The sequence below is a fragment of the Ambystoma mexicanum genome, chromosome 11 (assembly GCF_040938575.1).
Source record: "Ambystoma mexicanum isolate Mex_15411 chromosome 11, UKY_AmexF1_1, whole genome shotgun sequence".
Classification (NCBI taxonomy): domain Eukaryota; kingdom Metazoa; phylum Chordata; class Amphibia; order Caudata; family Ambystomatidae; genus Ambystoma; species Ambystoma mexicanum.
In genome coordinates, this window is record NC_090934.1 from 193,925,804 (window position 1) to 193,997,892 (window position 72,089).

The 72,089-nt window shown below is 46.4% G+C and overlaps 1 long non-coding RNA gene across 1 annotated transcript; it reads right to left on the minus strand.

Annotated features, from left to right (window-relative positions):
• Positions 1 to 11,711: 11,711 nt before the first annotated feature.
• On the minus strand, positions 11,712 to 39,051 carry LOC138503222 (uncharacterized). Its single transcript, XR_011279587.1, has 3 exons — positions 38,982 to 39,051; positions 29,106 to 29,195; positions 11,712 to 11,798 (listed from the first exon to the last, which is right to left on the minus strand). It is a non-coding gene; the product is annotated as an uncharacterized lncRNA (long non-coding RNA).
• Between the last annotated feature and the right edge of the window lie 33,038 nt (positions 39,052 to 72,089).

Sequence of the window (72,089 nt, forward strand, 5' to 3'; positions counted from 1 at the left end):
GATGGTGGGAGAAAAAGCTATAGACTGGTTTGCTTCATTGGGGGGTCTTACCGAGTTACCGGGGACACAACGGGGAGTGGAGCAGCGAACGAGGAGACTAAACTGGGCGCTGATTCTGAGTGTATAAAGGAAACTTCGGGTAACTCCAATGAATTTTGTCTCTCTTCCCCTTCCAAGAAAGATGTCTTCGTGCTTAGCTCAGTTTCAGCAGGCCGTGGGTCCCGTGTGTCGTGGGGATTCTCATTTGGGGGAGCCTCAAGGGGTACATAGGAAATTTGGGGTACAACAGACAGCCACTGGCACACCAGAACCCTGGGAAAGTGGTTGAGCATCCAGATTTACATTTGAAATTAAATTAGACCCTGAAATTCCATCAACTTCACATATTGCAGGCATAGGGTGGGTATTTTTTAGAGGTGGAATTTCGCCTTCTTTAATAAGGATGTTGTCTGAAACTCCCCGAAAGATTTTTGCATCCAGACCTTGTGCAATCGTGGTGAATTTAAAATAGGGATCTACTATTTTGTCGGAAAAATCACAGCATAGGGGTTTAGACTCAAAAAAGAAGCATTTTATGTCAGCCGAGCAGGGGACGCCTTTTGGCGTATGATTACTAAAATGGGAGGTACGGGCAGAGTTGCGTCTCCGTGGCGTGCTGCCCATTTGTTTTCGGTTATTAGAATCACTGTGATCACGACACAGAGTTAGCCCATTTGGCATTGCACTTTTTAGTGTATACATGTCTCCTTTCAACAAGGTTATCACAGAAGAAAAGACAAGCGAAGGAAATACAATTAAGCAAATAAATAGGAGATCGATGATACTTACAAAAGGGAGCACAAACTTCTAAAAATAAAAGGAAAAAACACGAAAAATAAGAGAAAAGGATTTGTGGCTCAAAAAATGGGACAGAGTTTACGCTTGAGCAGCAGGATAAAAATCATAAAGGTAGGCGCTGCGGCTGCGCGCAAGCCGCAAACAGCACCTTAGTAAGCAGCTTGTGAAGCTGCAAGTGAAGCACGCGCTGAAGTGCAGGAGCCTGGGTAATGAGGGGAATCCTGGGAAAAGTGAGCGGGCACAGAGGCGGGCTCCTACAAAATGGTAAATAAAAGTTAGCAAATGCTAACAATAAATATCATAAAACCATCCATAAAACCAGCGAATTCTTGGTCACATAAGTCCGTCCATACCAGTAGTGAAAGTTCTTTTTTTTTTCACAATCCTTTCAAGTCCGTGAGGATTCTGCAGGTCGAGCACAAAACCAGTGTTCTCCAGCAACAGCCAAACAGCACCTTAGTAAGCAGCTTGTAATATTTAAAATGGTAAATAACTTTATTTTGAGAAAGAATGTAACATTGACCATCATTTTTGGTTGACAATTCTCATTTAATGTCCCCCTTCCAAACGTCCCAAGACAAGTTTAACTCACTCACTTCATTTGATTGTAATGATTTATGTTTCACATAAATATTGTGCAAAAAAGTATCAAGTGCACACCATGGTGCACACAGATGAAAAACAGATACCTCAAGATATACTCTCTCAAAGATATCCACAGGCTCAAGACCTGAAGCTCAACCTCTCCAAGATTGATTTCCTACTGCTGACCAGCAACACCGAACACCCTGACATCCAGACCTGGCTCTCTGCTATGAACCTTGAGGGTTTCACACTCCATCTGGCCCCCCTGTGCCTAGTCCCTTGGATTCAACATCAGCAGACACATCACATTTAAACCGCAAATAGCATGGAAGACACAAACCGCCTGGTACCAACTTTCTCTCTTATGGAAAATGAAGCCCTTCCTCCCAGAAAACAACTTCAGCTCTGTGTCCAAGCCTTGGTCCTCTCCCTCCTGGACGGTGGTAATGCTGTTTTGGAAGGTCTTTAAGCGACAACGGTGGCACCCCTCAAACATGTCCTGCATGCTGCAGCAACACTCAGCACAGGACTCTGCAAATTCAACCACATCGCCCCAACCCTCATCATACTGCACTGGCTCCCACTGCAAGCTTGTATCATCTTCAAATCAAGTGCATCATCTACAAGGCTGTCATCCTGAAGTCCCCAAGCTACTTCACTGAGAAACTCAGAATCTCCTGAGACCTGCGATCCACCAGAAGTAAGGAGATATGCAGACTTTAATTACAACAGTGCAGAAAGGAAAGAACGAGAAGACAAGCCTTCTCTGTCTACGCTCCAAGACACTGGAACCTCCTCCCCATCAACATCAGACTTGCCCCATTGCTTCTACAGTTCAGGAAAGTGCTTAGGACCTTCCTCGTCAAAGAATGGCTCCTCCTTAACACCTAGGTCCACACGCCCTGCACTCCCCACCCTACCCGAGACTCGTGATCTACTCCACACTGTCTTCCCCATCATGCTGCCAATTTCCCATCCTCCCGTTCGCGCCCTGCGTCTCTCACTGTGTTCTTCCCCCTATGATTGTAAAGTGTTATGTTGCTTCCCGAAGCTAGGTCCGTGCTCACTGAATACCCTAACAATAATAATGGTTTCTGAATTCCAATTCTTTAAGCATAACCCCTTAAGTACCTCCAAGTCATTATTGACTCACAGACTTAGTGTTTTTTATTTCATGAATTTATTAATGAAAATTGAAACATAAGATTGTGCCTTTAATTCTATGAACCATATCTGCCCATCTTATTTGCTGAACTAACCCGCAGTATTACATTTTACATATTGTTTTTTTTATTTTTAGAAAAGATTAGCAGTATATTTTTCAAGTGGGACCTGAATAAAAATTTGAAAGAACCCAATAAAATAGAAATACCTCCATATAAGTGCAGCACTGACCTGGTGGCACCTATAATCAGGGTACATGATAGTGACCTAAATATGGCTGCGCGCATTGCTCTGCGCGCCAATGAATAAAGAGGATCCCTCATCCGAGGCAGAAGAGAGGATTTGTGATAAATCCATATAAATCCCAAAAGGAGATTAAAGGAAAATAATGAATGCACCTTCCGTGTTCTGTATTTGAAATGTAAAGTCTGACCCCAATGTCCTCAGGCCAGAAGATGATAGTAAATAGCTTGGTGGGTTGAGTACCTGCATGTTGCTTCTTTGAATTATGATCTACGTGGCTGATACAGCCTTTTATCCTTCTGGCGCGGTTGGCATTTGCGCCAGTAGGTTTTCTAATGATGACATGACAGTTCAGTTTCTGGTGTGTGCTATGTAAGTTGGCAATAGTACATTTGGGAAGAGTGCCATGATTGTTGGACCATGAAGATTTGAGTCAACTTTATTTGAGGGAAGCAAGGTCCCATGCGGGCCCTATCGCTGCCCACGGGCACTCCTGGTGCCTCTGCATTTTTGGTCTTGGAGGCGCATGGTCAGGTCACTGGTCACTATGTGGAGCGGCTTGCTCTGCCTCTTCGATGCTGCCCATGATCTGGAATGGAAGCGACAGTCGAGATTCCTGCGGTCCCTTTGGTCTCTGACTGCCAATGATAGGGGGTTGTATGCGCCTGGAAATTGGTACTATCTGCAAAGTGTAAACGTATGGAATTTTTCATCATCTCATTGAAAGATTCCCAGGTTTCATCGCCCCAACAGGTATTGGAGAAAGGATGACAAAATAATCCAGCAACATAAAATTGTCACTGTAGTATAAAGTAACCACAACAAAAATGCATCTAAGAAAATAAACTATTGCAATGTGTCGCAAAACATGGCCAGTGGATGGGCGATTTTTCTGTGTCTTTTTTGTCCTTGTTATTTCCATACAAAGCGCTGGTGGCCTAAGTATCTCATTCGCGTGCAAAGGGTTAATGGCCTAGATTTCTCTTCCAAAGCAGCTTTTTCATCTTGTTATTATTGGTTGCAGGCAGAGCGGTGGCGTGTTGTGTAACGAGGATAAAAGCGTCACAATTCGCCCAAAATGCCTGGCTCGTTATGTGCCCATGGGGCAGGCAGTCGAGCAGAAGTAGCCGTAGCCCCGTCGCTGGTGCCCAGGGCGGATTCCATCTGTCAGCCTCGATCTCGTCTCAGCCGGCGTGCGTGCTTGCTTGCTGGCCCAGGCTGACACATCTAGCTAATGTGGCCCTTGTGGGCGGTGCTTCACACTGCCTATTCTGCCTTGTAGGCTGTGTAGTGTGGGCTTCCCCTTGCTCTTGTTTTGTTCCTAACCCCCCCCTAACTTCTCCCTTTCCAGGTTCTAGAAGCTTACCCGAGCGAGGTGAGCTTCTTACCTGGTTTGTGTTTTTCCCTCTGCTGCTGGGCCCTACTTATACTCCTAATCCCTTTGTTATTCCGTGGGGGGTGGGGGCTGACCCTTCTCCTGCCCCCATGCTGTTATCCCTTACACCTTTCCTGTTGTTGTTGGCTGCTGCCAAAGTAACGCTGTGGCAGGGGCGCCGCCTGGCTGCCCCGCCCCTTGTTTTTGCCGCCATCTCGCCCCCACCCCGTGCCTAACTCGCCAAGCCCTCTATCATGCCGCACTTTGTGCGACCCAGGGCCTGGGGCACTCACTCTGACTCTGGGATACTGGCCGAGACACAAGATACAGGCTGTGCGTTACCTCTGAGAAAGTTCTTCAAATTGGGTTGAGGTACCAATGCTTCTTCATTTTCCAACTAGAGGACTTGAACTGATTACGCGGGTATGGGCAGAGCCCCCACTTTGGATCGGGGCATGAAGCCTCACACAAGCATGCGTGAGACGAGGAGAATTTCTGTTACTGTGCTCAGACCTCTCAACCAAATAATAGAAAGCGCACTGTAAAGACATCCACCATTTAATTTCAAGAGCACCTCCAGGAAGTGAAATCATAGCTACACATGGTCTATGTTCAGTATCCGTCTTCTATGTCTACTAACTGTTCCCTGAAGCAAGGAGGGTGTCTACTATGGAGAAGACAAAAGAACCAGACTGCAAGATGGGTGCTGCCTTTCTGTATTGCATGAGTTGAGACAACGTCAGATAAGAACGCCCTCTTCCCCCCCAAACCCCCCTTTGGACCTCCTCCCACCCCGATTAGATGATCCTGGCCTTACAACCCAACCCTGATTAGATGATTCCGTGTTGACAAGCCATTACTTCTTTCCAGCATGGTCACGGGTCAGGGGTGGATTCCGTGCCTGCTGCTTGAGGTTTAGGGGGTGAATCTTCAGGGAGCAGCTAAGAAACTCACTTTGCCTAAATAGCAAATTCCTTCTCCAGAAAGTGGGGGCTCCCCAGATTTTATAGCTCAACCCCACATATTTCAAGACAATTTTTAGCAATTTCGAGATTTTTGCTATCATTATGACTTTTTGGAAGCCCTGTCTAAACTTTCCGTTTATAGCTACATGCCTGAAAACAGCCGCCAACACCTGGCAACTGTCGTTAATAGGGACTTGGTCCATATATTCTTGTAAACATACATAGAATGTTCATTTAGACCTAACACCAGCATTGCTATGGTGGGTTTATAAAAGCGTGAAAAACACTTCCACCTGGAATGGTAGAGTAGGCCTTTGCAGCAAAGCATGCTTTTGAGCTAATTTGCATGCCCATAATGCATTGTTCAGTGGCTGTGAACTTGAGGCCAACTTCCAAGGGTGGCTACTGACTACTGGTTAATTCCATGGCATGTGTGGGTTATATGAAATGACATTTTGTAAGAATTGCACCAAAAGGTGGAGAAAGTGCTGAGATGAATTTGGGAACAGGAAGGCAGACAAGCAGAGGGAATCTTCCGGGGTCATGTTATTTGGAGAGAGAACCTCCTGCAGGTCCAAATGAAGCAACATAGAAGCAACTGATTCACATCGAAGATTCTACAAACACTTCCCTGAGTTTCAGGGCCTGCATATACACCACTTTTGTATCTTTTTTACTAATAAGAACAATTCTTCCTCTCAGTGCAACAGCTCCTCGATTTATACCCTCAACTACTCCGCCATACGCCTAAGATCGACCTTATTCAAAGGTAATTTGGTGGCCCCTTACAAGCATGCCAACCCATGAAAATATTCCTTGTTGCAATGAGAACATTTCTGAAGGATAAACAAGTAGCTTTCAATCCATTTCATACTCTGGGTACAAATACTGCCCTGAAGCCGTGAGATTAGGTTCCTCTTCAAGACCTTTCCGCCATACTACGCATCCCTCAAGTCCTCCTTCCCCCAGTTCAGTGAAGTGGCTGAAAAGCAGCAAGACATGTTTTGTAATACCCCCAGAAAAATGAAGGACTTTCCGGTCTGACTCCGCCATCAGTTATACTACTAGAGTATAGTACACATGTGCTCCACCAATGTTCCCCAGCATCACCTTCTTCTGATCTCATCAAGGAAGGCCTACCAAGAATAGATATGAGTGCGGTGTGCCGTTAAAATCAGACCCTCATCACCTCTTTAACACACAAACAGTATCTGTTGTGGATCTAGAGAGTATGCAGACACAAGTAATTAGTGACGGACAGAATGTCTTGTCAATTACCTCTCACAGAAAAATGTTTAACAATATGTCTTGGTAGGACAGAAACTGAATTCATACATTTACGGAACCGAACCTACTGTGCAGACTGAACATAGCACACTCCAGAGGCTAAAAGAATCAGGACAGTGCAGCAACAAGCTCTTGAAATTAGCTACAGTCATTTCATCAGCGATTGATCTGAGCTATTTGGTGGGCAAAGGCAGAAATCATTGATAGATAATGCCCTCTCCCACCATTGGGAAGGACCGAGGAGCGGCACATGCCGCAAAGCTATTGGATTGCACCATCCCCAGATAAAAAGTATACGTTTTAAGAGGCCCTGTAACTGGGGGTGAATACACTATCTGCCCCTCTATTGAGTCCTCATAATATAATCTGCATGAACCACGTGCAAATACTCCAGTCTTTCTTTTATCTCTATGCTCTCAATGATCCTTCTAATAGTCACATTGTCAAGCGCCATATTTCAGGAAGGAAGTTCTGGATCTTTGAGTTGTCTGCTGTCAATCTGTCCTCTCTCTCTCTCTACTCTTTCTTGACATTAGCTGGCCCAAATCCATCTGACTACCTTAGCAAACAAAACTCAGACACCCAGTGCAAAGGTAGATGCCTCAGTCTTGGATTTCATTTGTTCATCGATTCTGCGTTAGGAAGCCTGCTACCATCGGTTTCTTCTAGATGGAGGAGGGTCTAGGTTGTGAAGGTGAAGAGGAGGAGCTAGAAACAGCGGCATGACATCTGTAGTGCTCTGGTGATGCAGCAGGGTTGTGGGGGGCAGGAATGACTTTGTTTGCAGTCTTATAATTGGGACAGACCTGTTTTACAAAGGCTAGGTACTTCCAAAGTTTGACTCTGCCCCATCCCAGAAACGGTCCTTTCATGATTTCAAGCCCATCCCTAAAACAATTGTGTAATAGAGGAAAACGGTCCTGAATATAGACTCCCCACGCGAGTTCATTCTGCCCATCTAGAGGACTCGCTGTGCCAAAGAGCTGGCCATACAGAGAGCTCATAGTAGCAGAACTCCAATATATCTCAAATAAAAAACTATGTTTGCCAAAAGAGTGTGATACCAAGGATTTTAGGAACAAACCCCTCCTTTTGATGTGCAGCCAATTTAAGGAGTTTGTTAATTGTACTTAATAACGCTACTTCTCGTCAAAGGTTTCCATTTTAATGAAGGTGCTTTAAAAGCAACAGAAGAGACCTGGTACCTACTTGTTGAGTTTGTTCTGCCTGCCATAACCTTGTATATATTGTACTGCCATCTAGGCACGCTTCCCTGTTCCCCTAGTGCTGACGGGTCCTGGCCACTTTGTACACTGGTCTTCCTTTCTAGTATTTGCAGCTCGGGAATGAGAATGTCATCCTCTCTCCGATCCCTGCAAGACAGCTTGTTCCTAGATAACTGAGTGCCTGGAGACTGGGGTCCTGCATCAGCGCTTTGAGGAACCTAGTGTTTGGACTGGTGACATTGAGAGCATGGGAGTTAGTTAGTGGGAGCATTGTCCCCCCAAATGGGAAGCTACAACCAGAGGAGTCCTTGTGAGGTCATGCATCAGCGCTTTGAGGAACCTAGTGTTTGGACCGGTGACATTGAGAGCATGGGAGTTAGTTAGTGGGAGCATTGTCCCCCCAAATGGGAAGCTACAACCAGAGGAGTCCTTGTGAAGTCATGCATCAGCGCTTTGAGGAACCTAGTGTGTGGACTGGTGACATTGAGAGCATGGGAGTTAGTGGGATCATTGTCCCCCCAAATGGGAAGCTCCAATCAGAGGAGTCTTTAAATCATGCCTGGCCTCACTACACAGGACTGTCATTCATTTCAAGTGGCATTGCCGGCGCTTTTTTAGTAGTGATGCCATATTTCTGCTTGAGTGGTACCAGCACTTCTTATTCTTACTATACCTTAAATTGGATAGTTCCAGCATTTCTTTGTAGTGCTGGCATAACTTTAATTGAATAGTACTGTCACTTTTTAGTAGTACTGTAATACATTTAATGCGACAATATCAGCATTTGGTAATAGTTCTACGAGACACTTAACAGGACCAGTACCAGCACTTCTTTACCTCTAATATGTCAGAAAAATACTTAGTGGAATGGCAGTACTTTTAACGTGTCAGTACGTGCCCTTTCCAGCTGGGGTAGACGAATGAAAAGTATGTCTATGGCTATCCAGACCTTAGTGTAAGTTTGGGTAAGGGCTCTATGGCTCTTGGAGGGGCGTGTTCTAGGTGCAGGTCTGTGTGGCTCTCCGTGATATGCTGCAGGTCGGTGGCTATTGCTGCAGTGTGGTTTAAATCCATCTCAGCAATATCCAGTCACTGCAGGTATGTGCAGTTATTTCAACGGTCTGTGACATCCCGGGGGTCTTTGGCTAACCAAGGGGTGTGTTCTTATCATAGGTAAGTATTACTTTGTCTGGGACCTGTAGCTATGCCAGTGGTTTATGGCATTTGTGTTCCTAGTCCAGATGTTTATGGCTATTAAAATGGTCTGTAGCTATTCTAGCAAGTTGGTATAACTGTGTGCGTGCACAGTGACCTGTGGCTATCTCTAGGGCGTGGACTATCCCTGGGGTCTACGGCTATTCCAGGGTTGTGGTGTTGTCAGATGTGACAGGATATCACATGGGTCGGATCCTCAGTCCAGAGGTGTGCGCGGTGTGCGCTTAGCCCAGAGTAGAGGGGCTTTGCCCGCGGATATGTGTAAATCCCTGAGGTGTGTCCTTAGTCCAAGGATGTGCTTCATTCTCCTGTAAGAGTCTCTCTGCTTCTTTGGCCTTGCTCAGGTCTTTCATATCACTTTCCTGCCAGACCATCATCGCCCCTGGTCCTGCGCTTTATGGCCAGTCTTCCCTTCATGTTGCTGGGGCTGCTGGGCGAGTGCACATGGGCCTGGAGGTCTGCTGGACTGTGGACCATCTTCCGGACGCTGTAGTAGGAGAGACCAAGGCCCATCAAGGCCAGTAGCAGGGCCATGTTATTCACCAGCCGGTCTTTTGGCTCCGACACCAGCTCCCCAGCCACCTGCATCTGCACCAAGAAACAGAAAAATCAGGGCTTATACACTGTGGGGCTCTCAATACATCATATCCTGTCACTACCCTGGGCATGCCCACACCAACCTCTGGGCCTTCGTATAGAGCATATCACATCACCCCCTTACAACCTGACCTACATCCTCTCTCAGCATCCCATGTACCTTGGTAGGTCATAGCCCAAAATCCCTAGCGCATTGCCATACATCCAATCAATTTACCTCACTTCATGCAGACCACAATAAACCATACGCACAGTTTGTCATCACCACGTGAGGCTCTGAATACACGATAGGCCATACACCCTGGTGCTCTCTGTACATTATTATCCAGTAACCAAGCACATACTGGTGGGAGAGGCTGCTCTCGGCCAGGCTTGCGATTTCCGTTGCCGCAGAAGTCAGGGTGTGGAAAGGGGGAGTGTTACGTGCTCAACGCCATTCAAATATCTTGAACAATGCTAAATGGCACCAATGCCTATTTCAGACTCACGGTTACCCCAAGAGGCCAACTGGGTATCTTAGACCCAGGTACAGATCTCTTACAGCCTTGGCCGAATGCTCTGAACAGGGGGTGCCTGACCTTAGCTTCAGCACCTTTCTGAGCGCTCTCCATCAATCCATCAATCCAAGATACCCCTCCTCTCTCAGAGCGTCTTATTAGCACTGGGAAGTGAGATAGAGCTGAGGGTATACCGGCACACCCTCAGATCTATCTTCCTCAAACTACCTCTTCAGCTCTGGACATGGGGAGTGAACTTATTGATTAGGGTAGGCCTATATATAGACTCTGTGGCTGGGGAGCGGTGTAGCACAGACACTGTGCTTTCCTCAGCTCTCTGTCCAGTCCTTGTCACCCAGCCCTCATTTCTAATTCACCCCTGATTCTTTTCATTGTCACTCACTGATGTATATACCTCAATGTCGCTCTCAAATCATGCATGTAAATATAAAAGGTGTGGAAAGGTAAATCTGTGGGTTTGGGTGGGTAGGATTATTGAAATTTTCCAGTTCCTGAAGGACATTTAAGGGTGTGTGATGAAGTCCGGCCACTCTAAGTAAACCTGAGTAGATAAAATAGAAATTCCTCTTTGAGGCTACAAGAGGAATGATCATGAATTTCTTGTGGTCATTTGGCGAATGGTCATCCATTGTCTTAAACAGATGGCTTGTCCCCAAACTAAAATTATAAACAAGTAAACCAGAAATGATCACCACTAATTTAAAATCTCTCCCTAAGAAAAAGGCAGGGAGTAAATTGTGTCACTCCCTTAGACTCATGTAAGTGTGTCTAGTGCATGTGGGTAGATCAAAAGAGAGCCCCCCCATTTAATCGTGGAAGCTATGGTTAAAGGACGAACAAGCGGTCGGCTTTCTGGAATGTTCTATTTGATGTTCCTTAAGATGACAGATTGGACTTTAGTCTACGGAGTCTACAAGTTAATTTTAAGAAAAGTAAAGTTTTTCCTCACTCTATGCATTGTATTTTTTTATTAGCAAATTGAATTGTCCTTTTTATGTTTACCTGAACGTGGTGATTTCACTTTACTGTAAGGTGCTATAATTTCTAATTCTTTTGCTATTCCTGTGCGCCACAAACACTACAAATGCTGTTCGCTCAGCTGAGGAAGAGAGTAAAGGATGATTTCACTGTTCGGAGCGGCCTAGCATCAGTTCTGAATATGGGAAATGTTTGTCTACTGGTGGACACGCAGACACATGGATCCCACGTGATCGTCATCTACTGGTGCACATGCAGACACGTGGATCCTACGTGATCGTCGTCTACTGGAGGACACGCAGACACGTGGATCCCACGTGATCGTCTTAAGTAGTGTAAAGCAGGTAGTGATGGCCAAGGAGCTAAAGAGAGGCTTTTATGCCTGTAACACATGGCCTTGTCTTCAAGTGCTTTTACACCATCTACTTTTCTTTTGTTTGTGCCAGGAATTTGGGTACACTATTGGAAAGGTCTAGGGATATCGAATAACTTATCATTACCCACCCAGCACCATCAAAGGACGAGATATTTAGGGGGGTGCAGAGGGAGGGTACATTTAGTTCAGAACCAGCTGGTGGTGGAATGTTTGCCCTGGAAGGGTTGCCCTGAACACCATCTGCACAGGTTCTCCGGTGCAGAGGCGCTGGAAGCACTTGTAAAAATGTCGTGGTACCTGCAGCAGGCGGAAGTATGCAGGTGTTAATCGCCCCAGCCGGATGATCATTGTCTGGAGATATAACTTTGGTTGCCTTATCGATCAACCACAACAATGTGCTCTCCTGCCAGCATATAAGAGTCTGCAACAATCCTGTGGAGAAAGGAGAAACACAGAGCATGAGGTACAAGAAAATGAGAGAGACACTGTAATTGAAGGTCTACCTTGGTGTGACTTGATTGTTTTTTCTTTAGCCCAAGTTCCCCTCCAAGCAATTGATGGCTATGTCTCTTGCAATCTTTCTATTTCGTGTGCGCGATCTGTAAATGCCTGTTGGGTGCCTGAGGACAAGGGAGGACGGAAGGAGGGGCGACTCCGTAACCTTGTGGTTCATCTTGGCTAGAGGAGTGAAGGGGCGTTCTCACAGCGTGGCTGAGGAACCTGGTATGCATGGAGTGTGGTATGCATTTCAGGGGAGGGCAAGGGAGGACTGAAGGAGGGGAGACACCGTAACCTTGTGGTTGATCTTGGCTAGAGGAGTGAAGTGGGGGGTCATCTCACAGTGTGGCTGAGGAACCTGGTATGCATGGAGTGTGGTATGCATTTTAGGGCAGGGCGGTGTGAGTTGCCACACAACGTGAGAAGCCTGTGCATACAATCTGAGTAGCGCTTGCACCGAATAGATGAGAGAATCATCTTGGAAGACACAGGAACAACACTTGGGGGGGGGGAGGGGGCAAAGAAAAGAAGAAGACAAAACATCAGGGTTTTTTTGAAACCTCTAGCAAAGCAAGTCAACTTTGAGGTCCAACCTGAAATATCTGATATCGGTGACCGCCGAACTGTATAAATCAGTCTGAGACCTTTCAAATACTTTGAACTCAATTTCCCACCAGCCGTAGCCAGCACAGCCAATGGGCGAGGGGGTCATGGGAATCGTAATCCAAAACATCCGGAGAGCTAGAAGTTGCAGATCCCTGGCATAATGTGCACAGGTTGCGGCAGGCTAATGAACAAGAAGCAGGAGAATCACGGTTCCATGTGTTAAAATCGCAGCAAAAATGGCTGTGGACGCAAAATATTGCGGCAAAAATGCTGTGGTTTTGCCGCCGCAATCCATGTAAAGGATGCGGGGGATACTCCCGCAACCTCTGGACCCATTATACCATTTAAGGGAAGCCGGGGACAGACCCGCTCCCCTTAAATGGTACAATGTGGTATGCCTTTACCGGGTCAAACGACAGCATTTTTGGTGCAAATTCTTTTTATTTTTTTATTTTTTTGCAAAGTCGACATTTTTGCCACGTTTTTATCACTGCATACTGAGAATCACTGCAGAGCAAAGAAGAGAAAATAGAGGCGGCTTGGGTGAGGATTGTTAAGACAAGCGTATGCTACAGAAAATGAAGACCAATGACTGCTTGGAATCTTGGGCTGCTTTCTCCCACTCCTCTGCCCAGTGCTTTTATTTCACTTCTCATTTTCGATTTGTGCTGCAAAGAGACAGCGTGATTTCATTTAACAAATTATGGAAACAAAATTGTTTTCTTTTAATCTCCTTATATAAATTGATGCATAGGCCAAAAATACTAAATAAAATAAAAACACCAACATGACATAGGCTTTGTGCCCTTCCTATGAGCTGGTGACTGTTCGGGTTGTATATGACCAGCCAACATCTAAGTCCCCAGATCAGTCCGTCCTGGCCTGGAAGATTAAGACGTGTTCCTTGGTCTTGGCAACCATTTGTTTTGGTAGACAGCCCCTCGTCTCAGGCAGTGTGTTGCCAAATGGATGCCAGGTCAGAAGAGACAAAGTCAAGTCTTTCTGTCTGCTTCATTTTCTTGGAAAGACTATCCTGGTGCTACACTTAATGGCCGGCCGTTCATGGCAGAGAAGTCTGCCTGAAAATTTTGCTCTGCTTGTAGCAGATAGGATATAATGGTCTGGTGCTGTGTTATTTCATGTTAATATGCTTTTACACTGCACCAAGTCACCACCATAGTAATATCAGAGTGCCTAGGCTAGTCTGTGGAGTGGCGTACTGTGACCCCGCCACAGGTATCCAGGTCTTATTCTGCTGGAAGAAGGAAAATGGAGGGATGTGACCTAGCAGTTCGGGCTGGACTGCCCCTTTGGGGGTGGGACCAAGTCTGATTTGCATATGGTCTTTCCCCTTTCTGTCATGGCTTGGCAGGCGAACAACGATAGTCTGGAGGGTTGCCCAGAGAAATTGCCAGAAGTTTAATATTAATTCTAAACCTTCCAGCCATCATTTCTTTGTTTGCTTTGTTAGAAGGAAAATGAGCAGGGGGAAACTAAGAGGATGGGAAAGCGGGCAGTAGATGCCACAAACACCGGGGGTGAGAGATGTAGCTGTGGAAGAACGTTTTGTGATAGAATGGGGGAACGTCAGTCCTGAACGGTGCACCATGGTTCAATAAAAGGGAGGAGATAGATAGGTCCTAAAGTGTGCCTCCAAGGAACATTAGGAGAAATGTAAGTTATTACACAACGTAATGTCGGATGCAAGAGCGAGGTTCAGAAAATCCTCGAAGGTTTGTGGCTTATTTGCCCAGAGCATCATTATGCATTGTCCCCAGCTTAAACTTCACAATATCAACTCTTTAACTGCCAAGCCTGCGCCAAAGGTTATGTAGTCTGAAATCGAAAAGGTGAATGTGGTCTGTAACAGAAGGTAAGGGAATGGAATGTTCAAACTGGTACAGAAAAATTAAAAAGGCTTGGCACCTTGATTTCTAAGAGGATTTCAAAGAGCTTGTTCCATGTCGTGTCGTGATATGATATGATATGGCATTTACAACGCGCCTATACACAAGTGTTTCAAGGCGTGACGAGGCAAGAGGGGGAACAAAGGGAGGACAGGCAACGATCCTACTAGGCCAGGTGTCAATCAGATCGCGCAAGTGCATGGGAAGGGGGGAAAAAGGAAAAGTGCACAGGGGAAGGGAGAGGGGAAAGTGCAATACATGGGAAAGTGGAATAAATAAGATAAATAAATAACGGCCAGTTGGTGGCAAGTGCAAGGAAGTGCAGACATAAGTGCTGGTAGGGGGACTATAGGGAGACAGAACAACGGTCCCCAGGTACAGGGTTTGCCAGGGAGGCAGTGCAGGTGGGCAAATAACGGGGCCTGGACCAGAGATCAGAAGGGTGGCCAGGTAACCAGTGCAGTTTCAGTCAGGAATTTAGCAGGGGAGAGGGGGAGAGAAAGCAGAAGCAAGGAGGAAGGTTTTGAGGTGCTTCCAGAACCGGAGATGGTTCTCCTCGTGTTTCAGGGAGGCTGTTCCAGAGAGAGGCCCCTGCCGAAGAGAGTGATCTGCCACCAACTCGTTGCTTGGAGAAGCGACTGACCCTGAGGGAGTTGGAGGCGAATGAGCGAAGAGCTCAAGAAGGAAGATATTTATGAAGAGAGAGTTGAAGGTATTGCAGCCCCAGTCCCCAGAAGGCCTTGTGTACAATGCAGAGGGTTTTGAACTTAATCCTCGCAGCCACTAGGAGCCAGTGCAGAGATTTCAGTCCTGGAGAGATACGATCCCTGGGCTTGAGGCCAAGGACAAGTCTCGCAGTCCTGTTCTGGATAAGTTGCAGAGGGCGGAGAGTAGAGGCAGGCAGATTTAGATAAAGGCTGTTACAATAGTCCAGCCTAGAGAGGACCAGGGCTCTGGCGACAGTGAGCTTCTGGGGTAAGGAGAGGAAAGGAAGAATTTCTCTAAGGAGGTGCAGCTGGTAGTGTGACTTCTTAGAGACATCAGAGATGTGAGGGTAGAAGGAGAGTGCAGAGTCGAAGGTGACCCTGAGGTTTTTAGCCTTGCAGGTGGGAGTAGGAAGAGGGCCAAGAGAGGTAGACTTTGTTTTCGTTTGCGGTGAGACAGAATGGTGCCTTACTTGGAAGTAGGCTTTCAAAGTATAGTAATACTTGGCCTGCTATAATGAGAAAGATATAACCTGAACTCATTACGCAGGATGTGTTCATTAAACTGCGAAAGTGGATGTCCAACCAAACAGTATGGCAAGGGAGAGAAGGGCCAGATGACTAACCTTCTGTAGGCAGTGACAGATGGGCGCCATTCTCTGTCATGTTCTGTTACTATGTTTTGACTATTACCATTTGGTTATGACATGCTTTATATAAGAATTTGTGCTAGAGTAAAGCCACCTGACAGGACTGGGGAGCAGCGAGGGAAGCGTTCAGGTCAAAAGCCAACAAATGTGAACACCAGTGCTTGACAACGGTCAGCAATGAGAAGCCCCTCAGCCAGTCAGCCAGCCAGTCAAAGCAGAAGGAACCGGTATGAAACAGATGGAGTATGCCTGAAATCAGACTTGCAGGCAAGAGCAATGGTGATCTGGGCAGCTTGTGCACCTGGAAATCCTATTAATAACAACATTGGGAGTGGCTTGTATGTCAGAAATGCGAATGTGCTGTGTCTGCAACTCCCTAACAAAGGAGCAAAATGGACATTGTTTTTTGTTTTGTTTCAACTTCATGATAACAACAAAATATTTATAGTGCACCAAGTCACAACCACAGTAGTCTAAGAGCAACCTAGGCGTGCCCTCTTATGCACAATTAAGGACATGAACACGCTCTTTGGCTCAGCAGTGGTCAGACTTCTAAGCCTTCCATAGTGCAAGGGTATCATTCAGAGCTTGGGCAAGCTGAAACCATTCCTAAGAAAACACAAATGTCAAACCCTTTCTACTTACTCCCATGGGTGTTAGGAAGACTCCATCAGGAAGGTGCTCTAAAGGGGAGTATGAGGGTTCTATGTGATCATTTCGAATATTAAATCTGCATGCAAAAATTAGTGATTTTGTTCGGTCGAGTTGGTGCGACCTTTAATATTCAAAATACAACACTGTTCAGAGCCCCATCCCCTGAAAACCAATCTCCCGCTTAAAATCAGGGGGGTTTTCTGCCGGAACCCCCTTTTAATCACACACCCCCTCACCGCCATAACTATCTTTGCCCATCCTCCTCACAGACAGTGCAATGCACACTGTCCAACTCACAACATGCACGCAGACACACAAACACTCTCCGCAGCCGACTTCCGTCTTCTTCCAGCCGTCCCCACTGTGCCTGTCAGCCCCTGCGAGCACTCGTGTGCAGTCGGGGCGTGACAGTTGGATTTAGAAGGACCGCTCTGAGAGGTCTCGGAGCGGTCCTTCTAATTTGGTCTGTTTAATTGTCATGAAAATGAAATAGACCATTTCACTTAGTACCGGGTATGAGGGCTGTTCTGCGGTGTACATGCCACTGCATTGACAACAGTGTCTTTCTGTTCTGGACTAGGGTGCACCTGCTTTACTGCACTGTTCTTCCGTGTCCTAGCAACACTAAGTCAGAGCCCCTCTGAATCGCAAAGCTGCAGTCAGCTTTTCTCTCCATTAAGTGCCTGTGTCCCGGGCCCCATACAAAGGCAATAATGAGCGGGGTGCCCGGCATTCTCAAGGCCCCTCTACCGTGACCCACTTTAACTCTCTCATTCTGGAAACCCTAGCCGCAGGCCTTACTTCCTTGGTCCAGTGCCTCACAAGTGCTCAATTTGCTGTCCGTCATAGGGCACAGAAAACACATGAAAAGGCTCCTTCAAGTTCACCCATTTACTAATATACAATCGTTTATCCACTATATGAATTTCTTGCCCTAAATACCTGTTGCCCTAGATTCATTGTTGCCCCATGTATGAAATGTTTGCCCTAGACTCATTATTAATTATTGCCCCCATACTTAACTGTTGCCCTATACTAATTGTTGCACCACTGTATGAATTGATTGCCCTAGATTAATTGCTTCCCCTTCTGTACTTTTCTCCCTGGCATCCTAGATTAATTGCTGCCCGCAGTATTTAACTGGTGACCCAGACTAATTGCTGTTTCCCGGCATCCTAGCTCAATCGTTTCCCACTATGTTTAATTGCCACACTAGATTATTTTCTGCAAGCTCTATTCTCACTAGATTAGAAATTGGAGTGATGCAATACACGCTTGGCCAAGTCATCCAATTATGTAGAATTCAATTTGCTGTTAGTTATACTTCAAATGCATATACAAAGTCCATTTAAGGTTTTGCCGATTGCTTTTAATCTCATAGTTAGCCGACAACTGTTTCAACCCCTAGGTCCTTCTCAAGGCTGTACAATTATTGACACATTCCATACATGGTAGCAAAAAGCATGTATTGGTCAAACAAAAAAATATTAGCAAAACAATATGTGGAATTGGAGGAAGAGAAAATGTAGGATAGATGGTTAATATCGAAAAATAAAAACAATGAAATTTTCAAGCAGAGTAAACAAGAGAAGAACAAGAAGAAGAAATCACATACCAGTGAAGGCCATGGGTGGGGCAAAGAAGAGAATTGCGCAAATGCATACAAATCAACATAAGCAATATCATTAATAAACAAACTCCCATGCTGCATTAGCAATATGACTCTAGTAAAGTAAGACACATCTGGATTTGCAGCTGTTGGAAAGTGTTGGTCAAGTAACATGCAATTAAAGTGACTAGTTTGGAGCAATAGTGTGCGGCACCCTATAGCCTGTGCCCAGTGCTAGAGAGTGGTCTAATGCCATTGTGAAAGATTGCACTAACAACGGTCCCCCTAGGAGACCCATAGGGTGAAAATTTGACTCGGGTGGCGAAGATGGTAAGATGTAAGTCTTACCAAATGTGAATATTTCAGTACCTACAAGGACGGTATGCAGTAATATTAAGTGCTGAATGGACTGCTTGACAATAGAATTCTCACTATTCCCCTTGACCAATATGCGACTCGCCCAATATGCGGCCTTGTAATAAGAAATGATTGGGTGAACTGAGCTGAGTCACGTAACTGCATCCAAGTCCCGGAAAAGCAATGAAAATAAATAGAATTCTGCTGTTGTAAATGTATGCCCTCTCACCCCAGCTCTCATTTTATAGCACTTGCACGTTCTGAATGTTTCAAGAACTTTTTTATTGTTTATTTTTTATTTTATTTTTATAACCCGCCACACACTTATAGGTCTCAGGGCGCAAAAAAAAAAAAACACATTACAAGACAAACTAACGGGAATCAGAATGCAGAGTGGGATGATAGCAGAGTAGCTCAATTAGGAGTATAGCAAGAATACATTAACCACGATCTACCATCGGCTTCCGGTCCGAGGGCCTACTAGAAATCTTGTTACAATTTGCCGGGAAGAAAGGAAGATCGCTCATTCCGCAACCAATTATACAATCTCTATTAGTTTGCATGCACCATCGCCCAGCTTAATCCTGCGCAAAATCTTCAAGTCCAGACTTCTTGCAATCCCATGTCCGATTCTACCACAGAGCCAGGCCATCACCTTATTCCTGAGGGCCTCCTTAAAGATGGAATGACACTGGTAATGAGAATATTTTAAGAACGTTTTTATTTTTGTTTTATACGTTTCCTCATCCTTTCCCCCCTTGTCTTGATGAGCCTTGGAACACTATGCTGCTGTATATTGTGCGTTACAAATAACAAATAATGTAATTTTTTTTTTTTATTGATTTAGCTGGCATAAATCAACTTTACAATATTTTTTTTATGTAGGCCCTATACTTTGTTCCTTGACGCCATTGGATGGATGCCCTAAGTTGGCATCAACCTTCCTGCACTACTAAATCTCTCACCTTCCACCACGCTCTAACGCACCATACACAGACAACTCACAGACGGCTATTTAAAATCCCTCCCTAAAACATCAAACAACAGAAGTCTGTAACTCTTCAACCAGCTTACATATCACCACGTCGGCAATGTATCCTAGCAGAACAAGTACACAAGGCTCCCATCTGGACACAATTCACGCTCTTGCCCTGGATACAGAATGCCTAGAAACAGCCTGCACACTGTGCTTCCGTTCCGAATTGCACACAAAACCACCCACAGCTATATGATATGATATGGCATTTGTACCGCGCCTATACACAAGTGTTCAAGGCGCGACGAGGCAGGGAGGGGGGAACAAGGGGAGACAGACAACGATCCTACTAGGCCAGGTGTCATTCAGATCGCGCAAGTGCATGGGTAGAGGGGAAGGGAAAAGTGCAAGGGGAAACGGAGAGGGGAAAGTGTAGTACAGGGTTAGTAGATACAAGATAAATAATAAGGGCCAGCTGGTGGCCAGTGCAAGGTAAAATCTATCAAGCAGTCTCCCTCGCTTCCCGTCTAACGTAATGCACCCACCTCTTCTGCAGATCCATCAGAGTGGCTGGAGACCATGAACATTGCAGCGGTGCACACTATACAGCCAAGTCACATAACATGTGATGCAGGGGTGTTGCTAGGTCTGGAAAAGACCCAGGGCTAAACTGATGTCGGAACTGTTGGGACTGGGGGCTAGCTAGTCTTTTGGCTGTAGCTCCTGAGATTCTATCTGGGGCTACAATTAAAAGATCAGGGGCTATAGCCCCATTAGCCCCCCCCTAGCAACGCCCCTGATGTGATGTCTCCCCTTGCAAGATGGAGGGCTCCTGCACACTTACCGCAGGGTTCTCCCTCCTTTCCCATCAGACATCTCAGTACCTACGAAGCACTGTGGGTTGACTGCACTACCATGAGCTGCTTTTACAAAACCCTCAGTGCACCCCAGTGCTGCGAGTCTGTTCTCCTGTTCGTTTATCTTCTTTTATGTCCTTTATCTCCTGTTGTTTTACCTAAGCTCCCCGACTTGCAGAGGCCGCTCGTCCATAATGGGGGGCTGGTCCACGACCCACTACCCAGGAGCCAACAGCCAAGAGATAAGCAGAGAGCGGCACATGGATGCACTCCCTCTCTCTTTCCAGGTATCCCGCTGTCTAATGCATGACCATGGAAGAGATGCATGCCCTAGGCCGTCATGTCCAATTGGGAATTCTGGCTGCACCACTGGTGTGAGAGGGGGGGCCCTTCTGTGCACCCTCCTCTCACGGTGACCTTAGGGCATTGACTGCTTAGAGCCCAAGCATGCCTAATGCCTTCATGTCTGGCGCTCTCCAGTGCTTCCTGGTTGCTGGCATGAGTGGTGTGGTTCCTGGCTTGGCAGGATCCTGGAGGCGGGGCACCAGGCTGAACTGTCAAGTAACTAACTATCCATTTGTGTGTGTGTGTCTGTGTGTGAGCTGCCAGTGCCTGCAAGCGTTTGTGTATTTTTGCACTTATGTGTGAGAGGTGCGGTTGTCAGCATGTATATGTATGTATGTGTGTGGAGGGCTATATACGTTTGTTTGCCTACGATTGTGTGTGTGTGTGTGTGTGTGTGTGTGTGTGTGTATGTGCACAGAGGTGGAGAGGGGACAGGGGCAAGAACAAATTTTGGTTATGGGCACCAGCATCATGAAATGAATCGAAAGTGGAGAAGTTAACAAATATTGGGGGCACCGGCGTCATATTCATAAGTGTGAATGGTGATAAATATGGAGGCCACAGCATTATTTAAGTATTTGAAGTGCCAATGATGACATATATTGGTGACCTCCGTGTCATGAAAGTGTTTGTAAGTGGCAATGATGACATATAGGGTAGATACCAGCATCATAAAAGCATTTTACAGTGGGGAATGATGACAGATAATGTGGACGCCAGGTTCATGAATGTGATTTAACGCAATGATAACATATACTGTTGTCGCCAGCATCAAGCAAGTCTTTTACAGTGACATTGATGATATATGGCAGACACCACATCATGAAAGTGTTTTACAGTGGCACTGATGACATATGCTGTTGTCACCAACATTATGAAAGTCTTTTACAGTGACACTGATGATATATGGTGGACACCACATCATGAAAGTGTTTTACAGTGGCACTGATGACATTTACCGTTGTCACCAACATTATGAAAGTCTTTTACAGTGACATTGATGATATATGGCAGACACCACATCATGAAAGTGTTTTACAGTGGCACTGATGACATATGCTGTTGTCACCAACATTATGAAAGTCTTTTACAGTGACACTGATGATATATGGTGGACACCACATCATGAAAGTGTTTTACAGTGGCACTGATGACATTTACCGTTGTCACCAACATTATGAAAGTCTTTTACAGTGACATTGATGATATATGGCAGACACCACATCATGAAAGTGTTTTACAGTGGCACTGATGACATATGCTGTTGTCACCAACATTATGAAAGTCTTAAAGCCAACAGCCAAGAGATAAGCAGAGAGCGGCACATGGATGCACTCCCTCTCTCTTTCCAGGTATCCCGCTGTCTAATGCATGACCATGGAAGAGATGCATGCCCTAGGCCGTCATGTCCAATTGGGAATTCTGGCTGCACCACTGGTGTGAGAGGGGGGGCCCTTCTGTGCACCCTCCTCTCACGGTGACCTTAGGGCATTGACTGCTTAGAGCCCAAGCATGCCTAATGCCTTCATGTCTGGCGCTCTCCAGTGCTTCCTGGTTGCTGGCATGAGTGGTGTGGTTCCTGGCTTGGCAGGATCCTGGAGGCGGGGCACCAGGCTGAACTGTCAAGTAACTAACTATCCATTTGTGTGTGTGTGTCTGTGTGTGAGCTGCCAGTGCCTGCAAGCGTTTGTGTATTTTTGCACTTATGTGTGAGAGGTGCGGTTGTCAGCATGTATATGTATGTATGTGTGTGGAGGGCTATATACGTTTGTTTGCCTACGATTTTGTGTGTGTGTGTGTGTGTGTGTGTATGTGCACAGAGGTGGAGAGGGGACAGGGGCAAGAACAAATTTTGGTTATGGGCACCAGCATCATGAAATGAATCGAAAGTGGAGAAGTTAACAAATATTGGGGGCACCGGCGTCATATTCATAAGTGTGAATGGTGATAAATATGGAGGCCACAGCATTATTTAAGTATTTGAAGTGCCAATGATGACATATATTGGTGACCTCCGTGTCATGAAAGTGTTTGTAAGTGGCAATGATGACATATAGGGTAGATACCAGCATCATAAAAGCATTTTACAGTGGGGAATGATGACAGATAATGTGGACGCCAGGTTCATGAATGTGATTTAACGCAATGATAACATATACTGTTGTCGCCAGCATCAAGCAAGTCTTTTACAGTGACATTGATGATATATGGCAGACACCACATCATGAAAGTGTTTTACAGTGGCACTGATGACATATGCTGTTGTCACCAACATTATGAAAGTCTTTTACAGTGACACTGATGATATATGGTGGACACCACATCATGAAAGTGTTTTACAGTGGCACTGATGACATTTACCGTTGTCACCAACATTATGAAAGTCTTTTACAGTGACATTGATGATATATGGCAGACACCACATCATGAAAGTGTTTTACAGTGGCACTGATGACATATGCTGTTGTCACCAACATTATGAAAGTCTTTTACAGTGACACTGATGATATATGGTGGACACCACATCATGAAAGTGTTTTACAGTGGCACTGATGACATTTACCGTTGTCACCAACATTATGAAAGTCTTTTACAGTGACATTGATGATATATGGCAGACACCACATCATGAAAGTGTTTTACAGTGGCACTGATGACATATGCTGTTGTCACCAACATTATGAAAGTCTTTTACAGTGACACTGATGATATATGGTGGACACCACATCATGAAAGTATTTTACAGTGGCACTGATGACATTTACCGTTGTCACCAACATTATAAAAGTCTTTTACAGTGACATTGATGATATATGGCAGACACCACATCATGAAAGTGTTTTACAGTGGCACTGATGACATTTACCGTTGTCACCAACATTATGAAAGTCTTTTACAGTAACATTGATGATATATAGCAGACACCAGCATCATGAAAGTGTGTTACAGTGGCACACATGACATATACTGTTGTCACTAGGATTAAGAAAGTCCCTTACAGTGACATTGATGATATATGGCGGACACCACATCATGAGAATGTTTTACAGTGGCACTGATTGCATATACTGTGGATACAGATATGACTTAAACATACTATATAACGCAGTACAGCATAAACCGTGGACAGAGATAACATGAAAATGTGTTGTAAAATGCTCCTGTGAACTGTTGATGACTTGACATCCATTGAATTTCTTCAGGAGTTACCCTAAATCGCAGATTGTACATTGTATGGTGTTTGCCCCAATTTAGAGCGCAAAACATTCTGTAAAATTGAAACATTTCAACCAATTATTTTGAATGTTTTCTCAGGAGCCCAACCTCCTCCCCCTAAAAAGAATAGTCTAGGTTGCTTTGAGCTGCCTAGCAGCGCTTGTACACATTTGTGGTATATGCAAGCCCCTCTATTGGTACATTTCACGGCCTTGCAGAGCTGTACATGCGCAAGGACTGAGGGGGTTTGGTATGAGGAAACGGCAATGCTCAGAGATGGGGCAGGAAGGATTTAGCGAGGCTGGCAGAGAGGAAGGCAAAGTGGCAAGAGGGGTAGGGAGAGGGTGGCACGGAGGATTGAAAATGCATAGGCGAAAGGATGGCGAGATGAGAGGGTAGGAGGGGTTGCTGTACAGCAATGGTGAGGAGACCCGATATAGGGGTATGAGGAAGACGGACAACAGGCGGGGCGAGCCGGGCGAGAGGTAAGCAGGAGAGTGAGAAGCAGGGCGAGAGGTAAGCAGGAGAGTGAGAAGCAGGGCGAGAGGTAAGCAGGAGAGTGAGAAGCAGGGCGAGAGGTAAGCAGGTGAGTGAGAAGTAGGGTGAGAGGTAAGCAGGAGAGTGAGAAGTGGGGCGAGAGGTAAGCAGGAGAGTGAGAAGCGGGGCGAGCGGTAAGCAGGAGAGTGAGAAGCGGGGCGAGAGGTAAGCAGGAGAGTCAGAAGCAGGGCGGGAGGTAAGCAGGTGAGTGAGAAGCAGGGCGAGAGGTAAGCAGGAGAGTTAGAAGTGGTGTGAGAGGTAAGCAGGAGAGTGAGAAGCGGGGCGAGAGGTAAGCAGGAGAGTGAGAAGCAGGGCGAGAGGTAAGCAGGAGAGTGAGAAGCGGGGCGAGAGGTAAGCAGGAGAGTGAGAAGCGGGGCGAGAGGTAAGCAGGAGAGTGAGAAGCAAGGCGAGTGGTAAGCAGGAGAGTGAGAAGCAGGGCGAGAGGTAAGCAGGAGAGTGAGAAGCAGGGCGAGAGGTAAGCAGAAGTGTTACAAGCAGGGCGAGAGGTAAGCAGGAGAGTGAGAAGCGGGGCGAGAGGTAAGCAGGAGAGTGAGAAGCAGGGCGAGAGGTAAGCGGGAGAGTTAGAAGCAGGGCGAGAGGTAAGCAGGAGAGTGAGAAGCGGGGCGAGAGGTAAGCAGGAGAGTGAGAAGCGGGGCGAGTGGTAAGCAGGAGAGTGAGAAGCGGGGCGAGAGGTAAGCAGGAGAGTGAGAAGCAGGGCGAGAGGTAAGCAGGAGAGTGAGAAGCAGGGCGAGAGGTAAGCAGGAGAGTGAGAAGCAGGGCGAGAGGTAAGCAGAAGAGTTACAAGCGGGGCGAGAGGTAAGCAGGAGAGTGAGAAGTGGGGCGAGAGGTAAGCAGGAGAGTGAGAAGCGGGGCGAGCGGTAAGCAGGAGAGTGAGAAGCGGGGCGAGAGGTAAGCAGGAGAGTCAGAAGCAGGGCGGGAGGTAAGCAGGCGAGTGAGAAGCAGGGCGAGAGGTAAGCAGGAGAGTTAGAAGTGGGGTGAGAGGTAAGCAGGAGAGTGAGAAGTGGGGCGAGAGGTAAGCAGGAGAGTGAGAAGCAGGGCGAGAGGTAAGCAGGAGAGTGAGAAGCGGGGCGAGAGGTAAGCAGGAGAGTGAGAAGCGGGGCGAGAGGTAAGCAGGAGAGTGAGAAGCAAGGCGAGTGGTAAGCAGGAGAGTGAGAAGCAGGGCGAGAGGTAAGCAGGAGAGTGAGAAGCAGGGCGAGAGGTAAGCAGGAGAGTGAGAAGCAGGGCGAGAGGTAAGCAGAAGTGTTACAAGCAGGGCGAGAGGTAAGCAGGAGAGTTAGAAGTGGGGCGAGAGGTAAGCGGGAGAGTTAGGAGCAGGGCGAGAGGTAAGCAGGAGAGTGAGAAGCGGGGCGAGAGGTAAGCAGGAGAGTGAGAAGCGGAACGAGAGGTAAGCAGGAGAGTGAGAAGCGGGGCGAGTGGTAAGCAGGAGAGTGAGAAGCAGGGCGAGAGGTAAGCAGGAGAGTGAGAAGCAGGGCGAAAGGTAAGCAGAAGTGTTACAAGCAGGGCGAGAGGTAAGCAGGAGAGTGAGAAGCGGGGCGAGAGGTAAGCAGGAGAGTGAGAAGCAGGGCGAGAGGTAAGCGGGAGAGTTAGAAGCGGGGTGAGGTAAGTGGGAGAGTGAGAAGCGGGGCGAGAGGTAAGCAGGAGAGTGAGAAGCGGGCGAGAGGTAAGCAGGAGAGTGAGAAGCAGGGCGAGAGGTAAGCAGGAGAGTGAGAAGCAGGGCGAGAGGTAAGCAGAAGAGTTACAAGCAGGGCGAGAGGTAAGCAGAAGTGTTACAAGCAGGGCGAGAGGTAAGCAGGAGAGTGAGAAGCGGGGCGAGAGGTAAGCAGGAGAGTGAGAAGCGGGGCGAGAGGTAAGCAGGAGAGTGAGAAGCGGGGCGAGAGGTAAGCAGGAGAGTGAGAAGCGGGGCGAGTGGTAAGCAGGAGAGTGAGAAGCAGGGCGAGAGGTAAGCAGGAGAGTGAGAAGCAGTGCGAAAGGTAAGCAGAAGTGTTACAAGCAGGGCGAGAGGTAAGCAGGAGAGTGAGAAGCGGGGCGAGAGGTAAGCAGGAGAGTGAGAAGCAGGGCGAGAGGTAAGCGGGAGAGTTAGAAGCGGGGTGAGAGGTAAGCGGGAGAGTGAGAAGCTGGGCGAGAGGTAAGCAGGAGAGTGAGAAGCGGGGCGAGAGGTAAGCAGGAGAGTGAGAAGCAGGGCGAGAGGTAAGCAGGAGAGTGAGAAGCAGGGCGAGAGGTAAGCAGAAGAGTTACAAGCAGGGCGAGAGGTAAGTAGGAGAGTGAGAAGCAGGGCGAGAGGTAAGCAGGAGAGTGAGAAGCAGGGCGAGAGGTAAGCAGGAGAGTGAGAAGCAGGGCGAGAGGTAAGCAGGAGAGTGAGAAGCAGGGCGAGAGGTAAGCAGGAGAGTGAGAAGCAAGGCGAGAGGTAGGCAGGAGAGTGAGAAGCAGGGCGAGAGGTAAGCAGGAGAGTGAGAAGCAGGGCGAGCGGTAAGCAGGAGAGTGAGAAGCAGGGCGAGAGGTAAGCAGGAGAGTGAGAAGCGGGGCGAGAGGTAAGCAGGAGAGTGAGAAGTAGGGCGAGAGGTAAGCAGGAGAGTGAGAAGCGGGGCGAGAGGTAAGCAGGAGAGTGAGTAGCGGGGCGAGAGGTAAGCAGGAGAGTGAGAAGCAGGGCGAGAGGTAAGCAGGAGAGTGAGAAGCAGGGCGAGAGGTAAGCAGGAGAGTGAGAAGCAGGGCGAGAGGTAAACAGAAGAGTTACAAGCGGGGCGAGAGGTAAGCAGGAGAGTGAGAAGCAGGGCGAGAGGTGAGCAGAAGAGTGAGAAGCGGGCGAGAGGTAAGCAGGAGAGTGAGAAGCAGGGCGAGAGGTAAGCAGGAGAGTGAGAAGCAGGGCGAGAGGTAGGCAGGAGAGTGAGAAGCAGGGCGAGAGGTAAGCAGAAGAGTTACAAGCAGGGCGAGAGGTAAGCAGAAGAGTTACATGCAGGAGAGTGAGAAGCAGGGCGAGAGGTAAGCAGGAGAGTGAGAAGCAGGGCGAGAGGTAAGCAGGAGAGTTACAAGCAGGGCGAGAGGTAAGCAGGAGAGTGAGAAGCAGGGCGAGAGGTAAGCAGAAGAGTTACAAGCAGGGCGAGAGGTAAGCAGGAGAGTGAGAAGCAGGGGGAGAGGTAAGCAGGAGAGTGAGAAGCAGAGCGAGAGGTAAGCAGAAGAGTTACAAGCAGGGCGAGAGGTAAGCAGGAGAGTGAGAAGCAAGGCGAGAGGTAAGCCGGAGAGTGAGAAGCAAGGCGAGAGGTAAGCCGGAGAGTGAGAAGCAGGGCGAGAGGTAAGCAGGAGAGTGAGAAGCAGGGCCGGGGGTAAGCAGGAGAGTGAGAAGCAGGGCGAGAGGTAAGCAGGAGAGTGAGATGCAGGGTGAGGGGTAAGCAGGAGAGTGAGAAGCAGGGCGAGAGGGACCAAATGGAGGCAAGAGGTGAACATTAGGAGTAAGGCAGAAGGGGGCGAGGAGGTGATGTAGGATGAGCTGAGCATGATGGTGGGAGGGCGTCAGGCAGAAAAGTGAGACAGAGGTTGGAGAGCAAGAAGGGGGTTTATAAGAGTGGGGGGACCGGAAGAGAAGTTTGAACATGAGAGGAAGGATGAGAAGGAAAGAGAGCACGACTGTGTGTGTCTCTTGAGAGAGAGGAGGAAGGTCAAGAGGCACAGAGGTGAGAGAAAGGATGAAAGAGGAGGAGTGAAAGAGTGCGGAAAAGAAGGGGTATGAGAAAAAGAAGTGGAGGAAGTGATTGTGAACGGGATGGAAGAGTCACGAGAGAGCACGTGCGATGGAAGAAAGGATTGACAGTTGTGGCAACAAGGAAAAAGAAAAGGTAAGAGGAAAGAGAAGTGAGTGGAATGGAGGGGAGCAAAGAGGAGGAGCGTATAAAAGCAGATGGTAGAAGAAAAGGAGACCACGGTGTAAGAAGGAAGCCATTTAGAGAGCAAAGCAAAGGGCTCCGTTTCTGGATTCCAGTGTGTGTCCCAAATGATAGCATGCAATCAGGACCGGCGTTAAACAGGTGCAGCTGCACTTGGCCTCGCGCTCATGGGGCCCCACACAGTCGCTGACCCTCTCTCTCCCTGGAAAGAGAGGGTCGCCTCTGAGAATCTCCAGCGCTGCTGTCTCCTGTTACAGAACCTAGTAGCTGCCGCTCCATGCAGCCTGTACAGAGACTCGGATTGCGGAAGCCAGCCAGGCCTGGCTGTGGCAAGAGGGTGATGTGGCGACGCGGGCTGACTGTAACACAATTGTCACCGTTTTGCCCAATTGTCTCCATCCACAGCGCGCCCTGGAAAGGGGTGCTGACAGCCCGTTAATGACCTGCAAATACTGCCGGTCATTAACGGACTGCCGGCAGAGCAACTACTCCTTTGTTCCGAGTGCTCTTTTCCTTTGCATATGTTTAGGTATTTGCAATGTTGAGACAGACTTTCCCATCTGAAAGACCCCTCACAGATCGTTACCTAGCCAATAGGGCTCCCGTCAGTGCCAAATGCCCAAACATATCCAAAAGGAGAGAAAGCTCCCTTTTAAACAGTCATGATGCCGATGACTGACATACAAAAAAGGTACTGCTTTGGATTACTTGACAAATGTTCTATGCAGTGGCAGATTTAAGGCAAAAGGCCCCGTGGGCAGCATTTAAGGCAAAAGGCCCCGTGGGCAGCACCTGACCCGCCCTAGGTCGGCGGGTCAAGGAGGTGGAGCTTAGGGTGGGCGTAGTTAATTGCAGTCACGAGTGCACAATGGCAAACTTTAGGGACAAAAGCTATTTTTATTATAAAGTTGTCTTTATTACAGTTACCTGTGTCTGGGTGTCTGACTAACTGGAAACAGCTGGGCCTCCTCAGCAGGCTTTGCTATCAATGGTAATATTGGAGGATCAAGCCTGAAACTAATGTTGGAAATGAAGATGTTTCAAGGTTAAGGGCGAAAGAGAATTACAGCTTATGAAGACTTGACAATTTCCTAGGCTCTAAGAAAGCTAGTTGGATCTAATGCTTGTAATTACACCTGTGCAAATGTTTCACAAAAGTACCAAACCATGTCGAAATATGTCTTTAATAAGTACATGTCGCAGTACAATAAATTCATTATTGTGCAAAAAATAAAAACAGTTCCTTTATAGACATTATTGTGCAATTAGTGAAGTAAAAACACAATTGCCAGCTAAGCTTCATAAAATAATGCAATGAGAATATATCAATAATAAAGTGCCCATTCATATATTGCACACCACAACATTATCTTGGTTTACACAGGAAAACCTGGCATCCAGGATGGGGAAAACAAATGTATAATCACATTCTTTTGCATGACATGTTTCTATAATGTATATATATTGTCAGGTGCCTTTATTATGTGATTTGTGAACCTTTCAAGGCATTGCTAGACAAATAATAATTTACTCCTTTGATTACCAAGCCTTAAAAATACTGATATGAAGTGTACCTGGGAAGATATGTGGTCAAGTTCTTACATCTCCACCTTGGACAGAATCCTGGTTTTGATACTTAAAGTGTTTAATCCTGGGAAAATCATGCAATCTCATCGTGCCTGATCTACCAACATTGGGAGCCAATAAAAGCAATTCACGTTGCAACTTTTCTGATTGCCCACCCCACGTGCCACCCATTATCCTAAATTATGATCATTATGTGTGTATGCTCTTGTACTTGTTTGTTTGTTTATTTGTAATGTGCACCAGACCCGAGGGTATCAGGGAGCAGGAGAACGTTGGATACAAGGAGACTTTCATCTTAGGGTTACATAATATAAATATTACAAATAATAAACTTCATGCCACACCTGCATAACTCAGTGCCCCACTTGGGCCACCCCAGCCAAAAGAGTCTGGACAGCCACTGGAAAACACACTTTAAGCATTTGTGTGGTGCATTTGTTGTTTGGGGGCCCACACTGGGCGGAAAGTCCACTGTCAAGACTGCCAACAACTGGTCTGTGGACCAAGTGAAGTGACACTTATGTTTTTGCCCCTCAAGGTGCCTCATTGATTGTACTGACCCCCACTCTTTTACCATTCTATCACCGCCTGGGGCCTGATAGCCATTGCTGTGGGTTTATGTGGTATATAGAAGACATCAAAATTCTGCATCAACTATACTGGGTACATTGTAAATGCGAAAAACCCCATGCTTCCTGCCTGCATTTCCTCAACACCTGGATGTGCACTAATTGGCTTAAACTGCCTGCATCACAAAGCTGTCACAACCAAGCACCACTCTATGCACCAACGCGTCTCGGTTTCATGGGAAACTTAATCTCTTCCTCCGGGACCCTGCTTTTTTGCCCCCCTCTTGCTCACCTCCTTTGAAGCCACTTGTGGCATTCAGCGTTTTACAACTCAAAAATATATAACTAAATGCAATACATAGCTTCCAAATAGATCCATGTTATGAGGGTCTCCTTTGTCCAGTCCAAGCTTTTTAACCAACAACATGTTGAATGCTGGGATTTGAAGTCCTTTGTTTATAATAAAAGGTTGAACTGCACGCGATACCGTGAAATGTGATGTTGACCATCCAGGACGGAAGAGGGTGGCCCCCAGGATATGAGGAGGGTTTTGGGGGGGGTGGGCCGGTGCGTCACCTCATGGTGTCACCCACTCGGCCCGCCTGACTTCCATGGCGGAAGGAACCCTAATGACGCCTAATGCACCCTAATAATCACCAGCACCTGTCACAGCCCTGCATTTTCTCTGGGAGGTTATATAACATGTGTTATATCACCCAACTGCATGTGACTCACTCATTCCAACATAGATCAGTTTTGTCTTGAACACACTGGGCAGAAATAACCAAGCATTACTCCTATCTTTTTCCACAATGCCTCTTACTGCACATATTCCATTACAATCATCCTCCTCGGCTACCGACAAACGTGCACTCGTCCCTAACCGTTTTGCAATAGATTTATGCAGCACCACCGCTGCTTGCAAACGCAATTAAAGTTAAATTGTGGAACTGCTATAATGGCTGGGATGCAGATAAAAACGTGAGCAAAGCCGGTCTTAAAACGCTGTCAGGGGCTGCTTAATTAAATCAGTCATTTCTCAAGCCCCAGGGACACTCAGTCCAGGAAGAGCTCCTTTCAACATAATACCCCTGGAAAATTGCTTTTCCTACATCTGGGAGGATAGCTCAGGGGCAACGCGTCAAGACAAATCATGGCAATACCGGTTCGAATCGCGGGCTCGCGCGTGTTATAAAAGAATAATTATAATCCAATGAAATTATAATGTCAACAGGACAGCGCCATTGTTTTTTCATGTGGAGGATGTCGCGTGCGGTGGAGATGGATTTCGGCTGTCCACTACAGACACAATGGTGGTTGTTTCCATAGGCCCTGCACCTCATAGTGTCACCCACTGCGGTCTGCACCTGCTGCACCCCATAGTGACGCCACTGACTGGAGTCACAGCAGAAAGGGCCTTGTGTCCTGTGTTTCAGAGAGAGACAGGGAAGGAAAGGGGCGGGGCAGGGCTCAGGGGCCCGCTCACCGTTTGTCCACCTGCCGACCGTTAAATCCGCGTCTGGTTCTATGCACCATACACAACAGGACTTTGGAAGTCTGTGACATAGGTAATTATTATCCCGTGATTTTACTAAATTTGTTTAATTAATTCTCAAAGTGCTTGAAGTAGTGTTGTAAAAAAACGGTTTGTATTATTTTGCATTCTGGACTTCTAGTTTTCTGGTGAGTTTGTGGATTATGAAGCTGAGGGAATTTTCCTTTGGCTGAACATGTTTCTCTGAGAATTTACACATTGTAAGGTTGCCTTAATTTGAAATGTGTATAAGTAAACTATCAGATTTCTCACGTTTTACGTGGCCATGCGTGAGGTCATCCAGTCATGTTTTTTCCCTTTGGATTCGGGGACTTGCCGCTAGAAAATTCTGGGTATAAACAGGACTGGGTAGATTACTCACGCATGCCCATGGGAAACCTGAAAGCTATAAGACAGTATTATTGCAAAATGTAAACATTTGGAACACGTGGAGTTTAGAAGGCATATGTTCAAGTGCCTGAACTCTAGAGTGTGTTAAAATCTCAGCTTCACCGTTTAACTACAGTGTGTGATCCTGGGCAAATAATGTAATCCCTTGTAGTATAGATGACTGGCCTCTGCAGAGGGAAAATTAGCACAAAGCCAACATCAAGACTGATTACCCCTCTCTTTATCCCAAAGTTGTCAAACAGGGCCCTGCACGTTATCGTCTGTTGTTTTGTCCACGGATACATGATTTTAGCACTTCATATTTATGAAGTGCTATGAAGTGCTCATGTATCCGTGTTGGAAAACCCTATGTAGGGTCTTCTAGAAAATTATGTGTGACTTACTTCAGGTGTAAGATAGATCAATGATACACCAGAAAAAAAAAGAATAACATTTTCTTTTCTTTCATGTTGTTTTGACTAATGTCCAATTTTAATTTTCTGTGATTTACTTGACCTATCGATTGGATCTATGATTCTAAGTCCCTTACTAACCCCCCGCCCCCTGTTTTGTATCGCAGTCTGTTGTTTTATTGAATGTTTCTATTAAGTGTTTTTAGATATTAATAAAATGATTGATTATTTGAATATTTAGTTTTTGTGGAGCTTTTGTCTTCCACTGGATGTGAAGACAGTGGATAACGTGCAGGGCCCTGTTTGACAACTTTGGGATAAAGAGAGGAGTAATCAATCTTGATGTTCGCTTTGTGTTAATTTTCCCTTTCATGTTCAAATATTATTCCCCCAAGAACAAAAAATCTGGGAAAACTCAATTCTTCCTTACCTGGCCTCAGCAGAGCCATCATTGCCAGTCACCAAAGTAGAATGGGCCATCCAGAGTACTGCCCCACAGTAACATGAGTGAAACTCTTTGCTATGCCCTGTTAGGCTATGTTGTTGAATCTTGTATAGCACACAGTCTACCAAAAAAACAGCAAGTGTCTATGTGTGCATGTTGGGGTCAAGGGTCAGGACGACGACTAGAAAGTACATGTATGCTTCGTGTGCCTGCTGAGATCTATGTTTAAACTGCTGGCCGTGGTTCCAATCCCCTCAAGTTTCATGGTTCCGAGGACAGGCTGGAGTGCTGTCACTTCTGGTGACGTCATCATGTGCAAATTAATTTGCCACCCTTGGCCCCACAATTCCTACCATACAGTGATCCACAGGGAGACTGCAGTCTAGGGAGAGCAGGAAAAGTGTGACCCTGACACAGAAGCGGCGTGTACCTAGAGTGACCCCAGTCCAGACCACAGTGGCTCAGGCACGGGGTGACAGAAAACCTGAGTGGGGCTGATCTGCAGTGAACTCGATCCAGAGAAACCCACACAAGTTGAGACACTTCTCTGGAGAGACGCAGGCACAGAGGGACCGGGATCCCAATTATCCCCCAAATGGACAGACCTAGTACCAGAGTAGCCTAGAGACAAGGTGAGCAAGGCACCCTGTGACGCGCTCCAGCTATGGGCCTTAGCTGTTTCTATGAGAACAGCAATGCTTGCGCTCGTGTGTCACCTGCATACATTAGATGCTCAGCTGCCGGAAGTGGCTTTGGTGCATCTGTCTGTCCTTGAGCAGAATCTAGATGGCTTTGGGTCGACCTGCTAGCCATGGTCTGTCTTCTTTGGACAACTGCTATAGATGACCTGTCACACAAAGGGGCGTATTGTGAATACGAAGAGAACGGCATCAGTGCAGGAGCATCCATTCCAAAATAGAGTAGAATCCAGACACCAGCCTAGTAGCACCTAGACCTCCAGCCTAGGCATGGCATCAGTGCAGGAGCATTCATCCTTCAGCAGAGTAGAATCCAGACACCAGCCTAGTAGCACCTAGACCTCCAGTCTAGGCATGGCATCAGTGCAGGAGCATCCATTCCTAAACAGAGTAGAATCCAGACACCAGCCTAGTAGCACCTAGACCTCCAGCCTAGGCACGGCATCAGTGCAGGAGCATTCATCCTTCAGCAGAGTAGAATCCAGACACCAGCCTAGTAGCACCTAGACCTCCAGTCTAGGCATGGCATCAGTGCAGGAGCATCCATTCCTAAACAGAGTAGAATCCAGACACCAGCCTAGTAGCACCTAGACCTCCAGCCTAGGCACGGCATCAGTGCAGGAGCATTCATTCTTCAGCAGAGTAGAATCCAGACACCAGCCTAGTAGCACCTAGACCTCCAGTCTAGGCACGGCATCAGTGCAGGAGCATCCATTCCTAAACAGAGTAGAATCCAGACACCAGCCTAGTAGCACCTAAACCTCCAGCCTAGGCACGGCATCTGTGCAGGAGCATTCATCCTTCAGCAGAGTAGAATCCATACACCAGCCTAGTAGCACCTAGACCTCCAGTCTAGGCACGGCATCAGTGCAGGAGCATCCATTCCTAAACAGAGTAGAATTCAGACACCAGCTTAGTAGCATCTAGACCTCCCGCACAGGCACGGAATCTGTGCAGGAGCATCCATCTTTCAGCAGAGTAGAATCTAGCATCAGCTTAGTAGCACCTAGACCACTCGTCTAGGCATGGCATCAGTGCAGTAGCATACATCCTTCAGCAGAGTAGCATCTAGCACCAGTTTAGTAGCACCTAGACCGCCAGCCTAGGCATGGCATCAGTGCAGGGGCATCCATCCTTCAGCAGACTAGAATCCAGACACCAGCTTTGTAGCACCTATACCTCTATCCTAGGTACGGCATCAGTGCAGGAGAATCCATCCTTCAGCAGAGTTGATTCTAGCACCAGTTTACCTTCAGCAGAGTAGAATCTAGCACCAGTTTAGTAGCACCAAGACCTCCCGCCTAGGCACGGCATCAGTGCAGGAGCATCCATCCTTCAGCAGGTTAGAATCCAGACACCAGCTTAGTAGCACCTAGACCTCATGCCTAAGCACGGCATCAGTGCAGGAGCATCAATCCTTCAGCAGAGTAGAATCTAGCACCAGTTTAGTAGCACCTAGACCTCCTGCCTAAGCACGGCATCAGTGTAGGAGCATGCTTCCTTCAGCAGAGTATAATCCAGACTCCAGCTTAGTAGCACCTAGACCTCCTGCCTAAGCACGGCATCAGTGCAGGAGCATGCTTCCTTCAGCAGAGTATAATCCAGACTCCAGTTTAGTAGCACCTAGACCTCCTGCCTAAGCACGGCATCAGTGCAGGAGCATCAATCCTTCAGCAGAGTGTAATCCAGACACCCCTCCATCCTAGGTATGGCATCAGTGCAGGAGCATCCATCCCTGAGCAGAGTAGGATCCCGACACCAGCTTAGGACCTTCTGGACCTAAGGCATATGAGGGTCTTGCACCCAGCCTAGAAGAAAGTAGGCCTCTTCCAAGAGGAGCATTATATCAAGGAGATCAATGGGAAAGATTTGATGGTGCCTAATGTCTAAAAGTATGGATGAATGACCCCTGCAGGAGCGTTACGTCAGGGGAGGTGGACAAGCAGAACATCCTGGAGCCTTATACTATAGGCCATGCATGAGCACAGCCAGTAAATCCTTATATTGGAGGAGATGGATGAGCATGTCTTGCAGGGCAGGGGGAGCAGCCAATCGGGTTCTTTGGATCGAAGGCTGAAACTGCTAATCTCAGCCCACTTTCCATGGAACCTGAAATCTGCTTCCCCAGCCCGCACTGCTATCTTCCCCCCACACTTTTATTTTTCCTGTTAACCCACCAAACTTAACTTTTTGCTCGGCAGCGACGGACCCCCTGCTGCCTCTCTGTGGCCACCATGGAAAGGGAAGAGTGGCTCCTTTATGGAGGCCCACCTTCGACATCCATGGCGGCCATCTTGAGACAGTATTTTCATTCAATGAACGGGGCGCAGGCTGCATCCTGTCCATTGAATAAATATACAATTTTCTTTGCACCCCAGGTTTCAGGAGTGGAAACCCAGGGTGCTAATAGCACCCGTTCCAAGGGCTGGAAAGGATGCTAAAGTCCCGGGCCCTCGTTAAATGCCTTCTTATCTAATATAGACATGCATGTTTTCCTTATATCAGGAACAATGTTTGGGTACCTCTCATTGGTGACTTAAATAAGTGGTGATGGACATGCATCTCTGGTGCCTGATATAAAGGGAAATGAACGAGTACTGCCCAATGCAGCCTTGTGTTAGAGTTGTGCACGAAACCTCTTTGTTTGGCCTGATATCAGGAATGATAGTTGAGGACCCATCAATGGAGTCTGATCATGGGTTGTTGGTAGGACAACACCTAATGGAGTTTCAAATGCGTGGTAGACAATGGCCATGTCTCATGGAGTCTTTTATCAAAGACAGTAGATAGGCCCTCGTTGCAGACCCTTGTAATGTAGGCAATGGATAAGCAGTGCCTACTGGGGCCTTATACCACACGTAATGGCAGAGCAGCAATAATGTAATCCTTAAATCATGTGGACGATGAATCACTTTTTTTTCGCAGAAACCTTCCATTGAAGTTGATGGACAAGTACCTACTATTGGCGATATACCCAAGGCAGTTGATGGGGACCTTCGCTCGTATCCTTGTCCAGGGAGTCAACGAGTGCACTTGCCAGTGGAGCCATATAACAAGAGCAAAGGACAAACACCTCTGCAACGTTTGATGGGCTGGCCCCTCCTGCTGGAACCTTCTTCTGCGGCTAATGAGATGATCTCCCCACCGGAAAATAAAACATCATGGGTAAAGGGTCGATTAGGTGCGCACTGGTGGAACTTGGTCCTCCGGGCGATGGATGGGAGGGAGCCTTCGCCAGAACTGCGTTTCAGAGTGCTACATGTCCTGGAGCTTTATTTGGGGGCAATAAAAGAGAACCTCTCGCTGGATCCCTAAAGGAAGGACAATGAAGAAGTAGCTATGCTTGGAGCCTTCCATTGGTGGTGATGACAGAGCACCTCCTACCACAGCCTCATATCAATGCGATGGTCAGGCATATACTGCAGTAGCCTCATAGAAACAGTGCTAGACAGATGACTTCTGATGAGGCTTTATATCCACGGAAATGGATGGGTACCTCCCAATGTAGCCTTCTACGGAGGGTGTTGGATAGACAGCTCCCAATGGCGCCTTGGATCACAAGAGATGGATGTGTTCTGTGGATCCTAAAAGGGCGATTTATTGGCAACTCTTCATGGCATTGAATGCACTACTCCTGCTGCAGCCTTATATTAAGGAAGATGGAAGAACACCCTCTGCTAAAGCCATCTACAGGGGGCGATGCACAAGTACCACCAAGGATCCTTATATCGATGCGATGGATGGGCACCTGCTGCGGCAGGGCGATGGGAGAATACCCTGATGCAGACTTCTACAGTGGGCGATAAATGGACACCTCCTATGGCAGGTCGATGGATGAGTACTCTGGTGCAGTCTTCTACAGGGGGCGATGGACGAGTATCACCAAGGATCCTTATATCGATGCGATGGATAGGCACCTTGTGCGGCTGGCCGATGGATGAGAACCATGATGCAACTTTCTACAGTGGGCGATGAATGGGCACCTCCTGCAGCAGGGCAATGGATGAGTACCCTGATGCAACCTTCTACAGTGGGCGATAAATGGGCACCTCCTGTGGCAGGTCGATGGATGAGGACCCTGGTTCACCCTTCTACAGTGGGCGATGAATGGGCACCTTCTGTGGAAGGGTGATGGATGAGAACCTTGGTGCAGTCTTCTACAGTGGGCAATGAATGCGAACCTCCTGCGTTAGGGCGATGGGCAGGAACCCTGCTGCAGCCTTCCACAGTGGGCGATGGCTGGGCACCTCCTGCTGTAACCCCACAGTGGAGTCTTATATTAAAGGCAATGGGGAGTATCTCTTGCTACAGCTTTATATTGAGGTGTGTTACCCGTGTATGAAGTAGCAACATCTTAATCCTGTAGCTCTGAGCCTGGGTCACATTGAGCGTCTTTTGGTCTTCTTAATCCTGTAGCTCTGAGCCTGGGTCACATTGAGCGTCCTTTGGTCGTCTTAATCCTGTAGCTCTGACCCTGGGTCACATTGAGCGTCCTTTGGTCGTCTTAATCCCGTAGCTCTGATCCTGGGTCACATTGAGCGTCCTTTGGTCGTCTTAATCCCGTAGCTCTGAGCCTGGGTCACATTGAGCGCCCTTTGGTCGTCTTAATCCCGTAGCTCTGAGCCTGGGTCACATTGAGCGCCCTTTGGTCGTCTTAATCCCGTAGCTCTGAGCCTGGGTCACATTGAGCGTCCTTTGGTCGTCTTAATCCCGTAGCTCTGAGCCTGGGTCACATTGAGCGTCCTTTGGTCATCTTAATCCCGTAGCTCTGAGCCTGGGTCACATTCAGTGTCCTTTGATCATCTTAATCCTGTAGCTCGGAGCATGGGTCACATTGAGCGTCCTGTGACATTGTATGGATGATCCAAATTGAACGTCCCATTGAAACTCAAATGCACAGCACAGGATATTCTGAAGGTCACTGCTGGAAATTGGTCATTATTTGGTTAAAAAGGTTTGACTGGACCGTCCAAATATAAATTAATTGCAACCTAGCCGATCCCCACGTGAGTTTGTCTTTCCTGGCCCAACACTGCTTGTGCAAATACTCTTCTCACTACGTTTTATCGGAGCACGTTTGTGACACACACACACACTCGCGCGGGGACGCACGCCACAACCTACTACAATCCACACCAGCGGCAGAGCCCAATTTTAAGCCACTCACCTGATTGGTATGCTCCCTGCGCAAAGACTGTCCTGGCAAATGCAGGAGAGTGGGTCTTAAAATACCCCACTGGCTCTCCCCGCCCCCTTCACCCCACCTTCCTGACGAGCCCAGCGAGCAGAGAGCGGCTGTCACAAGAGATCAGTGCAAAACGCTCCTTCCAAGCGAGAGCAAGGGAGCGCCGGAGGGAAAGAGGCAGAGCCCCAGAGAGGAGTGGGCGAGACGGGGACAGGATCGGACTGCGGCTGAACAATAACCTCGCGCCCCAGAACACTGGCCCAAATTCGCAAAAATCGCGATTTGCACATTTTCAAGAACAGTTGTCTAGTTGTATTTAGGGAGAGCTGGGGGATTTTCGAAGGAATGTAATTTAAAGAACATTGGACCTGTAACATTAGGCAAAACTACCAGCTGCGCAGTGCTCCGAGTCATCAACAGAGCCCATGTTGGCCTCCACTTCCCATTTGGGCCCGGAACTTTGGCCAATGTCCCCTTGTCAGGGTTTTTTTTTAGCAGCTAGCCAGGGCAGAGTCCAGGCAGTCTCCAAAAAGTGTTCCCGAGCCAGGGCCCCGCCACTAGCCTGAGAGGTGTTCACCCCTGCAGGAAGGACGTTCACTTAGCAGAGATTGCCTCTACCGCCTGGTTAAATGGCTGCCTGTGGGAGTTGACGCTTCTGTCTAAACACCAAAAGACGAGGTGGGTGCAGACAGCACATTTTGTTTTTTTAGGCACAGCTGCTGACCACGGCAGGCAGCCCTTTCTTGAAGGTTGACAGCTGTGATTAAGAAACCAAAGGAGAGGCGGGTGCATTGAGAGGTCCAAAAGCAGTATGCCTGCCTCTCCTTTTCAAAATGCCTGCCCTGTCCCCGCCATCCCATATTTAGACCACGGCCCCAATGAATAGCCCACCCTCAATTCCTCATCCCACTTACAGCACTGGCTCTTGTCCTGTAGGCCAGTCCAAGCCTGAATATGGGAAGTATCCCACTCATTGTGAGAGAGGAGAAGAGCCTACAGCTCGGAGAAAAGACATACTAGAGACAGAGAGAAATAATGTAACGCAGAGGGGGAAGGCGGAGAAGCGGGGAAAAGAACACGAGATCCGAGAGTGAGTAGAGCAGTGCTATTCAAACGTTTTTATGCTGAACCCCCCTTTCAGTAAAATTATTGTTGCTGAGCCCCCCCTTGAGTAAAAATAGTGTTGCTGCCCCCCTCCAGATCCCAGATATGCTTATATTTTCTATAAAAAGCAGTCACTGTGCTCTCTTTTGAAGAGCCTCACACACCTCCCGGATATATGCTTCGGACCCTCATATGGGGTGGGGGCCTGCTGGGGGGCGAGGGGGCAGACCCACAGTTTGAAGGCCACTGCAGTAGAGACATCAAGCCAGAGGAAGAGTTTAAGTGATGTGGAGAAACATAAAGGAACAGGGAGGGAGATGATGCATCTAGAGACACTGTGAGATGCCACGGAAAGGAAGTGAAATAGGGGAGTGAAATGACATCAGAAATGGGAGAAGTAATGACGGGCGAATAAGGGACTGGAGGGAGAACAAAGACACCCGGGAGAAAGCAATGGGACCAGGGTACTGTCAAGGTGAAGACGAGGCGCCCTGGAACCTGTGGACAGGCACAGTGACACCGGGGCTGATCAGAAGGGACCCTCCTTAGGTAGAGAAGCAAAGGCATATGGGAGCACAGAGGCTGAAGGAACAACCCCCTGCTCTTTCAACCCTCTCATATGTCAACAAAAATACAACTCAACACAAATCAATTCACTGAAATTCAAAGCACCTTGAAAAATATTAATATCAACCAAAATTATTATGAATTGAGCATTGAGTAAAAAGTGAGATTATGATTACTTATATGTGATTATTAAGTTATCTAGCAAAAAGTACCCGTACTCAGCACGGGTTCTGTAGACAGACAAGATAATACACTCGTCCGTTGTTGAAAATCAATGATCCTGTAGGTCAATGTCCCGATTCGCTTATCGCCTGATGTGGGTTGCACTCTGAGGTGAACTGCACTGAGAATGGGCGCGTGTGGCTGGCTGGCATACCCCAGAGCAGACTTGGAGTGGAGGTGAGAGTTGGCATGCTGCAGCATACTGGGATTTTTTGAGCGCTCTCCACAGCTATCACCTCACCCGGACGTGGGTACAGTGTGTTGCAGTGCAAATATCGGTGCATACTATGGCTTTGAAACGTCGATTTTTGTTCCTCGCTTCAAAATGTTTAAAATTAGCTCAGTCCAGTCCTTCTATGACCACATTGATGTTTTGCCGTTTTTAGGCAACCGTCTAATATGTAAAGGGGCTGAAATCCGGGGCAATGGGTGGGGTGCCCAAAGGTCATGTTGTGTCATGAATCGGCAATGGAGTGTCTGGAGACGTTGTCAGCTTCATTAGGTTCTGCCACATTCAGCCAGTAGTAGTTTGCAACGGTCTAGTCTTTTTCCAAGATGGCCACCGCATGTTTATACTGGCGTTAAGTATGCCGGTTGAAGCGCTGCAACCCTCATCTTGCATTTGGGTAAGTCGCTCGTAGTTTGGCTGTCCTCTTGTTAGTCTGCTTTCTCCTTTTGCCAACTCGGTTTTCCCTCTGTCGCCTCCCGCATGCACCTTGCCGTCTGCAGCTGTTCTTTCTCGCTCTCGCTCCCGCGTACCTGACGCTCTCTCTCCAGCTCTGTGGGTTCCTCCTGGGTATTCTCTGTCCCGATTTCAGCTGTGGGTACTTATTCCATCCTGCCAGGGACACTCTTTTTCACCCCAGTCGCTACCTCCCACTGCCTCTACATCCTCTCCACCACTTTACCAACTCTGTTTGTTCCTGCCTGTAGCGCTTTCCTAGACAGCTTACTATTGCTGTCATCTATTGGTGCTGACAATTCGGTGCTTACTTGTGTGGTGGCCTACTTACAGCAATTCCACCGTCATGCTTTTAAGAACAGCACGTTGTGAGGACAACCCGATCAAAGAGTTCAGGGTTTTTTCCGCTGAAAGGCTTTTTCACTGGCCAGGCGTTGGCTCCCCGGAGTCCCCACTGCCTGGCCTGTTGCCCATTCAGTCAAATTCCGCCCCTATCTCTTCAAGAAGAAAGAGAAGAAAGGTGAGTCCAGACGCCGGAAGAAAAAAGGCAAATCTCCCAAGGAATCCTCTGAAGACCCAGGTGTGGAGATTGAAGAAGCTTCAGATTCTGAGATGTTGCCAGTAACATCTAGGGGGTCTCAACAGGTAACTATGCAGAATTTGGTGCAGACTGGTGGAGTGGTGTGCAATTGTATAAGGAACAAACTAACAGATGTACTGCTTTATAGATATAGATCGATTGGTGAAGCTTGAGGGGAAACATTTAACTATATCATTTAATCCATATAGGCATTTAATCTTAAGCCCCCCTACTCACCTCCCCCCAGGGCCCACCAGGGTTGCAAATTGTCCCCCAAGGCGTGACTCTGCAGCAGAGTGGTAGGAGGAGCGAGTGTTACGCGGGGAGAGGCGAGGGAGGTCAGGGGAGGGTAGGTGTGGTTAAAGGGGTGCTAGAGGGGTGCAAGGCTTATCCTTCAGTCCTGCAAGTCTTTGAATCCAAAAATTAGCCAAATTGATAAATCAACGCCTTTTATGTCTGCCACTGATCACAGGAAACCTGCTTTGGACATGGAGTAGAAGTTTTTTTATGATCAACAAATCGGAGTGCAGTGTGTTCTGTTTTTAGGGAAGGGGCCAGGCTAAGGAGTGTGGTAGGTATTTTGGTGGTGGGTGCTGAGGTCCCTGAAGCAGTCCTTGAGCTGTCTTACTGGTAATGTACATTTTGACCTAGCTCTGCAGCCGGCATCTTAACACCCTGAGCTATTTTATATACATTTTAACCTATGTTGACCTATTTCAATTTTATCATTTGTATAGCCCACACTGCAAACTACATCACAATTTTGGCTATTGAATAATTATGGTGTGTTTATCACAACTTTCATGCTAAGTGCATTTTGTAGAAGAAAACTGCAAGTAGTCTGTTAGGCCTCCCTTTTAGCTACACCGGCCACACCTCTTATGAAGGTTCCTCATTAATTTATGTTTCTTAGGTCGTTCCTCAAATCAATGTTGCTGTTAGGCGATCCCCTGCACACCAGTCCACTCCACGTCAGAACACAGCACACATTCCCCCAACATCTCCTCCCACGGTTCGAGGCTCAGGTGATTCGGTGAACCCAAAGGACCGAAAACACCGTACCAGCTTTGGTGTACGGGCTCGATTGCAACCCTTTCTGCATTGGCAATTGCCTTGGAGGACGTATAGCAGAAGGGGCGGTGTTACGTCTTCACGTCGGTCACGTGATCCAGTGTGGCGTTCCTCACGTGACCTTGGTGGACGTTACATGACCCAGAGACGTCACATGACCCAGAGACACACAGTATAAAGGTCTGAGAGACAGAATGCTCATTGCTTCTCAGCTGTCTTCAGACCCTGTTTGGCGTTACGGAATGCTCCTTGCTACCTTGATCACGGAACTCTACCTCGGACTCCTTCGGACACCCCCTTGTACCTTTGCTGGATTTTGGACTTCACCTCGATTAGTCTTTGGATCATCCCTTGATACCTTGCTGAACCTCTACGCCATTTCCCTACTTGGGATTCAAGTCAAGCCCTATCTCCTACAGGTGGCTAACCCTACATCCACGCTCACCTGCGGTTCTACTCTTCCAGGGACCGTCGCATCATCTGAGTCTCGAACCTCTCTACTAGGTTACCTGGGTTTCCCCAACACCAGATAGGTAAGACTCTTTAGATCCTATTGTTTGCCTGATTGTATTGTAATTGCCTGGTACTTAACCTCGTTCCCTTTTGACAGCAGCATCGGTGTTCCAGAGGTTCCGTGGATCTGGGAAGACATCTCTCACCTGTGGCCTCAAAGGTCGCACAGCGGGTTTCTATTAATTCCCCTGTGCGTCCCTTGGGGACGGAGGTCTCAACGGTCTACACGACTCTCAAGTCAGGACAGACTGAGAAGCCGTTTAGTCGTGTTTGACGATGCAGGGATCCACGGAAGAACCCATAGCTGCCTTAGTCCAGGCATTTGCAGTATTAAGGGCAGATATGGCCGTCGCGAACACGGTGATCCACCAAAGGTTAGATTCCATACAGAGTGTTCAGCATTCCCTCCCCGCAGACCCTGAGTTTGGAGATGCTAGCTCCTCAACTACACCCCCTCCCTTGGTTACTATTACAGTCCCAACTCCGGTGGTCCTCCCAACCCCTTCCCCCCTGGCTGCTCCTGAACGCTATCAAGGTGACCCCAAGAAATTCAGAACCTTTGTTAATCAGTGCAAGTTACATTTCTTATGCAGACCTTTGGCCTTTCCTACTTCCACTGCCAAAGCCGCTTTCGCCCTTTCCCATTTAGCCGGGACAGCTGCCGCTTGGGCTAATCCCCGGCTGGAGAATAATAGCCCAGTCCTTTATGACTTTGATCTGTTGGTTCTAGAAATGTCTCGAGTATTCGATACCCGACACAAGGCACAATTTAGGGACTTGGAGTTGTTAGAATTAACTCAGGGTAGAAGGACTTTGATAGACTACATCACCCGGTTCAATTAACTAGTTGCTGAAACATCATGGCCAGAAAACAAGCAGGCGGTGGTCTTTTATAGGGGTTTGAGTAACACCATGAAAGATGCTTTAGCAGTGATCCCTTCTGTGCCCACTCAGTATCAGGAATTGGTTGATCTCGCCCTGCAGATAGATGCACGGCGATCGGAGCGTAGAGCCGAATTGGGGGTCTCTTCCCATCCTACTCTTACTAGTACTCCTGCTCCCAGTACAGAAGAACCTATGCAAGTGGGAGGCTTACGTAGTCCTATTACAACATCTGAGAGGGAACGTAGGAGGGTGGATAATGCATGCTTTTATTGTGGCACCACTGGACATTTTGTGAAAGAGTGTCCTCGACGTCCCCAGAAGAGCCAGGTTTTTCGGACAGCTCGACCTTAGATCCGGAGAACAGGTCGAGTGTTCCGTCATCATCTCCGGGTACCCCTCTTGCCTTTGCTCGTGTTCAACCCATCTCTGTAAAGGCTACTCTATGTCCCTCTACAGGCCTTCTCCATGCAGTCAATATCATCATTGATTCAGGTGCTACTGGTAATTACATAGACATTGATTTAGCCCATTCCCTCAACCTGCCTCTAGTGGTGAAAACACGACCTGAACATGTCCAAGCCGTAAACGGCTCTGCGTTAGTTTCAGGTCCTGTTAGACACCAAACTGCACCTCTCTTGTTGAACATACAAGAAATTCACACAGAGACCTTAAGTTTTGATTTGATTACCACACCTCAATTCGGTATCATATTAGGGATTCCATGGTTACGTGAACACAATCCGCTGATTAATTGGCAGTCAGGCACGGTGCTCTTCGAGTCCGAGGTCTGTCAGAATTATTGTCTCCCGGTCCATCAAACCACTGACACCCCTTCTCGGGCCTTGGGGGCCTTAGCTCAACTCACGCTGACTGTTGACGATCCAGAGATTGTGCATTCTCATACTGTTGGGGGCTTGGTTTCTGGGATTCCACCTGAGTACAAAGCATTCGAATCAGTTTTCGATCGTGGCTCTTCCGAGGTACTTCCTCCACATAGACCATATGACTGCCCAATCGAATTACTCCCTGATTCCACTATTCCTTCGGGCAGGATCTATTCCTTATCCCCTTCGGAGGAACAAGCGTTGAAAGAGTATGTACAGAACGCCCTTCGTTTAGGACATATCCGCCCCTCTACTTCACCAGCGGCAAGCCCTATATTTTTTGTGCCCAAGAAGGAGGGGGATTTACGTCCTTGTGTGGATTATCGACATCTTAATGCTATCACAAAAAAGGATACATACCCAATCCCGTTAATCACACCGCTTCTAGATCACTTATCACATGCTTCCATTTTCACCAAGCTTGACCTACGCGGCGCATACAATTTAGTGCGCGTTCGCGAGGGAGACGAGTGGAAAACTGCTTTCTGTACTCGTTACGGATTGTATGAATACCTAGTCATGCCCTTCGGCCTATGTAATGCCCCGGCCACATTCCAACAATTCATGAATGACATATTCAGGGATATTCTGGATGTATACATGGTTGTGTACTTGGACGACATCTTAATCTTTTCTCGTAGTCTTGATGAGCATGTAAAGCATGTCCGAGAAGTACTATCCCATCTGAGAGATCATTCCTTATTCGCAAACCTGAGAAATGTCAGTTCCATAAAACGTCTGTTGAGTTTCTGGGTTTCCACATTACCCCTGGGGCGTCATCCATGAACGAATCTAAGGTCAAAGCAGTATTAGATTGGCCAGTACCTCAAACACTCAAGTCCCTGCAGGCCTTTTTGGGATTCGCCAACTTTTATAGACGTTTCATTTCTTCCTTTTCCACAATTGTTGCCCCGCTCACGGCTCTGACCAGTCCTCAGGTACCCTATCGTTGGCAGAGAGAACATCAGGAGGCTTTTGAGGCTTTGAAAACCGCCTTCACTACCGCACCAGTACTCCAGCACCCTAATCCTGATCTTCCGTTCATAGTTGAGGCGGATGCCTCTTCTTTTGCTCTCGGTGCGGTACTGTCTCAGACATGTCCTACAACAGGCAAGTTACACCCAGTGGCATACCATTCCCGTAAGTTTTCCAGTACTGAGACTCATTACACCATGACGGAGAAGGAACTCTTGGCGGTCATGGATGCCTTTCGTGTTTGGCGTCATCATCTTCTGGGGGCTAAACATCCCATCACGGTATACTCAGATCATCGGAATTTACAGGACCTGGCTTCATTGAAGTGCATTAATAGCAGACAGGTCCGATGGCATCTTTTCTTTTCCTCTTTTGATTTTCATATTATGCATCGTCCTGGCACTTCACATGGAAAAGCAGATGCTTTGTCACATTCCCCGGGGGGGGGTCGAGTTGCCAACCTTCCCTGACACCGTTCTCGGAAAGAGTCATGTGATTTGTCTTTGTACACCCTCATTGTCATTATTAGACTCGGTCCGATCCTGGACTAGCAATCATTCTGATCAGTTGCGGGAATGGGACCCAGTGTATTCTGATGGATTACCTTTCGTACATGAACGTCTGTTCCTTCCCACACCTGACACTCGTAATCTGACCCTTGAGTGGTCTCATGATGCTCCCTTTAATGCCCATCCCGGTCAAGAGCGCACTTTAGATCTTCTCAAGCGTTGGTGTTGGTGGCCCTCTATGACGCGCGATGTAGAATGTTATGTCAATTCGTGCGCAGTATGTGCTCAGTCTAAACATCGAAGAGATCGACCGGTTGGTTTGTTACTTCCGCTTCCAGTACCTCCTAGGCCCTGGCATACGTTGACTATGGATTTCGTTACCGATCTCCCCAAGTCGAAAGGCTTTGATTCCATCTGGGTAGTGGTAGACACGTTCACAAAAATGGCTCGTTTTGTTCCTTGTAAAGGCATCCCTTCGGCCCCGGTCTTGGCGGACTTGTTTTTTGAACATGTGTTCATGTTATTCGGCCTTCCTTCGGTCATTATATCCGATCGAGGATCACAGTTCACCTCTCGGTTCTGGAGGTCGTTGACGAAGTTACTGGGCATTGATACCAGGTATTCTTTGGCCTATCATCCTGAGACCGATGGGCAGACCGAAAGGACGAATCAATCTATGGAGCAGTACCTTCGCTGCCTGATGTTGCAACATCAGACCTCATGGTTGGCCGTTTTACGGCTTGCTGAGTTCGCGTACAATAATGCGGCTCATTCAGCTACTGGTTATTCTCCCTTTTACGCCCTCTACGGCCAACATCCCAAGGTCTTGCCGGTCCCTGATGCTTCTAGTTCTTCGAACCCTGCGGCCACGACATGTCTTAGGGATTTGTCTGCTGTACATGCTAGTACGGTGGTTCATCTCACTGAAGCAAAGGCTTCTATGAAGGCCTGTGTGGATGGCAAACGTCGAGCTGCTCCCCCTCTGGTGGTGGGTTCCAGGGTCTGGTTGTCTTCACGTCATCTTCGCCTTGTGGGTTGCCGGAAATTGTTACCTCGTTTTGTCGGCCCGTATGTGGTCTCTCAGGTGGTGAATCCGGTGGCTTTTCGTCTAGTGCTTCCTAGTTCTTGGCGTATCCATCCTGTGTTCCATGTCTCGCTCCTCAAACCCTGTCCTGATTCCGTCCGTCTTCGAGCCCCTGTTGTGCCGGTGTCCCTGACCTCTCCTGATGTCTTTGAGGTGTCGGCCATTTTAGGGTCCAGATGGTTTAGGGGTAGGCTCCAATATCTGGTGGATTGGAAGGGTTACGGCCCGGAGGAGCGTTCATGGGTTTCCACCACAGATCTGCCAAAATGCCATATAAGAGTGACACACATTGATTTTCATGTTGAAAAAGGACTGGAAGTAAAGATGGGTTTGCTTATTTTAAATTTATGCATGTATTTTTTTCACAAGGAACTATGTTACAATTGACCAGAAGGTAACCTGATTCAGTTAAAACTTCTAAGAGGCCTTCTTCCCCTGAGAAACTCACACCAGGTTCCTTCCCACCAAAAGGAGAGCATTTCGCATTGGCATGTTAATCAGAAGGGGGGGGGGATTTCCTCTGCTGTCCTGAGCAAGAAACAATGGGTTCCTTGGACTGAATAGGAATGCTAATTCGGGTGTGGATGACCACAACTGCTCTGGCAGGAAGGCAAGCCATGTGACCCTTTGACTCAGCCCAGCTTTGGAGGTGGGCCAGACTGAAAATGTGGATTGAAGTGGAAGTAAATGTATGTTTTATAAAAATGCTTATAGCAAAGTGTACTGAACTGACAAAAATATGAAACTTAGAGTTTGTTAAAATGGAAAATTCACTCACAGTTTAAGACTAAGCTGGAATGTTTGCGATGTTCTGAGACTGAACCCCGGAAATTATTCATATTGTAGCCATGGTGTTTATGTTAGGAACATGAAAAATTACAGGAATGTGCCCGGATGGGATGTGCATGCATGTATAAAAATTGGGTGCAGAACTAACATTGAGAAACCCACCAAAAGCGCAGAAAAGTTGTCATTTATGAAACATAGCTCGTAGGAAAATGAGAGTTGGACAGAAATGTACCTTAGGCAATCTGTCATGTAATTATGTATTATGAACAACTTGTGTATCTTGGAAATATGTTTTTGGGGAAAATTGAGTTTCTATGTAAAAGAAAAGGGGAGAGATTTCTTTTGGATCATAAATGCAGTGTCACTCTGACTCATGATGACACACTGCTCCTTTCTCAAATCAGGAGAGGGGAAATCCTCTGACCTATCAGATCCTTAGAGGGTTGGGCATAGATAATCAGCCTCCCCACCCACTTTGGAAATGGATAAATAGGGACTGTTGTGGACCCAGAGACACACACTTTCCACTCATCAACTGATTTCTTGACGAAGCACCCTGCAGGAAGATCCAGGCTCCAGAAATAGATCCAGAATCCAGACTCTAGAACTTTGAAGCAGAGTGGCCTAATCCAAAAAGCTGAACTTTTCTCAGCTGGCCTTCAGAATCTTAAGCAACCTGATTCTAACCCCTAAACTTCCAAGGGGCACCACAAAATCCAACAGCCTAGCTGAGCTGTTTTGCTGTTCTAGCTAAGAACCCCGTGCTAGAACCAAGATCGAGACCTGCAGAGCAGAGCTGTAACCCAGAACCCGTCATATCCAGTCCAAGAGGCCGCGCAGACCAGAGTGCCTTGCTGAGAGCAGAGTCTAGGTGCCCTTATCCTGTCCGGTGGTGAGTGAAGTCCAAACCTTTGACCAGATCTTTGACGGGCCCATTCCATTTCAAAGCCATAGTTGTAAGTATTTAGTGTAGAACTGTCCATAACCAACCTCTTAGTCTTGAGTAACCCAATCCAACCATTCCAACCTATCCATAACTGCATTATTGAATCTCTTTTGTCTGTTCTAAATTCTTCTCTCCTCCACATAATCCTTGATAATAGTAGTGATAATCATCTTGGCGCTAATATATATTTTCTGTAGAAAGGCAATCGTCTCGTGCAGACAGAAACCATCCGGAGGCGCCTCTGGATAGGTGGCTGGGCTGTCGTGTAGTTTGCGGCTCCATAGACTCTTTAGTGTTAAGAAATTGTTGTTCCAAATCTTCAATAGCACATCTTTCAAACAAACCTAAAACGACATTCCAATTCCTTATAGTTTTTCCGTAATTGCGTTTCCCGCACGCGGAAAAGTTGCTGCAATTTCGCATTTGGCTCAATTTCACCACATGTAAAAATGGCTATTTCTTGCTTTCAACTTCTGAATTTCGTTTTCCATCTGCTAATCATTCTATAATCATTGCTAGTGTTGACCTGACCCAATCCAAAGCAACTCTCACTAGTTCTGAATCCTATTTCGCGAATAAAAATCAATTTTAGCATTTTCCCATTTATTGCAAATCACATTCAAAAGCATTTTGACATGTTTTTAAAGCATTCCTGTTCTCTCTAAGCCTGCTGGGGGGAAGTGGGATTGAAACTGCAATTGTGGATTGTTATTCCTGATACCTGTGTGCCCTCATTCATTCTCTTCATATTGCATGTGGGGGGAGTGAGTAATAACAGGGGGAAAGAGTAATCTCATTGTCCTTTGATTGAAGTCATATCAAGTTTTATTTCTGTGTTGCATTCTTTCCTATCATTACATTTTCTTGAACCATCCAAAGTATGCTCTGATTTATTATTTTTCCTATTCCTGCTCCTAACTGATTAAAGAGATTGTTGATATTGTAATATAACCCATTGCTGATCATTGTTCATATTCATAAGTGTGATATTCAGATATTATTCATATTCATAAAAGTGTAAACTATATATTGTTTAATTCGTCAAATAATTTGTTTAATTTGCAAAACAAACCTATCTCTTGGTTCAGTGAGACCGGGGGGATTCAAAGAGAGGGGTGTTATATAAGGGTACATCATCCATAAGTAAATGAACTTTTGACATAAAAATATACAAATAAGGGTTTCCATTGGGCATCCCATACTAGGCATTGACTTAGTTGGAGTGCTGGATTGAAATCACTTACAGATTGGGGGCTTGTAGCGGGACTTCTGGATTAGATCTACCACTTGTACAGCTTAATACAGTGTGCTAACTGACAGGATACATAAATCCTGTTGGGCTACCACGCTGTGTTATGCTGTAAAAGCACCCCTCAAAAGGGAACGCTCTAAGGAAACAGTCTGTTTTGCAAAGATAAAATAATAAACTTCTGTAAATCAGAAAGGAAATTAATATTTCCAAAATGGCGACATTGGTAGATATCAAGATAGCTAGAGAACACCTTTTACATAAGTTATTTGTAAGAGATGCGTGGACTGAGCAGGACCAGAATGTGTGGTTGCAGGCAATCACACAACAGATCACTATAACAGGGTCAGACATATGGAGAGACCATGGTCCCTTACATGTGGCCCTGAGTGAACTATATATGGCCCCTAAGGCCAAGGATGAGCACAACAGGAGTGCCAGGATAGCGGCATATCTATATTTGTCTATTGGAGCCATACAGGATCAATATGCTGAAAGCCGAGATCTGGCAAGTAGGCAACTGATGGCATTAGAAAAGGCCCAATCTGATCTGGACTCTTCTGAGCAGAGGCTGCAGAGGAGCCAGGAGTCAGAAAATGAAAGCAGGCAGTATATAATTAAAATGAAAGAGGATATGGGTATCCTACAACAGGAAAAGGCAGATCAGGATACCAGAATTCTGGCCTTGCAGAAGGAGTACCAAGAAGGTTTGGACTCCCTACTGCAGAGCCAGAAAAATCTGGAGCAACAACTGGATTTCAAAAGGGCATGTGCAGAGCAGATGTTCACCCTGCAAAGCCACCTAGATAGAGAAAAGGCAGAGAGCAATACATTGATTTTGAAAGACCTGGATATCCAGGCAGAGTTTGATGAAGAGCGCCAGAAAGCTGGTGCCCTTCAAAGGCAGAGGGACGACCTGGTGGCACAGAGGCAGGCTCTTATTCAGGAAAGGGAACCCTCCTGCCGCAAAGACTGCCCTGTCCTCAAAAACAAACCAGGAAGCACAGAGAGAAAATTAGGCTCTCTGTGAGAACAATGATAGGCTCCTCAGACAGATAGCCATGCAGGAGAGACTGATAGAGACTAGTAAGGCCTTGATTGAAGAACAGAAAGCTCAAGTTCTTGCATGGCAACAGGGAGCAGGGGCTGATAGAGATGAAGTTCGCTGGGAAAGGGAAACACCTGAGCATAACCTCAGAAACCCTAGAACCAGAGGCCTTGATCTCTCCCAATCCCTGGACTCTGCCACTCCCATGTCCACTGGCGCACATGAGCCCAGGGCCACGGGGATGGCAGATTACTATCCAGTTAGAAGTATGGGGCTCATAGACCAGTACCTCCCAGGAATGGATGGGTGGGCATCTGGGTATGGGCACCCAAGGACTGTGAAGTTTAGAGGGGAACTCCAGGAGAGCAGGCCCACTAAGGGCATCCTGAAAACCCCTGCCCAGTTATGACAGTGGGGGGGGGTACCCATCAAATCCTGGGAGCAAGGAGGAATCAGAAGACGACTCCTGAGTGCCCCAGGACACAGGAGACTAGGTCCCCACATTCTGCCAGCCATTCCCAGGCTCGCAGAATCCAGGAGAACCTGGAAGACCAGACAGGCACCTCTGGGAGCAGTGCCTCTGAGTCAGAGGATGAATGGACCAGGGTTTCCCCAAACCAAGAAGGCCAATAAGGCAAAAAAGGGCCTTGCTTAAGGACCCCTTAAAATAAATCAAGGCAATAAGGAGCGTCATCACGCCTTATCATAAGAACGCTAAGTATTCTGTTTGGGAACACTTAGAGCTCTTTGAGAAAATGATGGAGACTTTCCATTTGAAAGACAGCAGCAGCTGCATTCAGTATGTGAAATGGACATTCTCCCCAGAATACTCCAGTTTCTTTGCAGGGCTGGAGGACCAAAATCATTCAAGATGGTCCACATATAGGGTGGCCATCCTAAAGCATTTTTCTGTTCACAGAAATCCCCAAGAGGCTCGCAAGGTAGCCTACAATTTACAATGTGGGGAGGATCAGGCCCCACGAGAATTTGTGCAGGAACTGAAGCGTGCATTTGCGCAGACTACCAGAAGGGTGCGCACGGACAGCAAAGAATTTGTTAATACCTTTTTCCATGCTCTACCAAAATACATCATGACCCAGCTAGTGAGAGATTTTCATGAGAAAAGATCACTAGACTGGGTCATTGAACAGGCCACCTGGATCTATGAGGTGCAACAGCCCATAGACAACAAGAATACTCAAAAAAGCCCCAAAACAACCAACCCCCTGCTGCTGCTAAGGTGGCAGAGGTAAAGGTTGCCCCCATTTTAGATTTGGAGATGGGGGGCCTAAAAACTAGCCTGCACAACAGAATAATTCCAAGCCCAGAAGGCCCTCGAACCAGTCACAGACAGGGAGCCAAGGAGGTAGTCGCACAAATGGGGTCCCTCACTCCCCTGACTATGTAAGTCTCCGCTACAAGGGGAACAGACCCATCCTGGGTTATGTGTGGACTCTTCCAGCCCAAGGGGGGGATCCAACCAGGCACCTAACCCAGGGAACCTCCCTCCTAGCTTCCCCCAGGAGGGCAGAAATTCCCCAAATCATGGGAAGAACTTTTTCCCCAGGTATCCACAAAATTTCCAACCCCAGAATAATCCATCCTTATTTCCCCACTTTCATGAGCCCAGACAACCTAATCAGGGAGAGGGGAGGCCAAGAGTGGAGGGGTACCCAAATCTTCCCAACCCAGGGTATTACCAGAGAAGGGATAGCTACCCTTCCCGGGATCAGCCCAGGGGAGAAAACAGAACCCCGTATCAGCCTGAGCGGGTTTTACAGTTAGAGCGCCAGGTCCAAAATATGGCAGAGGTTCTGGGTCACATGCTGAGGGCTCAGCAGAACCCTCGGATGAGCATGCTGGCACAGAATGCCTCCAGCGCTGGACCTGGTGCTCCAGAACAATGACAGGGGCAGCACCCCGACAACCCACCGGTTCCCAGGGAGAAGGCACAAGGGGAAGGGGGGTGTGTAGCCTTGGAGGAAGCATCCTTCCCCACTTGTAAAAATCCCCTGGAAACCCATGAACCGGAAACAAAATCTCCTGCCCCTGAAAGGCTGCCACCCAAGGAGCAGAGGGGAGGTAGGAGAAACAAAGGATCCAAAAAGATCCATTTTGTGAAGGAGGTACGAGTCTTCCAATTTGAAGGAGAGGGATCGTCAGAGGATCCTGGGAAAAGGATCTTCTCCTTCAGAGATGGGGGAACTCCTCCCAAAGAAAAATGGGTCACAAAGGATTCAAATCCAGACTGGGTAGATGTGGGGACTGAGCTAGCGCCGCCCATCATCTAATCCCAGAACCAACAGCATGAAAATCCCCTGGTTCAAACCCATCCTGGTGACTGCCTCCAAAAAGGGGGGGCGGTTCAGAACCGAACCAGTGGAACTCAAAACTTCTCCTATCTCTAGTTGCCACCTTTTTCTTTCAGATTCCCAAGACTCCCCCCAGAATTCTGCTCAAATCTCTTCTCTCTCAATGTCCAAAACTAGAAAATTAGCCCACCAGTTGTCCAAAAAATGTGCATTATCTGGGCCCCCTTGCGGAGAAGGAGGGAAGATACTATGCCCCGCTTCAAGTACAGGGGCAGGGTCCAATTTTGGCTCTGGTGGACACTGGATCCCAAGCTACCCTTCTGTCCAAAAAGGCCTTTGATGAACTGAATTCAGGAAGGGGGGAGAAATACCAAATTCCTCCCTCCTCTCTTCCTGGACAACTTCAGAACTTTGACGGGAAGGAAATTCCCCTCGAGGGGATGGTGGATTTGGACATTAAAATTGGGCGACATAAGGTGAAACACCCGGTCATAGTTGTGACTCCAGAGGGCACCCCTTGTTTGCTAGGGAATGACCTCCTGAGAAGGTTGTCACCCCTAATAGTCTGTGTAAACAAGGTCCTCTTGACCCAGACTAGCCGACCAATAAAATTGAAACAGAGCATCAATCATGTTAGTTTAAACGACACATGCCACATGGTTGAACAAAAATCTGACCAAGTAGAATTTCACTTCCAGAACAACCAAATTCCAGACGTGACAGTAATAGCAGTAGGACAACAGCCTGGTGATGGGAGGTCCTCTCTATTTCTGAAAATCAACCTTCCTTCCAGTCTAAGGTGGCATTCCACACTGGAAGATAACACTCTGAAATTCTTTACCAGTCCACAATCAGACATTCCCACTCCTATAGTCCAGAAAGATGAGAAATCAGCTCAGAGCCTGGCTGATATTCAGCAAATTGGAGAGCAGTTGTTCATCCCTGTTCAGTTAAATGAAGGGAAGGACTCTGTTCTCGCCTGAGTGTGTGTGAACAACGGTAAGAAACTTCATCAGCAAAGCCTTGTTCCGCCAACTCCCAAAAGATCCAGCCATTCCCACATTCAAACTGATAGACAAATGGGAAATGGATCTGGAAACACCCAATTCCAAACATCTCCTGCCAAGCAGGTGTATGCTCAAAATCTTCATAGGCAACAAGAGCATAGTCCATAATTGTTGGGTCGTGCGAGATGTCACTGCCGCCTTTTCCTTAGGCAGTGACATTCTCAAACGCTTTGCCATTAGTTTGGATCTAATAAACTTCAAAGCTTGGTCCCGATTAGCAGATAATCCCATGGGCTTTGATGATCCATAGAAAGCTTTTAGGTCAGCTCAACTGCTGCCTTATGCAGTTGAAATTCAGATTGGAGAGAAAGTCACCATCCCAGAAAGGACCCGACAATTCTCCCTGGAAGTGAAAGTTAAAAGAGGACAGAAATTGAAAAACCCTGATGCTTATATTCACTTAAATGCTTCTCTCCAACGGCAAGGGTTGGGGGTAAACCCAACACCATTAGTCAACGTAAACATAACACTATTCCAATAGAGGTGGATAACAGCAACTTAAAGAGTATCACTCTATCCGCAGGCACCATTATTGGAATGGCGGTTGATGACCGACATTTTTCCATTGATTTAGGCAATTAACTGTTTGGACCAATCCCCAAGGACTGTTTTGACAGTGACAGTGATGACAACACAACACCAGACAGGATCTTTACCCGGCATGGGGGGAACTTCCTGGTGTACATTTCCTGCCCTTATGGTAAGGAAGATGTGACTTGTGACTTCAGGAGGGATGGGGTGATTTTCCAGGTCCATGAGGGCTGCCTTTCCCACCTGAAGCCACCAGTCCAAATCAGCACTCTGACCAGGGATTTCTTCACCCAGCTGGAGCAGGCCGCTGAGATAGCGAAACCAGAAGTCTTTCCAGGCTTCAGGCAGATGGTTGAAGAGAGAGTCAACCTAGCTGATACCTGTGAGACTCTGGAGCAGAAGCAAAAGTTGAAACAAGTTTTCTTGGATTTTCAAGATCTCTTTGTGGTGGACTCATATGACTGTGATCGCACCGACATCCACACAACAACAATTCCCATGGACCCTGGCATGACTCCAGTGTTTGTGAAGCAATATCGCTTCCCTCTCTCATCAATGGAGTCCCTTACTGAAATAATTAAGAACCTTGAGTCCCGTGGGATAATCCGTCCAGTCCACAGCACCTTCAATAATCCGGTGCTGGGGATATTCAAGCCAAACGGCCAGTGGAGATGCTGTGCTGACCTTAGGGAGCTCAACAAACGAGTCCATACTTCCCGATGGCCTCTTCCCTACATTGACCAAGGGCTGGCCCAGATCCAGGGGTCACAGGTATTCACTGCAATAGACCTGACCAATGGATACTGGACTGTACCTGTCAGTAGGGAGGACCAATACAAGCTGGACTTTACCTTTGGGGGCAGCAGTACACATGGACCCGGACTCCCTTCGGATACATAAACTCTGGCAATGAGTTCAACATTTTTCTAAATAAGGCCATGCCCAACCTGGGTGAAAGGGGTAACCTGGCCTATGTAGATAATGTACTCATTAAAAGCTCAACTGTCGAGGAACACATAGCGGAGATCTGTTATATTCTGACACAGTTGAGGGCTGCCGGAGCAAAACTTTCCTTTCAAAAAGCACAGTGGTGTAGAACCCGTGTTAATTTCTTGGGGCATGAGATTACTCCTCAGGGTCTCTGTCCCCAGAAAAGGAAAGTGGAAGCACTCCAGAAATTGAAAGACCCCACAACTCTGCAGGAACTAAGAAGCCTCCTTGGACTGACTAATTACAGTAGAAAGTTCATTGAGGGCTACGCAGAGATCACCAGACCCCTGATTCATCTTTTGAACTGGGGGGGTTAAGTGGGAATGGGGTCCAGAACAAGCTGAGGCAGTAAAAAACTCAAAAGAAGCCTCACAAAAGCGCCTTGGCTACCTTACCCTGTCAGAAACAAGGAGTTCTTCTTGGAGACAGGGTTCGCTAATACACGCTTGACTGCAGTATTATACCAAAAGCATGACAAGGTCAATAAAGTAATCTCCTATGAGAGCAAAACTTCCTCCTCTGTGGAGGAAAAATTCAACCATTGTGAGAAGGCACTCCTGGCATCGGTGTGGGCATTGAAGAATTACCACCCGTTTATCCAGGGGGAACACATCATAGTGAAGACTCCACACCAGCCTCTGCAATATCTCCAAGGTGACAGAATCCGAGCCGGAAATGTGAGTAATTCCCGAATTACTTCCTGGATTCTGTCAATGCAAGGCTTTCCTGTGGAGGTCAGATATGGCCAAAACAACGCGAGTCCCCTCGCACAATGTCTGGCTGACTTGCATGATTGTGCCAGAGAAAACTGTCTCGAGGACGAAAGTCTAAAAATCAAGGACAACATGAAGGGATGCCTTAATTCCCCACACAAAGTCTTTGAAGAAGACAAGTGTGAGGGAATGCCCACTGTCTATGTGGATGGATGCTCTTGCCATGTTGACAACAACGGAGAAAAAGAACTTGTGGCCGGCGTAGGGAATGCATGGGTGAATGAGTCCCCAGAACCCTCCGCTGGGTACAAGATTGGTCCCCGAAGTAGTCAAGTGGCACAGTTGATGGCTGTGCTTCAAGCCATCCTCACTGCTGTCCAACATCAACTCCACGAACTGGTCATAATCACTGATTCGGATTATGTACGGAACGGGTTAGTGGAGCACCTGGTTAACTGGAAGACCAGAGGCATGTTATGTGCTAACAACAAACCATTGAAACATGGGAAATTAATTCAAAACATTGATGATCTGGTCACCTCGAATGGGATGACCATCTACTGGAAAAAGATCAAGGGTCAGTCCAAAGTAGAGGGACCAGACAAAACTGAAAATTACTTAGCTGATTAGCTGGCCAAAACCGGGGCCATCCAAGGGGATCTAATTGAGATCGAGTCCCTTTTGGGACACATCTATCTATCACTAGGTCCTAGACAAATGCTCACAATGATCTCTCAACTGCACAGTGGAGTAAGGAGACCCCAGATGCTGATTTGATTACGGTTCAAAAAGGGGGTCCAATAATTGGTAAGTTTTATCAACACATTGAGGATCCTGAGAACTTTCCCCTGACGGATACCGATTACATTGGGAAAGAGGACCTCAGAGTGTTGATGAAATGTCCAAAAATGTTCTGAATCCAAGACGGTTTGTTGGTAAGGGAATCCCTAGCTGGCCATGATCAGTGGGTGGTTCCTACCTCATTCTGAAGCCTGATGTTAAGTCACGCCCATGATGCAGCCACAGCCGGTCATAGGGGGTTTCATACAACACTTGAAATCTTAAGAGAGGTTGCATACTGGCCACACATGGGGCAGTACCTCGACCAATACTTGAAGGGGTGTCTTGTGTGTGCACAATTTCAGCCCACACCCCTCACACACTGTGCGCCTCTCCAAAAGAGAGGGATGACACTGTCATGGTCAGATTTGCAAGTAGATTTCATTGGGCCGGTGATTCACTCCTCTAGGGGGAACAAGTACATGTTGACCGCGACATGCTTGTTTACTAAATGGGTGGAATGTCTCCCTGCCACAAACTGCAAGGCAGAAACAGCAGCTACCCTGATGATCAACCACATCTTTTCGCGTTTTGGACTACCCCAAAGGATCGAGTCAGACATAGGTAGCCACTTCACCAGCGAAGTAATGACGAAGATGTGGGAGATACTTGGGGTTAAAAGGAAGCTACATATTGCTTACCGGCTGGCCTCTAGGGGTGCAGTCGAGAGATACGACAGAACAATTGTGAGCATATTAAAAAAGTTTGTGGCAGATTCTGGGCCAAGTTGGGATATTCGATTGCCTCTTGTCCTAATGGCCATCAGATCTACCCCTTCATCTGCAACTAAGATGTCACCGTTTGAGCTGATGACAGACCGCAGGATGGTGCTTCCCCAGGATCTGCTCTACCGGACACAAGAGCAGAAATTGATCAATGCCTCTACAACTCATGAGTATGTTGAAAATCTAAGAAAGCGCCTTCAACATGCTTTTGCCTATGCTCAGCGAAATCTAGAAAGATCAGCCGACAGCATGAATACCCACTATGACTTAAAGACTACCAGAAAGGAATACAATGTAGGAGACCGGGTCTACTTATACAATTTCCAAAGGAACCAGGCCAAACAGCGAAAATGTCTGCCTACATGGAAGGGTCCTTTTGAAATTATAGACAAAATCTCACAAGTCGCCTACAAGATCTGCATCCCCAAAGGCAGTTTGGCAGAGGGGGAAGATAAGTGGGTCCATATTAATCAGCTAAAGTGTTGCCATCCTAGGCACACTCTGCAGCAACTGGAGGAGTCTTCTGGAACCCCAGAGGGGGCCACTCCAGATCCATAAAATTCCAACTCTAAAATATTCCACATATAGTCTTTAAAATACAATAATAAAAATGTGTCCTGATTTCTCAAAATGTATATGTCCACCCCACTACATTAATAGTGGTGGGGAAATGTCTACAAATATGTTTTTTCTTTGTCATCCTAGGAGAGCAAACCATGGAGACTAACCAAGGAAGACTACCCGGGGACCGGGAGGAAAGATCGGAGGGGCCCGGAGTATCGTTCAATACTCACATCAGGACGGGCAAGGAGAACCGATCGATCCTCCCCTGATGGAGGAAAAGATGCTGAACTTTGCCATTGGTGGAATCAGAAGAGATAAGGCTGACATCCCAGCTTTGCGAGTTTCCATTGAATTGATGGACGATCAACGCCAATCGCAAGGGGGGGCTTGTGGGATGTCTCAACCCACTAGTCCAAGCCCTGCAACATTACTGTGCATTTCTTGCAGCAGAAACATTATAATCACCGCCGGAAAGCATGCTGCTCGCTAAAAATCACCAGAAAGTGCGCAGTGAAAATCTGAAAAATAGGCCGCCATCCACCTTTGCCTATGTCAGTGGTAACACAGGAGACCACTGCCAAAACCCATCAACTGGCTACCTACAGAGCATTATCACTGTTAGAGAAACACAGAGCTGTTTTAAAAATCTGTTTATTGGTTGTCAAATTTGCAAAAATCATGGCTCACAAACCACCCAAAAGACCCCAACCTCCTTGTGGGGTGTTGAACATCATTCTACTCCAAGAATCCACATAAATACAATGTCCACAGAAGTACACTTATCAGAGGAAAATCCACTTTGAAGATTGCTTGCTGAAAGAAATCTGTCAAAAATGGGTGTAATACTGTTACTCACCTCTGTCAGAAGCCGGCGATTTAAAACCTATCATCTGTAAAGTTGAACATTGAACTCAAACTATGCCCAAGAAGAGATTTCCATCAAAATGCCCTGTAAGAGTGCCACACATTGATTTTCATGTTGAAAATGGACTGGAAGTAAAGATGGGTTTGCTTATTTTAAATTTATAAATATATTTTTTTCACAAGGAACTATGTTACAATTGACCAGAAGGTAACCTAATTCAGTTAAAACTTCCAAGAGGCCTTCTTCCCCTGAGAAACTCACACCAGGTTCCTTCCCACAAAAAGGAGAGCATTTCGCATTGGCATGTTAATCAGAAGGGGAGGAGATTTCCTTTGCTGCCCTGAGCAAGAAACAATGGGTTCCTTGGACTGAATAGGAATGCTAATTTGGGTGTGAATGACCACAACTGCTCCGGCAGGAAAGCAAGCTATGTGACCCTCTGACTCAGCCCAGCTTTGGAGGCGGGCCACACTGAAAATGTGGATTGAAGTGGAAGTAAATGTATGTTTTATAAAAATGCTTATAGCAAAGTGTACTGAACAGACACAAATATGAAACTTAGAGATTGTTAAAATGGAAAATTCACTCACAGTTTAAGACTAAGCTGGAATCTGTGCGATTTTCTGAGACTGAACCCTTGAAACTATTCATATTGTAGCCATGGTGTTTGTTAGGAACATGAAAAATTACAGGAATGTGCCTGGATGGGATGTGCATGCATGCCTAACAATTGGTGCAGAACTAACATTGAGAAACCCACCAAAAGCACAGAAAAGTTGTCATTTATGAACCATAGCTCGTAGGAAAATGAGAGTTGGACAGAATTGTACCTTAGGCAATCTGTCATGTAATTATGTATTATGATCAACTTGTGTATCTTGGAAATATTTTTTTGGGGAAAAATAGAGTTTCTATGTAAAAGCAAAGACGAGGGATTTCTTTTGGATCATAAACGCAGTGTCACTCTGACTCATGATGAGACACTGCTCCTTTCTCAAATCAGGAGAGGAGAAATCCTCTGACCTATTGGATCCTTAGAGGGTTGGGCATAGATAATCAGCCTCCCCACCCACTTTGGAAATGAATAAATAGGGACTGTTGAGGACCCAGAGACACACACTTTCCACTCATCAACTGATTTCTTGGCGAAGCACCCTGCAGGAAGATCCAGGCTCCAGACATAGATCCAGAATCCAGACTCTAGAACTTTGAAGCAGAGAGGCATAATCCAAAAAGCTGAACTCTTCTCAGCTGGCCTTCAGAATCTTAAGCAACCTGATTCTAACCCCTAAACTTCCAATGGGCACCACAAAATCCAACAGCCTGGCTGAGCTGTTTTGCTGTTCTAGCTAAGAACCCCGTGCTAGAAACAAGATCCAGACCCGCAGAGCAGAGCTGTAACCCAGAACCCATCAGATCCAGTCCAAGAGGCCGCGCAGACCAGAGTGCCTTGCTGAGAGCAGAGTCCAGGTGCCCTGATCCTGTCCGGTGGCAAGTGAAGTCCAAACCTTTGACCAGATCTTTGACGGGCCCATTCCATTTCAAAGCCATAGTTTTAAGTATTTAGTGTAGAACTGTCCATAACCAACCTCTTAGTCTTGAGTAACCCAATCCAACCATTCCAACCTATCCATAACTGCATTATTGAATCTCTTTTGTCTGTTCTAAATTCTTCTCTCCTCCACATAATCCTTGATAATAGTAGTGATAATCATCTTGGCGCTAATATATATTTTCTGGAGAAAGACAATCTTCTCGTGCAGACAGAAACCATCCGGAGGCGCCTCTGGATAGGTGGCTGGGCTGTCGTGTAGTTTACGGCTCCATAGACTCTTTAGTGTTAAGAAATCTTCCAAATCTTCAATAGCGCATCTTTCATTTTAAAATCTTGACTTTTTGCGAAACATCGACCTCTACTGAAACCTCTGGAACTTCTGGACCGTATGTCCTAGAAACAAAACTTAAATGTCATTTTGAAGCTAACACCCTCAGCTGTCAAAAGAACGTGAAGCGACATTCCATTACCTTATAGTTTTTCTATAATCGTGTTTCCCACACGCGGAAAAGTTGCCGCGATTTCGTATTTGGCTCAATTTCACCACATGTAAAAATAGCTATTTCTTGCTTTAAACTTCTGAATTTCGTTTTCCATCTGCTAATCATTCTATAATCATTGCTAGTGTTGACCTGACCCAATCCAAAGCAACTCTCACTAGTTCTGAATCCTATTTAGCGAATTCAAATCAATTTTAGCATTTTCCCATTTATTGCAAATCACATTCAAAAGCATTTTGACCTGTTTTTAAGGCATTCCTGTTCTCTCTAAGCTTGCTGGGGGGAAGTGGGATTGAAACTGCAATTGTGGATTGTTATTCCTGATACCTGTGTTCCCACATTCCATCTCTTCATATTGCATGTGGGGGGGAGTGAGTAATAACAGGGGGAAAGAGTGATCTCATTGTCCTTTGATTGAAGTCATATCACGTTTTATTTCTGTGTTGCATTCTTTCCTATCATTGCATTTTCTTGAACCATGCAAAGTATTCTCTGATGTATTATTTTTCCTATTCCTGCTCCTAACTGATTAAAGAGATTGTTGATATTGTAATATTAGCCATTGCTGATCATTGTTCATATTCATAAGTGTGCTATTCAGATATTATTCATATTCATAAAAGTGTAATCTATATATTGTTCAATTCTGCTAATAATTCATTTCATTTGCAAAACAAACCTATCTCTTGGTTAAGTGAGACCGGGGGGATTCAAAGAGAGGGGCGTTATTTAAGGGTACATCATCCAGAATTAAATGAACTTTTGACATAAAAATATACAAATATATACAATGCATGAACATTGAAAGAGTACTTATTTATATTGATTAAAGGAGCAGCAACACCTGTTATTGTGGATAAGACCATATGCATTATCAGTGTTTAATTAAGGTGTGGCTGTGACGTATAGTACACAACTCTCATGTTATGGTGTTTTTTTGCATTTTGTGTTGTTTGCCTGATTGCTGACACATACTTTATTTCACAACTGCATCCTGTAGAAGCCAATCAACATATGCCAGACATGGGGCCTCATTACACGGTAGGCGCTAAGGGATTACCGGTACAGGTAAGGTCACCGGTGCCGGTAATCCCTTAGCACCCTACTACGAGGTCCCTCAGCGGGTCCCGTCCTTAACGCCTGGTCTGACCAGGTGTTAAGGACGGGACCAGCTAAGGGACTTCAGAGCCAATAATGGTACCGCAAATTGCGGTACCGTTATTAGCTCCTTCCCTATTCCCATTGAGCCCTATGGGGGCTCGAATGGGAATGGAGAATGGTATTTGGCATGGGGACTTACTGGGTCCTCCAGGGTCGGAATGACCCGGTAAGTTCCCATACCGCCTACCCAGACCCGGTATGCAGTAAGGGAGTAGCAATGCCGCTAGTAGCGGCATGGTTATCTCCTACCGTGTAATGAGGCCCATGCTGTCTATAGACTTCGCTGTCTCCTGCTCTTCACCTGAAAGCATGGTGCTCTGGAAAACCTCCCAGTGAACTATTTCCAAGTGGTTTCTAATAGATCCAGCTGGTCACAGATGGTTGCATGCAGATCTATTTAATTGCTATCAAGAAAGGTCCAGAGGTACGTTTATTTTGTATAGTAAATTTCATTATTAAAACCATTCTGTTGCAACTGGATCCAGTAAAGAAATATGACTTAAAAGTCACTTTGGAAGTGTACAAGCATTTGCCACTCGCAGCTGACATGGAGCCACTTGCACATGGTGGGACTGGGGCATAACATTGTCTCGGCACCAATGAAATAGTGCCCCACAGTTGCAAATGGCAATTCATTCCTTTTGTGACAGACTGTTTGAGTAGTACCCACGGGGTTGATAAAATGTGGTGCAAATTGTGCATTTTAAAGAATGTTAATTCAGGAACACTGGTCAAAACAACTAGCCACATGGTGAAGTAACTTATCAAACTGGCCCACATGGGCCAAAAAAGTGGCCAACTTTGATTGAAAAAAAAACTGGACCACACTAGCATTTTGCATTTTTGGTTTAGACATTGCCTTATTGCCCTATCAGCTGGCACGAGCCTGCCCTTGCAATAGCCCACTCCTGCCACAACCAGTGTGCTTTATTCATTTAGTATTCCAGTGTCCAGCATTAATTCATTTGAGAATCACACATTTTCATAAGCATTTGACATATTTTGGGAATATGGTGTCAGAATATAGATGGCCTATGATTTTATCTACCAAATCAAAAAGCATTCGTATTGCAACTTTTCAGTTTATCAAATCCCTAAACCTGTGTAGCTCAGAAAATGTGAACCCATCCACCAATTATGGTAGTCGGCAGCAGGGTAATGTGAAAGACATGAACATTGTGGGATACGAGACGGTCCGGAAAGAACGGTGGTGGTAAAACCGCCGCCACCGTTCTTTCCAGACCGGGTGATTGAGAGTCCTGCAGGCGGGAGGTGTCACTCCCGCTACGTCTGACCTGGCGGGTTTTCCACCACCCGCCTGCAGGCAGACATGGAAACACCGGCTCTGTCAAAGACGGAACCAGTGTTTCCATTGTCCCCATACCCATGGAGGCCTATGGGACTCCATGGAATGGGGACTTACAAATTCTGCCTCTGGAATTCCCGGGTCACCGGTGTCGTAATGCCCCAGTGATTCCGGGAATCACGGAGGCGGAATGGTAATACGAGTCCGGCGGTAACCTGCCGGTTTTTCCGGCACGGTTACCACCGGACGCGTAATGAGGCCCCTAGTATCTCTTCTAAACTTCTCGTTAATTGTGTTTTGTGTAATGATGATTACATTATTTCCTTTTTTTAGTCAAAGTAGGATAATTAATACGTGATGACTATCGATTGACTAATGGTGATGGATTTATTTTATTTTTTTAATAAAAAAAAAAATATTTTTAGGTGATAATTGATAATGAAATGATTGAAAACTACTGTAAGGTTCTATTTTTCTTCTGTGTTTTGTATACAAATATTGAAAGGTTGATGTAGTTCAGCTAAATCAATAAAAAAACATAAAAAAATTATAAAATAAAAGTATTCCAGCGTATTTGGATTATTAATTAAAAGCAGAGTTTCCTGTTGAAAATTCCTCTTTACCATTTCCAATTAGTTTCTTCCTGATCCAGTTGCTGATATATAGTTTTTTGTTTAAACTCCTGAACTACTTTGTAGAAATATTTAGTGGTGATTTGTGTCTAGCCCTGTGAAATGCAACACCCATCCTCTCCCCAAGGCAGCAGTCAAAGCATAGTAACATACCAAAACACAACAGAAGGGTGGTAGGCTGCGAACCCAGAAGCCCAAACCTCAGATCGCATTCCCGGAAGCCTGACGCACTAATAGCCATTTCAAGTAGTGCAAAATGCGATAAGTTCGGGGGAGGAAGCGGGACTGCTTCAGGTAAGTGGTGAGTGGGGACCGGTGGTGTAGCGTGGGTCAGTCCTTCTGAAAGCAATAGGGAGAATGGGTGAGAACAAAAGGTCAACCTTGCGGATAGCTTTTGTGGGCTGTATTCCGCAAAGTCAGTCGTTTGTTCTACGTCTTTGGACCCTGAAAACCCTACCTGCCCAGGAGGATAGCTCAGGGGCAACTTGTTTGTCTTGAAAGTAAGATAACGCAGAGCAACACAGGTGCGAATCCCGGACCTGCACTGAGAGACTGATCTCCCGCATGAACTGCGTCATAAAAGATTAATTAATTACCCTGTTAATCCTACATCCATCTTTGCCTTTCACAAAGTCTAATAAACCCAACCTGCATAGGTAGCTCAAGCTATATTTGTTCTCTAAAGCTAGCTATGTATTACAACTAATGGTGAAGATGTTTTTATCTACAATGCAGCTCTGTGTTTGTATCCAATATAAAGCAATTCTACTGCATTCATTTGTTCAACAGTGGAACACTATATGCAGTATAAGATATTTCGACTTTATGAACTCGATTTTGCAGGCAAGAGGACACGTGTTCCATGTATCTTTGACATGTGCATGTAATGTACATGTGACTGCATGCTGTTCAGTGTGTATGTGTTCTGCATGTGAAGTGTAGCAGAGCCCTCAACTGTGGATAGTTTCTCTTGGAGTTGATAGATTCATTTCGAATAGTCTGTTCCCACATATGCATTGCAACCTGAGTCCCATGAGAAATGTGGTCCAGCACTCACATAGTCACTGACATAGCAATACCCGCTGCTCCCAAGCACTCTACATTGGATGGCTACCAAACTGTCTTTAAGATAGTCCCTCTCTGCTGGTAATTGCCTAAATTCTAAATACTTTTCTCATGCAGTCTAATGCTTTTTTATTTTGATGTTTGTTCAGACTACAGTCAGATGAAGGGCCATTCACCCCACAGTGCTTTGAGGCCATAACAATGACAGTAGGTGATATACAAATATCAAGTAGCATAACATCTGTCGACAGCACCATGGAAGCTCTACTTTTCCCCTCGTTAATCACTACTCCTCTTTCCCTCACTCTTCTTCAACATTCTTTCCCACAGCCTTCTCTTGTTCAACCTTCTCTTTCCCTCACTGCCCCTCATTTCCCCACTCCTTCTAGACCCTCTAGTGCCTTTGCTAATGTATGTTTATGTAGCATTTCTTACGGTGATCACTGTTTTACATACACTCCCAATTTTGACACTTAATTGGCCTGAGGCACAGAGAGAGAGAAGGTGATGTGCCCACAAGCACACCATTTTGGCAGATCCATCTCGCCTGTTTCCGAAGTAAACACCTGTGCCTACAACAGTTTGACATAACCTGGCATAACTTGGATGGTTTTACCTGAGGGACAGAATATCCTTTGGAGACCAATCCACCAGGGAATGCCCCCCCCCCCGGGCCGCATAACAGGTTGTATGCAGACCATCATTCGACTTTTCTGACTATACATAAGAGCTGATAGAGGAGACATGTTGGACAAAACAAGCATGGCTCCCTTTTAGAGGAGAAGCTCGCACAGAATGGAAACATCTTCCAAAGACAATGAGGTAAAACGGGTGGATTCAAATATTAGAAATGCATCTGTGTTAATCTTAAAAAGTGAACGTCAAATGCCAGGAAGGAAACAGGTTTAATTGGTTTGATGGGCTTGCACCTATACGAACCAAAACATACCTTTGCAAAGCGATAAAGGTGTTAACCTGCTGCATTTGAAAAGGAAAGATCACCCATTCACAAGCTGTTAAGGCTTGCAGCTTGACCCTAGTATACTGTGCCTGGCCTCCCAGTGTAATTTTACAGGCCAGAATGGCCCGGCAGGAGAGCCAGCCACACTGAAAGAACGCAACAAGAGAATCACTCGTAAAAGAGTGAAAGTGCACCAGTAACAGCAGCAGCCACCCTGGGGGGACTGGCCAGCGAAAGAAAGAAAATAAAAACTCACTACAAAGAGAGCCTCCGTTTAGTGGCCTGGATCATGCTGTTCCTCCTGACCACCCTTATGACGATCCTGCTCCCTCAATCAGACAAATATCCAGGCTTATCATTGACTGAGCTGAATGGCAAGTGAGAAGTCAGACTCGGCACATAAGCACCTGCCCCTCCCATCTAAAAACTCATCTTTCTTTCCCAGTAGAATGCCAACATACATCCCACCTTCTCCTTTTGCCTGGATAATAAGAGGGGCTTCTACATGGAGTATCTGTCTAACTCCAACTCATTTCCTAATGTGAATTGGTCTTAAAGAGCTCTCACTCCTGCCCTGTGCCTGCAACCTTTGTCTCTCCAGATGTTCAAATTACACATCCCATCAGCCCTAGTCAGCATAGTCAATAGTGAGGGATCATGGTAGTTGTAGTCCAAAACACCTGGAGATCCTATCGGTAAACAGGTCCATCTCAGCGGCAACCTGTATCGTCCAGGATCAGCCCAGCACAGCTCGTTTCTGCATTTTTTATATTAAAATGTTTTATTGGTTTCAGCATACACAAAATAAACCATTAACATTATTACATCTTCCATACATAAAATCCCAAATTTCCAAATAGCTATCACTTTTTACTAAATTATCGTAGGGCAACTTCTAGCATCTTCATTACGACAATTACCAATTTCGTTTGATCTCCCATTAACAGAGATCCAATTCCACCAATCCTTCCGAGAAAGGGTAGCACCCAACATTTTGAATTCATCAAAAAAAAACTTCTTATTTCATAAAGACGCACACAATGCATCACTAGATGCTCTGGCGTTTCAATAGACCTCTCAGATGTGCAGAAAAGACACAGAGCATTTTCAACCCCAGGAGTTTTCCTCATAAACAAAACTTCTCGGGTGTGCAGAATGTTTAGCCTACATCTGAGTAGAAGGTCTCTATATTTCGAAGAAGGGAATTTCAAAAGAAATGTAGGGAGGACTTAACCTTCCCACTCTCCAAGGTTAGAATTTGATGAGATTTCAAGGATGAGGACTGTTCCACCGTAGTGATCCAGTCCCTAGTGATTAATTTCTTTTTAGCCATATCAGGGTTCTGCATTAACATTTCCACTGCAATGTCTTTTTCCTGCAGGAATACCTCGCTCTTCCCTTTCCAGAGCATACATTTAAATTCACAAACGGAGTCCACCACTGTGATCATCAAGTGCAGATCTCCTCCACATCCCTGAATGCAGAGAAGAAACAACAGAAGTAAAGCATTCTGGGAGCAAATCTGTGCACCTCCCTTCCAGATGCCCTATGCCATGAACCCTCCCACTTCAAAGGAAACTGATAGGATGGAAGGGGTGCCTGTAGAGCTGCCACAGGGCTCTGCACTCATATAGGAGCTTACAAACAGTAGCCCATGCTCACTTGAGAGTGCCTTTAGCTCATCTTTACTTTTCCAGTATAAAAGAAGTCATGCAAGGGCTTTGGGCATTGCTAGTGGCTTAGCACTTTGAGCGCTCGTGCTGTTCACTGTGGATGTTTATTTTGGCATTGAGGCAGCCGAAGGAACTGAAACCATACTTCATAAGTCACAGGGGCGTTGTGTGCCGTACATTTGCTCCCCACTATGCAGGCAATACTATATGATATGATAAGGCATTTATAACGTGCCTATGCACAAGTGCTTCAAGGTGTGACGAGGCAGGGGAGGGGCAACAGAGGGAGGACAGACAACGATCCTACTAGACCAGGTGTCACTCAGATTATGCAAGTGCAGGGAAGGGGGAGGGGACAGTGCAGTACATGGGATAATGCACAGGTCAGTTTACGGTCTGGCCGCTACTATTTTTATGACTGACAGATTTCATTGTTGCACTCCAGAATGCACAGAATGCTCAGGCATGGGACATGAAATCGAGGGGGGCTCTCGAAAGAGGGCATGGCCAAATTGTGCTGTGCCTGGTCTAAACGAGGGGCAAGTGATTTAGGCAAGGGCCACCCGCCCCAAACAAAGGAAGCATCATGAGGCCCTGCAAACGTGTGCTTTGGGCCACCCAGCATGAGCTCAGGTGGTCTTGTTTGCATTAGGGGTGTACCAAACTTCGGCTTCAAGTGAGTATTCAGCTGAATTCTGGCTGAAAAAAAGCTATTCGGCCCGGCCGAATAGTTTCTTGCTGTTCAGCTGTTGCTGAATACTTTGACATTCTCATTTGAATACAATGCAACATGAACTCAGAAAGGCAAATGTTGACTTCAGTTTGCAAAACTGCATCGAATTAGACCAGACAAATTGCTACCACAGAGCTGAAAAATATCTTATATTGTAATCTGCTGTTTAGGGCATGTTTTGTTACAGATTATTAGACAAAAAAGGTGCTCATCTTTTATACTAAGCCTGCAAAAATACAGGGACATTTTTTCTTTTGGCGAATGTTTATATGTAATGTGCACTTTTTTCAGTTGGAAAAACAAACTGAAAGAAATGTGCATCGAAACTTTCAGTTCCTGTCATGTCGCTTCTCATTGCATACGTCATAGCCCCCTCCCCCTTTCTTTTTTTAAGGACTTGAGTCCTGAGTTTATCATTATCTGACATTTTATCAGGAATTATAAATTGCATATGTTTGTGTATTGGCGAGAAAGAGTGGCTAGGATAAGTCAAAAGTGAGCAGCATTTGTTTGGGTGAGGTGAATAGTTGTGAGATGGAGTTCACACATTTCAGATTTCCTCTTGACTTGTGTCCTGCATGAGCCGATATGAACCATTTAATACATTTCTATTTGAGCTGCAAAGAAGTTTTTAAATTCGACCGCATCGACTTTCCAACTGGATAGAGAATGCAATGCATCTGATTCACAAAGGCACTCCTTTTGCATTTGTGAAGCCTCCTACTTTAACTGGCACTGACTATGCAGCAATCTTCTGTAATTCGGTACCTTCATTTTGGTTAAATCTGCTTTATTTCTGACTTTTATACTTTAAATAAATATGCTACATTAATTACAATGAAGAGAAAAAAAAGTATAGAATGCATTTAAAATGGTGCTTTATTTGTTTTTTTAATAAATGTGTTTTTTGAAGTTTGGAACATGATTTATTAAATAAAGCAACTATTCAGCTTCATATTCGGCTTCGGCCGAATAGTTGACAAACAATTCGGCATTCGGCCAAATACTAAATATGCTATTCGGTACAGCCCTAGTTTGCATCCATTCTGCATACTGTAAATACGATTCCCTCTAGTACAGTTTCGAAATAAAGAACTGTCTGTAAATAAATCCCTTTCTGACTTGGGATATAAATAATTCAATCAGTGAGCAAATCATCTTCATTCTGTAAATAAATTATCTGGACGCAGTGTGCTTGATAGCTCTTCTGAAATTCTCATTTCGGATTTCAGCTCCCCTGCTGGCTGCCTGTGCCATGATAATCTGTAGCTATTAACCCCCTGCCTTATGTGTTATCTAGGCTGTTTGCCACAGTAGGAAGCCTCAAAGAAGGTCTAATAGTATACACATTCCCTAGGGAGTCACCAGTCTCCTCAAACTAAAGGCTGTGCCACTTCAAATGTGCTTTTGCTGGACAAAGTCAGACCTCAAGGTGTTAACTTATCCCTCACCTCTTCAGCCAGCCCTGAAGTCACCCAGGAGGGCTTCCATGAGAAAGGGGAGGAGAACCAGTAGCAGTAAGGTAAACTACTTGGTGCTTTGCATAAAATCAAAGAGCATTTTGGGAACATAAGCACAAACAAGCATTTTGATATATGACATGTGTGACAGTGAATGAAGCCTGCAACCCTTCTGAGCACATTATGCACACTGGCCTTTCTGCTTATTTGATGTATGGTATCACCCTACTAGTAAAGTGATATCAAAATGTTTATGTATGAGTCGTAGTTTGCTGAGAGTTATTTTTTGGGAATCAGATGCTGACTGTCCTGCTTTAGCAGGCAGTTTC